This window comes from Varanus komodoensis, unplaced genomic scaffold, assembly GCF_004798865.1.
Source record: "Varanus komodoensis strain SLA01 unplaced genomic scaffold, ASM479886v1 scaffold36, whole genome shotgun sequence".
Taxonomy (NCBI): Eukaryota; Metazoa; Chordata; class Lepidosauria; order Squamata; family Varanidae; genus Varanus; species Varanus komodoensis.
This window is the reverse complement of record NW_025335873.1, coordinates 5,339,311-5,411,192: the sequence shown is the minus strand read 5'-3', so window position 1 is coordinate 5,411,192 and position 71,882 is coordinate 5,339,311. Positions and strand designations below refer to the sequence as shown.

Here is a 71,882-nt window from a genome sequence, read left to right as displayed (position 1 = left end):
TCACAGGCAAGTACAGAATCCAGAGAGAAGCTGTGCCTTTAATTTACCAACTGCACACTGCAGAACTGCCTTTTCCTCGCAGGCATCCCATTACAGTGGAATGAGCTACGGATCTGGGCTCAGCTATATAAACCAGTAGAAGCAGCTAGCTCTAACCACAGTTTGCCTTACTGTCAAACCTCTCTCTCTCTCTCTCTCTCTCTCTCTTGTTCCCCTTTCTCTTTTTCTTTCTGTCTCACACCGATCCCGCAGATGGGACAACTTTTCTGAGTTCTCCTCCCAGCAGAAAGTACCTCAAGAGGAAACTGGCTGCTAAGCATCCTTTTCAGCAGATGGAGACTGGACAGAGAGGGGTGAACTAGTACATATCAAAAGCTGGAAGGTGAGTCATCTTTCTCGTACTTTGAGCCTGCGGGAGAATGTGGTTACTTTAGCAAATGATGCCTTAACATGCCTTCTAAGCTGATACTGTGCTTCGGTCGGGATATGTTTCCCAGCTTGGGATATACGGGCACATTTAAAAGTTTCTTTTCTTTTTCATTGTCAGATGAGATGGGAAGTGTGTTTCCATGGTGCTTCTGAGGATGCATGAATGATGGAAATGAATGATAGTGGATTCTGTTATCAGGGGAGTACATACAAGCACACATGCAGAAATCGAGCTGCCAAAGCAAGCAATCAGCAAAGGGACCAGAGAGAGAGAGAGAGAGAATTGTGTGTCTACATTTGGCAGTCCCAAGTCAGAACTGTATTTCCAAGGTTTTGAAGAATAAAGGAGGTGAACTGGGGTCACTGGATGCTGAAGCTTTTAAATTGCAAAAGCATAAAATAGCACACTGCAAGAGTCTTGCTGCCTCTTTTTCCTCACCCCCCTTCCACTTCCATCTTGTGGTTGGATTGGAATCCCGTCTCTTTCAGAAGTCCAGAAATATGTGTCTGTCTTCCAGACCAAAAGATTAAAAGAAGAGTTTTGGCACGCTTCTCTAAATTTCTGCTATAGCTTTCAGTTCTAGGGCACATTATCTATTATTATTACTGTTTATATTTTGATGGCTCTAGATGAGCAGAAACAACCTGCTTTATCCACATGTCGATCTGCCAACCTCATGATTTATTCAGTTCCACACTCCTTTTCCTGAGCATCGACTGGCTGAATAGTACATCTGTGTGGGCTTGAGATCTGGAGCACTGGATGAAAAAGGAGCTGGGGTATAGCACTTGGCTCAGCTGAAGGGCTGGATGGGACTGCTCCACTCGCTAGGCATGTGTGCAGAGCTTTCGCGGCAGGCTATGGAATGCATTAATAGGATATTTTATTACTTTGCTTTTTCAAGCATGTCTTATGCTTTACATTACATGGTATGGATTGAAGGCCATGTGCCTCTGAATCTGTGTTGACATGGAAGTCCAGTAAGGCTTGGACTCCACTAACAGTGTAGGTGTAATCCACTCAGGAGATAGCACTGGATTCTGCCTAATTGTGCTGGTGTGAGGTGTCCACACAAAACGTGTTGGAAAAGTCAAAGGAAGTCATCCAAGAGACTTCTGCTCAGTGAGTGAGGGGTTAATCTTATTCAAGTTGAATCTGAAAGAAGTTCTAAGTCTCCCAGCATTCCCTGCTGCTGGGGAATGCTGGGAGGTGTAGGACTTCTCTGGGTCTCAAGATAAATTGGATTGTCCCCTTGAAGATGCAGTATTCTGAACACACTTTGAATCATAGAATAGTAGAGTTGGACGGGACCGTGAAGGCCATCAGGTCCAGCCCCCTGCTGTCACACTGGGAGGTTGCACCAAGTCACACCATCCCACTGAGATGGCTGTCCAGTTTCGTTTTGAGTGTCTCCAGAGTGGGAGAGCCCCCCACCTCTCCGGGCAGCTGGTCCCACTGTGCATTGCTCTGACAGTGAGGAAGCTCTTCCTGATGCCCGGCCTGAATCTGGGTTGTCACAACTTGATCATTCCGTGTCCTGCCATCAGCAAGACGAGATCTTGTCCTTCCTCTTTGTGCTTATAGAGGGATATCAGGTCCAACTGCCTGCTGTTGCAGGACACCACATTACAGCATCTCACTCAGATGGCTGCCCAGTTTCACCTTTAATGTCTCCAGTGTGGGAGAGCCCACCACCTCTCCAGGCAGCTGGTTCCACTGGTCCAGCAGCTGGTCCCATTGCTCTGACAGCAAGGAAGCTTTTCCTGATGCCCAGTCTGAATCTGGGTTGCCACAACTTGACTTGATTATTCTGTGTCCTGCATTCTGGTAGCGGTGAGAAGAGATCTTGACCTTCGCCTTTGTGACATCCTTTAAGGTACTTATAGAGGGATGCCATGTCCCCCTCGGTCTTCTCTTCTCAAGGCTGAACATGCCCAGTCCTCTCAGTCTCTCCTCACAGGGCACTTTTTCCAAACCCTGGCCAATTTTGCAGTTCTCACTGGGCACCATGTAACTTACCCCCTGAGGAACTTTATGCTGTGGAACTGAAGGGATCTTGGGTTTCATCGAAACTCCCACATAGTTTGGGAATTCCACAGCAATGAGCTGGGTTGCATGAGCCATTTATTCCAGGTGGAGAGATTTGTAGAAGCAAGCACTCCTTTCCCTCAGAATCAAGTCCTGATTCTCTTGGGGAAGTCACTCCAGTGCATACGTTTGTGCTACTGAGGCAGCAATCTCAATACCCATCTTGTTGCCCAGGCACATGGGACTTCAAGTACCTCACACTGACTGGATTACGCAACAGATGCATGCAGTGTCAAGCATTCTTGTCACTATGCCTTATGCCTATGAAGAAGCCCAAATAACACACAGCTGACAGTTCATCATTTTAAATCCGGCATCCACTCACCTGGGAGTAACTCCATGGAGTGTAATGGAGCTTACTTCTGAATAGACATGCCTAGGATCACATGGCCAAGTAGCTAATCTATTTGGAACTGGGTGTACCTGCAATGCATCCTTCCATGCCCATTTATTGAGTTTTAGTTCAGTAAGAGAATTGGAGTTTACTGGAGTTTACTGATCTATTGAAGAAGAATTACTGTGGGGAGGAGAAACACAAGACAACTCTAATTCTACTGGTGTCTTTTGTCTGAGGCAGGCAAGTCATGAGTTATTTATGGTCCATGCTTGCAAGCTGAATTTGCTGATAGGAGGGCAGGGAATCTTTAGAAATATTTTGGCTGATTCTCAATCAGAAAAAGTGATCCTAAATCTGAGATGGAAATACTTTAGCCTTATGGACACTGTCTGTGTTTCACTGGAACATTGAGGTCCAGGAACTAGAACCAGGGGCAAAATAGCCAGGCAGACGATGGAGAATTGTGGAACCAGAACGCATGCCCAGCCTTGAGCTTGCTTTTAGAATGGGAATGGGGACACCTTCATCTGCTCCTGTTCTCCTCCAAGCTTCCCCAACTTCCACATCCTCATTTAGGAGGAAAAGGGGCTTGTTGTTGGCCATGTTTCCAACTCAGAAGCTATTACTGATGTGGTGCACGTCCCCTGCTGAAGGACCAGCTAAGCTAGATCGACCGATTGATTCCCCCTGTTGTAAGTTTATTGTAATGGCTGCTCAGAGAGCAAAATGCCAATGGGGTAGCTTTTATACACATTTAATAAAGAAATAAATAGGCAACCCAAATAGTGGAAAGATGAAACTCTCTCTCTGACACACACAAATACACACAACTCTTAGGAGATTGGGGGATGAGGTGAGAATTAGAAAACCTCTCCACTTTTATGAATTTCTTCTGTCTCGTAATTTTGGGGGAAACTTTGGAGCCATTTCTGTGATGGTGATAACGTCTCGTTTAGGATGTGCAGGTGTGTGGACAGCACTTATGAACACCATGTTGGGTATTCAGCAGGTCCAGGTGACATCTTTTTTCCTACCTTTTCAGACTCCAGAAAGAACACACACTTCCATCTGCACACACAAACTCACAAGTACACATTCCTCTATACTGGAAACCAGTATATGAAAGATAATGTGAGCTCAGACATGTCTCCCTTGCACTGAGCTGTCCCTGGGGAAGGTCAGCATGCAAAGGAGTGACTTTACTCCTAGGTAAAGCCGGGGCTTGCTCAGTCTAGGCAGGAGTTAAGCCCCATTTTCCTACAAGTTGTATATGCGTGATTATGAATGAACATTTCTAAAACTTGGTGGTCTTTCACCCTGTGCCTTTCTGGTGCAGGAGACTATTGGCTCCCATGAATGGAAAAGCCTTCTTGGGATGGATCGGTTCCTAACAGATTGAGAGGAGGGAGCCAAGATGCAGGGTTTGTGCTTAGGGAACAATTTTCCTGGTTGCAAGGATGGGGCACTGATTCCTTCTACTTGGGATTTCATGGATTGCCATATTTGGAATTGGAAGGAATTTTCCCTTGGCTTCTTGGTACTGCAGGTCCGAGGTCCTTGGAGTTCTTGCACTACTTAGCTGGGTCGTTTTGGAAGGCGGGCTGGCTGAGGGGATGGAACATACTTTGGGTGGAAGGTTGGCCTAGATGCCCTTTGGAATCTTTGCAGCTCTTTGGGTCTCCTGTGTGCCAAATCTAGTTGCGATGCTTGGAGAATGGAAGTGAGACGGTCTTTCTCTTGGGCAGTGCCACTTCAAATGTTGGTGGAGGCTGCCTGTGAAATGCTCAGATTCCTTTTGTGTGGAAATCTAGCACATCAGGAGAAGAGCTCTGGACCTGGTTGCCACCCACCGCCCAACACACACACGCATGCGCTAGTTTGCTATGTGTGAGGAGATCTTTAAGGTGGGAAAAAGCCTGGAGCAGCTTGCCCTTCACTGGCAATGAAAGGGCAAAATACTAGGAAACGTGACTCAGGTTTCATGGCACAACAACCCCATGGAGGGTGGTCATGTATGGAAACCTGGTCCAAGTTCCTCAGGGTGGCTTGTGTGGGAGCAACAAGCCACCCCAAAACCCAATGAGAGTTTTAGGGTTGTCCTACCCTGCATCCAATCCCAGGCAACTGGCTCCATCATGGATAGGGGCCATTGGCTGGCCATGTACAATCCAGCCACATGCCTGGACACATATCCCAGTCCAAAGCCAACCAGTTCCCCCTCAAAGGTCTCTTTAAAAAGGAACCAGAGGTTTGATAGTTATCTGTCAACATACTTTTGCCCTTGGGAAAAGGGGAAATACAGCAAAGTGCAGATTGTGTGCCATGGCAGGAAGTCAAGCTCACCATGAGTGGCTTCGCACCTGCCAATGGCCAAGGTAGGCTGGCATGCTGTGCATTGCCCCCCGTGTGTGGAAACATGTGCAATCCACAGAGACATCGCAAACCAGCATCTCAAAAGTAGGACGAGGGCCAGAGAGACATCACCAGACTGAAATGCTTAAATGTCAAGATCCTGAAAAACTTCCAGGAAGCACATGGTTCCCTTGCTCTGAGTCTAAGCCCCTCCATTTCCAAGCTGTCAACCATCTTTTTTTCCACTTTGTTCTTTTCTTAACGATCCAGACATGCTGTGAAACATTCCTCTCTTCACATGTACGCACAACACCACGGAGGTCTGTCTTACCATTTTGCTTCTTCCATCCTTTGATCCAGGCCTGCTTTGATATTTTTATGAATTTATGATCATTGTAATATATATGCAACTTGACATTTGTTCTTACACATAGTGAGTGAGGCAGCCTACAAAGAGCATGACTGTAAGGGCACTTCCCAAAGTGGGTTTATACGGGGAGAGGCCTTCCCTTCCAGCACAGGCCAACTAGCAGAGCGAAGGGAGCTGGCATCTAACATTCCATCCACTGCCTGAGACATCCAATGGCCTTGATCACCCCTGAAAAGATGAAGAAGAAACCATCTGGCCCATTTTTCAGAGAGTATTCCATATGAGGGTGGGATAACCCTAAAGCCCTTGTGACACAGGTTTACGGAATCCTAGTCACAGCTTAGGGCCTGGTTACCTGAAGGAGCGTCTCCTTCCATATGTGTCTGCCTGCAGAGACGCATATCTGGGGCAGAGACCCTTCTCCGGGAGCCCTCCCTGAAGGAGATTAGGACACTAATTTATTTTATATTGTCATATTGTTAAACTATCCAGAGACCGCAGTAAAGGACAGTCTAGAAAAGTTTTTAAATAAATAATAGAAGGGATCTTCAACCACCTGCTCCATGTAGGCTGTCCCAAGAGATGGTCATCCAGGTTCATCTTATGCCAGACCTACGGGGACCCCATGATTGAATGCCCTGAGGGTCCGAGGGGCTTAGCTAGAAAGAGCTTGGGTTTGTGTGGCTTCCACAAAGAGAGGAATAGAAATCCTGCTGATATTTAATTATCTACAACCTAATAAATAAGTTTTTGTTGTTGGATTTTTGGATAAGTTTGCATGTTTGCTTTATCTTGGCGGGGTTAATGGACTAGAGTGCTACCTCTTCAGCCTCATTTCTGGGGCCTTCAATTCACAACCACACATGCGCACATGTGGGGGGGGTGGAGGGGGAGGGAGAGAGAGAGAGAGAGAGAGAGCACCTTGCGGTACCAGCCAAAGAAAGACCCTTTTGACTGGCCATTCACAAGAGACAAAGGAAGTACGCTATTTATTGAGGAAGGGAAACTTGAGAACAGGAAAAAGTCAGTTGTCTGTAGCGGTTTTTTTCTGGGTTTCTACCTGTAAATGGTGGACAGAGAAAGACTTTCTATCCTAAATTGAAGGTTGTTCCCAGTCTGGCAGCTGCATCCCCTTCCCTCTTGGATGCTCTCTGCCAGTAGTAAATTCATTCCACATGTGGGGGAAATGAAAACCTGGGCACACATCCAGGAAATCCTGAAGTCCCCCTCCCCATCTGGGATGCAAAGAAACCACTGAGAGGGAAGTTCCTTGGCCCGACAAGGGGATGTCTGTCTGGCTGGAAGGGTGTGTGGGACGGATGCTCCAGGATCCCCCCTCTGAGATCATCCCCGAAGAACTGAAAGAAAGCTTGACGTGCCCTGGGCTGTAATGACTGTGGAGAGCCAGTCATGTCCATCTAATTAAGATTAAAATATACATTTTGCCTTGCCGAAACACCATCTTCCTTTCTCATGAGAAAGTTTCCTTGTTTAATTGGAAAATGCTAGAGAGCTATAAGAAGTTACAGCTGCTGGCGATGGGAAACAAAAAAACCTTTGTCTGAGTACACAGACATTCGGGGGTTAAGAAATATTGTGTGTGTGTGTCCCAAAGATTCGGTTCCATCCCCAAAATCTGACACAGTGGTATCTGTCTTTTGTATGCATATCTCTGTCTGTGTTTATTGATCCCAGGGTGTTGTATGTTCAGTGAGCCTGCCACAGATTTGTCAGAGGTGGGCAATTGGTTGCCCTGAATTTCCCAGCATCCTTTTCTAAGGGCTATGCCTGCACGGGCTGATGGGATCTGCAGTCCAAGAGCATGTTGCCAAGCACTGGTGTATGTGATAGGACCTCTTGGCTGGTCTCTGCCATCCGATGGATGGAACAGCTTTGCAGTACTTCTCGGAAGAACCAGTGTTCACCTCACTAGTTCTGCACCTGCATGTAGCCGCTACCATTTATGACCATATCTTCCAGAAGACGATGACAGGGCCATCTTCCTATTGAGCATTACCCACAGAAGGTTTTTGCCATTATTTGACTGCGTCTTGCATTTCTAGATAAATTTATAGAAGGAGGCTCTCAAACCAGCTTTAGAACCAGTCAGCTAGACCTGGAGAGACTTGGGTCCTCCACTCTTCCATGCAGCTTGGTGTCAAAGGCAGTTGAGTGTTTCTTCCCCATCCAAACTGCTATTTGCCCCGATTGTTTTTTAAATGCATTTGTGAAATGGGGTGTGTGAGAGGTGAGGGGGGATTTTGAAGCCGTGTGGAGCAAGGATCCTCCTCGATTTTGGGGTTGGTAAACACAATCGGACTGCCCAGAGATTGTCATGAGCGCTCTTAAAGTTGTTTGTGGGGTGGGCGCCTTGCACATTCATACAAGGACTACCATGGAGGTCATGACGGGGCATAACGCAAGCATTTCCCTGGAAGCTAACCAGTGGTTCTGAAATGAATGAACCTTGTCCAAGAACTCAAGTCCAAGACAAATCCTGTGACCCAAAGCATGAAGCCATCATTTCGTATCAAAATGACAATAACGCTGGAGGCTGACCACCCCCTTTTCAGCATGCTGGATTCCCAGATTAAAAACCCCTTGTTCTGTCTTTAATTTTAAGAAGCCTTTAAAGACAAGGGGGCTCAGCTTGTGTCAAGAGAGGCAGCCCACTGATGTTCAGGGGTGTCATGTTGAAGACTGTGGGAATTGAAGGAAAAGACCAAGAATTTCTGAGAATTTACCCAGTGTGCAAATTGAGCATAGACCTGAATGCCACCTGCAGTTAAAATCAGGGTTGGATGAACCATTTCAGAATCTGTCCCTCCCGAATCCAAAATGGCATGCCACAAGCCTACAATCTCATGAACTCCTGACTGTGCAACCGGCTACCTTCCCTGTTGGCCATTCCGGTGGCCATCTTTCTTCCCTCCCCACTTGCTGTTGCCACTGGTGGAAGTGGGTATAGAAGAAGGATTCCCTTTGCCCAGTGCATGGGACTCGAGTCCTGGCAAACACCCTGCAAACCATGGGCACATTCACCAGGGTCTGGAAAGTGGAAACCAGAGGATCCGTTTCTGCAGACAATGGATTCCTCAAGCGTCCCTAAGTTTCTGAGCTTCCAGTGAAAATCACAGGAAAAAGCAATAGCTGAAGAGCACCAACTCTGGGACAGAGTGGCTATGAGGGTGCCAATATAGTTGCTGTTGGGGGCATGATGCTGGCAACGAAAACCCATGGATGAACGCCTAGAAGAAGAGGAAAAAGCTGTGCTACTGCCACTGTTAATGGTTCGGTGAAATCCTTGCACAGTATTTCTCTGCCCAGAAATAGAAGGGGACATTTTGAGACACCACCTGCCTACTGCTCTAAATTTCCAACCATTGCTTCTTGCCTCAGCCATGGCACGGAGGAGGAATAGTTTTCCCTTCTTTTTTATTTCCATTGACATCCATTTCAATGTGAACTGTCAACCTGTCTCTTCTTCTGTCTTGGCGAGGCATGTCCGGAGAGTGCCTTCAGCATCTCCACAAAACTTTGCAAGGCAGTCCCCCAGAGAGCTTCTTTGACTCCAATCCAACTTGTCACTTCTCAGACAGAAGACGCTGCTCAAACTGAAAATCTCCACTGTCGAATAAAAACAGGAACATTACTTTTTCAACCCCGAAGATCAGGATGGCTCATTTTTACTTTGTTGTCCATTTATAGTCCCAAAGTAATTTTACCCAACAGTCATAACCAACCCAGTCTGACCAACATCTGTTAAGGGGGCTTCTCTCATTCCCTATGGCAACTTGGTTTGCATCCATTTAGGGGTTTCTAGATGAATTATTCTAGACTATTTTAAAATAATGAGGTGTACTGCAGTCAATTCCTGATATGAACATGCCTTATATAAGCTACGTTCTCATTTGGAAATAGAACATAGAAACAGAGCGAGTCAGAAGGGGTCTCCCAGGCCATCTAGTCTGACCCCCGGCTCCAGCCGGCTCTACTCACGACATGCCCACCATGTGCATGTCCAGCCTGTCCTTGAACACCCGCACCGATGGGGCCTCTCGTGGAAGCCCATTCCACACCCTCGGGGTCCTAACCGTCAGGAAGTGCTTCCTGGCATCTAAATGGAACCTTGGCTCCCTGAGCTTTGCTCCATAAACACACATTTCTCTTTTTGTCTTGGAGATGTTTGAAGGCATGTGAGATTAGTACAAGGAAATAGCTATTCACACTGCTTGGAAGAAATTTGAAAGGGACCTCTTGTCAAGAGAAATACTGGGTTGGAAACGTCACTGTGGTTTCCAGAATTCTTGATCTCCAGCCATGATGGGTAGGAGTGATGGGAGTTGAAGTCCAAAGCATTTTATTGGTCATCAGCTTGGGTAACGCTGATCAACACAGCTTTACTATGCGATCTGGGCTCCTGGAAACAAACAAGGAGATAAATGAGTAGCAGAGGTGGTGTGTGATAGCATCTGTCCATTTCTTTATGCCACCCACCTTTTCTTACAGGCTACTCTTCAACGTAATAAAAGATATGAGGGTTCATTCTCACTTCACTGAGCGTTTCCCCTTTTGCTGCCGGGCAGTGGTAGGAAGACTGTGTGGTCTGTTTTTTGTTTCTCAAAGAAATGGTTGCTTATCCATTTTCCACTCCCCCGGCTCCTTCTTTGAGAAGGCAAACTCTTGATTTCAGCATATCCGACAGAACTAGGCCATGTAGCTGTGGGTGTGAGGGAAATATTAATGGGAACTTTCTAGGAACCACTTCTGTGGTCTCATGAGTGGTAGAAAATGATTTTTTCTTGTTCCTTCACATTTTTAATATGCTAGTACCAAAGGCAGAGGAGTTCTGGTCATGGATGGAACACCAGTGGAATGACCCAGGAATTATTTAGCAAGGGAACTTGTCTCAGACATATAAGGGTGAGATGTAATGACTTTTTAAGCCAATTGTGGACCTGTTCTTGGAATCCAGGAAAGGACATCAAAACACCATGCTCGCTGAGCTAGGGGGTAATCTAATGAAAAGAGGGCCAATTGCAAGAATGCCCCCACAAGTCCAAGTTCCATGCTGAGCATGCACTGGCACAGAAACATTACATTTTCACGTGCTTCTGGTTCAATGCACAAGTGTGTTAATTGTGCTTTTGACTTGCAGTGAAGTGAAGAATAAGAATTCCATCCCCATAGCTTTCTGCCAATGGATCTGGCACTTAAGTTATTTTCAAATAAGGGGAACTGAACGTTTGTGCTAGGCAACAGAGCAAGGTGGCAGAGTCTGAGATGGACCAGACCATATCAGGCCACAGATATGAGAAGGAATAGGGGAACCAGAGATGTTCCAGCTTCCAGAAGTCCCCCAAAGTTGACTTCAAACCTCAGCTCAGCTTGTACCCGATCTTCTCTGCAGCCTGTTCTATTATTATTATTATTATTATTATTATTATTTTCAGCTCCTTTCACTTGCACATTTTAAAAGCTGTGCTTTGTTTTAAAAAGAAAATCCACTCCTTCAATTGTACATGTTCAAAATTGTGCCATCATATGGTGGTACAACGGTAGCAAAGTGAAAAAATGTGCATTTAAAGTAAATGTGTATTTAAGAGTAAAAACATAAACGTGCTTCTGCAGAGTAAAAACGTAAACGTGCTTCTGCAAAGTCCAGGAAATCATGGGTATTTTCAGAGAACTAGCACTCTTGTTTGCTTTAGCATTCTGGGCTAAAAGCAGTACATTTTCTAGTGATTTGTGGACTCAAACAAAATCTTCTTACATGCCTACATATTGGTGCATTTCTGGTGGTTTCTACCACAGGGACAAAGTCTTCAAAAATAGTATCCCAAGAAACCTGGATTGTTACGGTCTGCTTAATCACTTCAGGATCCTACCACCTCCTTTTGTACATGTATCAATACACTCAAGATATAAAGGCAAGGTTCCATGATTTTTTTAAAGTCCAGATTTGGCTGAAGTGGCAAGATGAAAACTCATTTACCTTTTAACTCAGCCATCCGCAATCTGGTACTCTCCAGATGTTTTGGACTTCAACTCCCATCAGCCTTAATCAGTATAATCAATGGTCAGTCATGATAGGAATGGTAGTCCAAAATATTTAGAAGGTGCCAAGTTAGGGAAGGTTGAAGAATCAGACAGAAGTGAGTCAACTCTGCATAAAGCTTGAAGGATCCAGGCATTTTTAGCCTTGGAGATAAAGACATGAGAGAGCATGGTGGAAGGGCTGCCCATAGAAGATAAAGACTTGCTCTCTGCTCTCCCAAAAGGTAGGATGAAAGATCTTGACTGCGTTGCTTCTGCAGCAATGGAACTCATCACCTAAAGAGCTTATGGATGCTCTCTCAATAAAAGTTTCCAAGCAAAGCTTGGACAACTATCTGTTGCAAAAATTCCAGGTCTAGGTTTCCTTTGCTTAGCAGGCAGTAAGTTAAACTAACTGTCCTACAAGCCCTCCTCTAACTCTATAATTCCTTGCCCAGAGCAAATAGCATGTTAGAGAGATTGCTTCTAGTTTTACTTTCTCCCTGAAATACTGGATTTCTGCATGGACACCTTTTTTTCATGGAAAGAAGGCGGGTCTTCTCAGCTCTTGCATGTTCTGGGGAGGACCACAGTTTAGGAGGAAAGCAGAGGTTTTGCACACCCAAAGTCCCATGTTCAAGGCCAAATGTCTCCAATTTAAGGATCTCAGGACTGAGCGAGATCCCTGCTTGCAATCCCACCGCCAGAGCTGGGAGGAACCAATCTAATGTAAAGCGACTACAACTCCATCAAAGCGCTCTTCCCATATGACACATGACACCTTTCCTTGACCTAACGCCCCCCAGCTCCCAATATTCCTGGTTAATGTCCATGCTGATTGAGACTGATGGGAGTTGAAGTCCGAAACACTTGGAGGACCCAACTTGCAGAAGACTGATGAAAGTGGTAATCTCTGAAGCTTCGGTGTGGTGGCCAAATATTTCTGATCTAATGTGGTGGGAGGCCTAGGCCTGAAGAGCAGGGAGTCAAGCTGGAAATTGAACCAGTATGTCTGGGCATTGCTTTACCATTAAGGAAAGCCTTTCCAGTCGACAATGGACAGATTCACCCTTCCTGCTTCCATCTGATTTACTCTTTCTTCGGAAAGAAGTCAAGAGCACCCCAAATCCAGCCTCTTGTTCCCTTTCCAGCTTTGAAAAAATATAGACTTATGCTCATACTTGATGTGGATGTGTAACTCCGTTCCATTGCATTGAGCCATAAACTGCAGAAAGGCATAGTTGTCCTTATTACAATGAGACCAGGTGAGCTTCATAGAATGGAATAACCATTCAATCAAAAGATTAATAGATTAAACACTCTCTTTTCCAGAAAGGACTATTACGAATCCATGATCGTGTTTTTTGGAAACAACCCTCGAGATCCTGGAAATGAAATGGCAGCCTTGTGTTTAAAATGTACATGACTTGCTGTGATTTATTTGGTGGGGGGCAGGGGAGAAATACAAGTACTGTAAGTATGAGGCAGAGCCTGTAAAGGGCTTGGCATAATTTAAAGTGAAGTCACTGAAAAAAAATGAACTCCTGAGCCATGTGTAACTTGGCAAAGGAACTTTCCAGAGGCAAATTTAGAAAACTGTAGATCTTTTGCCAGTTCAGCATATGTCTTTCCTAAAGGAGGGGCTGGATGATGGGGAAACTGCACACATAGCTCATGTGCTGAAGATGATGGGTGGTGTAGTCCAGCACTTCCTGATGGCATCTGTTTGGGGAAGGTGCCCCTTGGTATATTAGGCAGAAAGATTGTCAGATTGTTCTCAGACATACTGGGCAGCGGGAGTGTTCTGAAGTTTCTGTGCTGCTGTGGATCCAGAATGGTCTTCCGGGGCTCTCCTTTCGGTACCCCCTGTTCATATTGCAATTGCTTGCTTACTTGGCAAAAATGCAACTCGGATGTCTTTTCTGTGCTTGCATTCAGCGGGATCGGGTGATGATTTTTTTTTCTTTCTTTTTATATTTATATAAGACGTTAGCTGCACTTGCCAATGTGACATGAATGTGACTTAAAGACTTCTGATTGATTGATCAATCGATCAATTGATTTTAAAAGAAAAGAAGATGGGAGATGGAAAAGCTCTAGGGAAGCTGACCACTTGCAAAGGTCACAGACTGTGGTGGGGCTCGGACTATCAACTTCCTGAGCTGGAGATGTCCTTCCATGCCGTGACTCTTTCCTGTAAGCCATGGACCTCTTGGGGTTGAGCATCTTCCCCAGCTTTCTCACCTGCCCACCTGCAGTGACCAATGCAAACCAATTGCAATGATCTGCATTACTTTCCCTTTTAATACTCCTGTAATGGCATCTTCTTCACATTGGACCTCCTAGTGCTCAGTATTTTCATGCCAAGGTTGGCTCCAAGTTTTGGGGCACCCTGGGCAAAATCTGTTTTCCTGGGGCCCCTCCAGGACACAGTGCCATCCACCAGCAACGGCACTGGAGTGCTTGAGTGCCTCCGCTTTGATTTTCTCAATATTCCACAATGATTCCATATCAGAGAAATGGTGGGAAAACAAAGGGAGATTCTGCTTCCTAGCTCTGCACTGGACACCGGGAAACTAGGGATGGGCGGCCAAGTAATTTTCACATTCGACCGGATCCTCTGAACACCCACTTGAAACTTGGCTCGCCAGAGCGGCTGCATTCATTCGTGCTCATTCCCATTCCATTTGGATGGGGACAGTTTGCACTCCAAAGCAGGAAATGCATTTTTTGTCAAGTGTGCCCTCAAAATGTTCACTCTTCCCCCATGCAGCAGTGTGTGAATATTTGTGAGTGTTTTCAGAGAGTAGACTGTCCTACTTGCATTTGGAGTTGTGAAGTGATATGTAAACATCTTTGTACATCCCTAAATAATACCAAAGGGCAACACTAGTAGGCTAATACTAAAGATCAGCAGGAGGTCCTTCTTCCTCTTCTTCCTCATAGGGTCCTGCTTCCTTTTATGGTTCCTGTCCATGGCAGATCGGTCCTCTTCCTCAACCCCAACAGCTTCCTACCCAGACAGGAAATGGGAGACACATCTTTCTGTGTAGTGTGACCACTAGTGGAGAAGCCCACTCCCTAGTTGCAAATATCCCTTTCTTAGGGAGGGTTCTTGGAGGATTCTGGCGGATTCTGGAAGAACACTAATAACCTAGGCCTACTTCAGTGAGGGGTATGAAAGCAAATTAACCTTGTTCACCTGACAGATCAGGAAAGCCATGGAGATGTGTGACCCTGCTAATTCGACTCAGTTTTTCATCAGCTTTTTATGTCACGCCCCACAGTATCCTCCTGGATCAATGTGATGGCTTAGGGGCTGGAGGGCTGCATTACAGGGGTTCCACCCTTGACTTGCAGGGTCAATTTCAGAGAGCAACACTGGATGAGTATTCACTGGGCCCCTGGCAACTGAACTACAGGGTTCTTCAGAGTACCATCCTGCTCCCAATGTTGTTTAATATCTATACCAAGCTGCCGGGAGTGGCTGATGGAACACAGCTCTGGCTCCCTTGGACACTCGACCAGGAGATCGTGGGCAAGTCCTAGATCTGTGTTTGGACTCCGTGATGAGCTGGATGAGGGCCAAGACGTTGAAGTCGAGTCCTCATAAGATGGAAGCCCGGTGAGTGAGTGCTTCCTGATTTGGGGAGACAGGTTTATTACCTGTTGATGAAGGCGTCCTAGTTCCAGGAAACCTTTCTTGTTTTAATGTATTGTTCTGATGCTTTTATCTGCTTTAGTGCTTTATGGTTCCCCAGGCCAGAATCTCTTGCTCTATACAGCAGCGTAGATGTGTTGCACATATACAAAAACAAAACGAACAAGAGAGAGTTTCCAAAGAGAGATCAGTGGGGCGGCGGGGGAGGGGGGTGCTCTTGCTTTCCAGGGAGTCTTTCTGAATGGCCTATTTCCACAGTCCATTTTCCATTTTTAGAACCTAGTTCGCCTTTTCCGCTTTCAGCCTGATTGTTGCAGCTAACTGTGTCGGGATGACCTGCTGTGCTTAATCTATGGGCTTTGTCTAAACTGCGTGTGCCCCAGGCGCTCTTTGGGCAGGCCCTGGAAGCCGGAATAAGATGACAATGATTGCTTTGCTGATGAAGGAAAATCTCGCCAGTGGGTGATGGACATTATCACTCTTCCTGCTTCCAGCTTTGAAGCAAAATACGTTATTGTCCTGAGTAAATTGTGTAAGCAATGCTACTTGGCTGATGTCCTGCTGGGTCTTTACACACCATTCCAAAAACATCCTTCCAGAATATTGGCTTTGTTTGGTTATCTGCTGTTTTCTGTCTTAGTATGAGAACTGCCTATAACTCTGATGTTCACAGGGTTTGGAGTAGGGGCTTCAAGTTGAGAATCCCCCCTCCCCAACTCTGTAAGTCACTCGCAACTTGGAGTCAGGAAGCTGCCCTAGATAAGGCCTTTGATCTGCCCCAGCAGGACTCTTACTGCCCTCTGCGCATAGTCCATTTCCCCCCCTAATTAGAAGGCCCATGCAGAGGATTATGCAGAAATTAGCATAATTTGGGGGAGGAATTGTACATCCATGCACAAAAGAAGTGTAGGATGAAATGAACTCCATTCTAGAACCTGAGAAATCCTGGACTGTGCTTTGAGCCTTTTATAGGGGTTTTGGTGGGGTTGGTTGATGCCAAGACACTGTGACTACCTCTCCAAGAAATGGAGTCTTTCCCAGCTGAAGACCTTCCTCTGTGGACATGAATCTCTTGACTGCTCTGGGCTATGTCAGATAAACTTTGAATGCTCTATAAACACAGTTGCTTTGAGTCTAAGTAGCACCAAGAAGTACATTACGTAATGGTTATATTTAGCCAGCCAGATTTTGGGAAAGTCTTTCTAAATACAAAAATCCATGCTCTCCTAATAACTCACTCCTGGAAATGAGAGCATTGTTTTAGTTCCATCTGAATAAGCAACTGGCATTCATAAATCAGAATTAGTCACTTGGTACTCGTGTTGCAGTGTTTAATCTCATGTAATTCCCATTGGCTGTCCAAAATTAGCACCAAATCCATGGGACATCTCAGCTGAAGGTACCCCATTACTGAGAGGTGGAAGATGGGTTGAGTTTTGCTTTATTTATTTATTTAGGAAGCTTCTATGCCGCCCCATTCGCCGAAGCCTTGGGGCGGCTCACATCTTTCTGCTGCTTGCCATTCTTCACCCCCAAGGTTAGGTGCTCTCACCCCTAACTTACCTATTTTTTGTGCCTGGACCACCTTCCAGTTGGAACCAAAACTTAAAACAGTCCATTGGCAAGTATCAAATAGTCAAGCAGCCAAATTAGAAAGTGCTCAGTGGACAAAAAAAAAGGTGGGGGGGGAGGAATTCCTGGGACCAATAGAAGGGACCTTAAAGGGCCTTTGAACTGGTTCTGCAAATAATGTCTAAAAATAAAATAAATATATAAACCACCACCATATTCCTGCTGAGCCCACGAACGGTGACTGATTAATCTCATGCTACTAACTGGAGCAATGGGAGTGACTGGAGCAGATGCAAAGTAGCCAGACTGGAGGTGGTGATGGCTCAGATAGATCTTCCTTAAGGGGCAGATGGGCAACTGGTCACAGAGGGGATATAGTGGGCAAAGGGGCTTCTTCCTGAGCATCAAGGAGCAGGCGAGCTCAAGAAAGCATCCTTTCCAGTGAAGAAAAGCCATGGCAGGCACATATGCAAACACATTGCAAAGATCCTCCCTCCCTCCCTCCCTCCCTCTCTCTTTTCTAATCTTTGAAGGGTCTTTGTGTGTGTTTTCCCCAGTCAGTGTCAAAAGATGGCCTTGAGCCCAGAAAGCTTGGCCAAAATCTTGTGAGGCTAGCAGACATTCTTTGAGCTGGGTGAGCCATCTCAAACTGCTCCTCGTGAAAATCCACACGAGCCACTGCTCATTTTTTATTAATCTGCCCTAACAAAGTCCCTTGCATCTCATTAACATGCATGAAAAGCATGTTCCGCATCAGTTCCGAAAGGGCTTTCTCTCTCTCATCTCCATCCGGATATTTTTCAGCAAAGGCTGTGTGTCTGTTCTGGAAATGTCTTGCAACATTCGACTTTTTGTTGTTGCCAATTTCTCACCTCATATTAAGCATACTGGTGAACCAGTCTCGTCAGCAGTGAAAGCAAATGAATCTGCCCACGTACCATTAGACGTTTTCTTCTGAAAATTTTCTTTTCTTGGATTTATCCATGGTTGGCCCACCGGGGGTCGAAGAGCTCAATACATCGCGCACCGGCAGGTGTCGCACATTGGCGGTTGTGGTGCATACTTTGAGCGACAGGGAGCTGCAGCAGAGGGATGCAAGAGCCACATGCGGCTCCGGAGCCACGGGTTGCTGACCCCTGTTTTAGGGTCTCTGATTATGGGTTGATTTCAAGGACCCCATGAGAGGGACTGAGGAGAAGCTCATTTGGTTCACAATCTGATATGTATTTCCCTAAGCTCTCACTTGTGGACAAAAGCTTTCATGCCCTTTGAGTTGAGAGCTGTGCACAGACAGGAAAAGCACAAGGTAATGAGTATGTGCAAATGGATGTAAGTGAAAATGAAGTTCAAGATTGCACACAGCTGGGGAAAATGTTTGCAAAACGGAATATATTCAGAAAAATCACGTATTCAGAAAAATCCACAAGAAACCATACACGCTTTTACGGAGACTTCTTAAACGAAACCTAAGATTGAGAAAGTTCTTAAAGTGCAGGGAAATGGAAGTTAAGACTGGAAAAACGGGGGGGGGGGGGGATGAGATGTGTCCATTGTTACGTAGAGATTTGAAGCTTGGATACCATGACCCACCCCCAATACCTTCCCATTGATCATGAGCAGAGTCCTAATTCCACTGACGTTGAGATCTGACTCATCAGTTAATTACGACTTCACCAGGCTCCAAACCAACTCCGCAACATTTCCTTTCTCCTCCCACTTCCCCTGTGGCAAAACTAATAGGGTAAAAATAGACCTGAATTTCAAGATGGATATTTATTACATTGATATACTGCTCTGGAGCCCATGGGCTCTCTGGGCAGTTTACAAATATTAAAAAGCATAAATTCAATTAATAGTACACTTATGTTTGATAGACAGTAACGACTAAAACAGCAGCAAATAATAATATGTAAAACTGACTCATTGGAAAATAAAACACTACAGAGAAGGGGTGCCGCTACTGAGAAGGCTCTTCTAGTTGCCACCCCCTTTCCTTCTTTAGGAAGCTGGTTCCCCAAAAAGGATCTCCGTCTACGATCCAGTAGGAGGCAATGAATCCTACGAAGGGGCAGCAGCAGGTCCTTGAAGAAGGAACAGAATCATGCAGGTGGAAGGGCTCTAGAAAGCCATGGAGCCAACCCCCTTGCTCAATGCAGGGCTCAAGTCACCCATCCAAATGCTAACCAGCCCTGACCCTGCTTAGCTTCCATGATTAGGCAGGATCAGGCACTTCGGGCTATATGGAAGCTCATGCCTGGACACCCAGTGCAAACTGACCATAGTACCATGTCTTGAACTGCCATTTAAAGCAATGCAATTATTTAGAAATGTGTATCTGGACTGCAAATTGTATGCAAATTTAAGTCCTCTTTGATGTCCTTTCTTTCTTTTGGGGGTGTGTCATTTCCTCAAGCTGGGGAGGGGTTTTAGCTCAGGCTCCGTACTATGGGAATGTCCTTACTTCCACTTATGTATCATACATTCAGTTGCGTTAATAAATGATTCTGCTTTTGTCAGGCTCCAAGCCAGCTCCACAGCCACAATTGTTACTATTCAATCGTTCTGTAAAGGTTATAATGGATGAGGCACGGAGAGACGTCTTTGTATGGTTGCTTCTCTGACATTTCTCAATCCGAGCTTAATGGGTGCTAAGCAACCAGAAACATTTAGAAGACCTTTCAGAAACAAACTTCAATAGTGGGCCATCGCCCGCCTCCCTGTGTGGTCCATATAATGCATCGAACTGTTACAGACGCATTCCAGAAGGACAGGAATGAGTGTGGAATGTAGAATTTGTTCCATAGTGTGAGATCCGGCTAATTTTTACCATGTACTGTGTGGATCATGATCTCCTACACTTTGGGAACTCTTTGATGTGATTATCTATGGATGGAAGACATGAGTAATGATTCTCTACCACAAAGACAGTTACAACACATGTTGTTAAATGCATGAAACTACATTTATGGTAATGAGAGGATTCCACTCTTGGAGAGGTGCAGGAAGAGTTTTAGGTAGACAGGCAGATGATGGGTGATAAGACAGGTAGACAGGCAGATGATGGGTGGGTGGATGGATAATAAACAGGTTCTAGTTTAGAAACTTCATAGCCTGGAGCTAGTAGTGACTGACCAAGAAAAAGACCTTGGGGTTGTGGTGGGCAGCCCAGTGCAAATGTTAACCCGGTGCGTGTCTGCTACAAAAATGGCAAATCCTATGTCTGGGATAATTAAGAAAGGAATTGAAAATACAACTGCCAGTACTATGCTGCCTTCACACAAATCTATGGTGTGAGCACGCTTAGAGTTCTGTACACAGATCCATATTGGAGAGCTGAGAAGTCTTCTGCCGTTCTCTTTGGTATTCAGTATCTGAAAGAACTTCAAACAAATCTAAAGAACCAGACGGAGCCAAATGAGAATTTGCCAGATGTCCAATGTGCCTCTTATCCCTGCCCAGATAATACAGTTATACTGAACTATTGTTTGCACTTCTGCGACATGAGTAGAGATGAGTCCAAAGAAGAGGCAGGGCCAGGGAAGCTGAGAGCTGATATAATGGTGTTAGTCCAACAACCCTACCTACTTAGGACTCAGGCTTAGGGCCACACCTTCCTTGAATTGTCCCAGAGGCAGAGTTCCCCTCCTTTTACGGACTTGTTGTTGAGCTCTCAAGCTCCTCCAGGCTTTCTGGCATGGATTGCTCCTTGATACTGCTTGTCTTTCGGAGCTCTGAACAGGATTCTTCCCATGAGAACATGGCAGCATCCATCCTATAAAGCTCTTTAGTGATAGAAGCATGTGGCATGTTTTGATTGAAGCCTTTAGAGATGCCCCTGCTAGTAGCCTAAATGCTTTAGGCTCAGCATATTTAAGGTCTCTGCCTTCAGCTTCATGATGACCTGCAAACTGATAGCATCCTAATTCACCACTGACCTCTTCTTGCAGGTCACCGATGCAATCATGATATTAGTTTCGCAGAGAAGTAATATGCTTCCTGTAATTTTCGCTTCACAGGGGACTGAAAAGGAAGAAGGATTGAACAGCACGATTGGATCTGAGTAGACTCTTTTTGCTTTCCCTTGGATTCTGTGCCCATCCAGCACGATCTCAGCCCCAAACATGGGTGTCCCAGCATGGGCACTAGCCCTGGTGACCTTCTCTTTATTCCATCAACACATCAGCGGTGGACTCATCAAGAGAATAATCCGGCAGAAGAGGGACGCTGGAATCAATGTGACATTGCCAGAGGACAACAAGTCCGTGGTCTTCAACCATGTCTACAACATTAAGGTCCCTGTGGGTTCCCTTTGCTCAGTGGACTTGGACCCGACGAGTGGTGACGCAGAACTCCCCTCTCAGATCGAGCCGAGCAGCAACTACCAGGAGCACACGCTGAACGAGGAGAACCAGATTGTCTTCACGCACAGGATCAACATCCCACGGAGGGCTTGTGGCTGTGCAGCTGCTCCGGACATCAAGGACCTTCTCAGCCGGCTTGAGGAACTCGAGGAGCTGGTTTCATCTCTGAGGAATCAGTGTGCCAGTGGAGCTGGGTGCTGCCCCAGTGCACAGCCCGTGGAAGGTATGGTTGAGAGCCCACAGCAGGAGCAGCGGGAGAGTAGGTGGTCCTAGCGGGCGCTGGGGGTTTGAAGAAGTGCAAAAAGCAACTTAGCAAAGCGTTGACCAGACCTCCCCAAAATATCCAAGCACAGGGGCACCCCACATGAACCCAGTGAGGCCAGAGCATGCGCAGTGGGCACTCTGTGTGGGGAAATGACAGAAAACTGGAAGGGGGAAGTTCATGAAACAACATACTCTGAACTTCCTTTCTGCTGCATTTGGACCCTTTCATGGCATTCCAGAATGCCTACCTTATCCTCCTAATGGTAAGGCGGCCCTTCAGGTCAACAACAGGGAACCATTTTCACATTTTACTGACATTTCAACTGGCAAAAACGTTAGTGGTGAGTGACGGAGATTTGCCATAACAGAAACATGGAAAGATTCCTGAAGGAAGTGCTTGAAGTATGTTTACAATCTAGGCAAGAGCATTAGGTCATTGCTCGCAGCCAGGCATAGTTTGGACTACAGCTAAAGTTGCATTTCCCCAGGAGAAGAAGACATTCCCCAAAGCTTTTCAAGGATGAAGCTCAGCATTAGCAATGAGAGGAGCCCAGAACCTTCTTTTGGGGCCAAGGGTTGTGTTGGTTTTGTGTGAAAGTGACAGTAGAAACAACCAGCAACTTGCCCACTGTTTTGCATTTTCTGCAGTGCCACAGACGTAACATCATACTGGGACATGTTAGTGGGGGGCGGGGGGGGGGGGCAGCAGCCACAATAGAAAAATGGTAGGGGATATTAGAAGAAAACTCTGTAAATCAGCCTTCCCCTTCTCCAGTAACATCATTTGTACATCAGCTTCTCCTTCCCCTTCTCTCAAAAAGGAAAAATCTCAATTTTTCCTCCATCAAAATAATGCTTCTGAGAAATGTTGGCTTTAATCCAGAGAATGGCATTGTTCTGGCCATTGTTCTGTCTGCCAAACATTCAGTCTATATAAGCTCAGCAAAAGGGGGGGGGGGGACAAGAGGAAGTGCAGCAAAGTTCTATGAGAACAGCGTGTGTTCATTTCATCTGATTAGTCTCTTTAAAAATGGATGGCCCTATTTCCCAGTATTTGTCTAAAAGTCCCCCAGCACAGAACAACAGATGCATAAATCACTTAACATCTGAAAACAAAATCAATAACGAAATCCTATTCGTGATCTCCCCAAAAATTATTGCCATCCATCACTATCATGGCTAGTATTCTTCGATGCTCTCTCCTCAAATTGGGAAGATGGTGGAGAGAAGAAGAGAGAGCTGCTGGCTTTCTTGAGGTCTCAGGCCTGCAGATGGTAATTAATGATGTGCACCTTGGTTTAAGGTATTGCAATGCAAGACCGGCTTAAAGAAACATGGCAGAATTGCCTCAAAAACCCTCTAGCATAAAAACACGCCTACACATTTTCATTGCGAACTCTGTCCAAGAAAAGGGTCCTTCTGCAGAACCTGGAAAGGGCATCAGCGTTTATACTGAGCCATGTTCCTCAGCAGGTCACTAGTGACCACTTTCCTAACCTCAGTTAAGTGGGACCATTCACCATCTGACCTCAGGGTGTGTATTGGAGCGTATTGGAGTGGACAGTCCTTTGGAGATCATGGCCAGCTGTAGAAGGAGCATGAGAAGTCACTCCTTGGAAGGAACTGGAGAGAAGTTGTCCTTCCTTTGCATGGTGTGCTTGCTGCTTCTCAGCATGGCCATCACAACCGATGCCTAAGAAAGAGCAGTCCATGATAGGCATGTGAGGCAGGAGGAGAGGCTGGTGGGGGGTAGGTGAGCAGACCTATGAAAGCCCGGCTTCCCATAAAGTATTGAACATGAGGGCTGAGTCCGGGAAAGAGGGGCTTGCTTAAGGCCGCTGAGAAAGAGACAGAATCCAATTCAGGGCTAGCTCACTCTCTTCGAAGCCACACTGCTATATTACTTCTGCTGACTTTGAGTAAGTCCCAAGCTTGGAGCACAGCCCATGAGTAGCACGATCGTGGGCCGATCAGCTGCAGCTATGCCACGACACCAGGCAAAGATCCATGACGTGGGTGCAGTCGCAAGAGGGAACAAAGATTTGAATGGGGAAAGCTCTGCTGCATTCATTTTCAGGGTTTAATTCAAGTAACTCTCCGAGGTTAAACAAGAATTCCGAAGGGGGTTTCTGCAAGGCAGGGAGATCCTGGGTACAGAACAACAGTCCCCGTGGTTTGGCTGACTGCCACAGCTGCTCCCTGCAGGTAAAACCCTCTCTTGTTCCCCTGGTGTAGGTCGCATTGATACCACCCCCTACTGCAGTGGCCATGGAAACTACAGCAACGACATCTGTGGCTGTGTTTGTGAGTCCGGCTGGAAAGGGCCCAACTGCTCGGAAGCGGAGTGTCCCTGGAACTGCAACAGAAGGGGCCGGTGTGTCCTGGGCAAGTGCATCTGCGAGCAGGGCTATACCGGGGACGACTGCGGGCAGCTGACGTGTCCAGGGGACTGCAACGACCAAGGCAAGTGTGTCGACGGGCAGTGCGTGTGCTTCGACGGCTTTGCGGGAGAGGACTGCAGCGAGGAGTTCTGCCTGGTGCCCTGCAGCGAGCACGGGAGGTGCGTGAACGGGCAGTGCGTGTGCGAGGAGGGCTTCGGCGGCGCAGACTGTGGCCAGCCCCTGTGCCTCAACAACTGCCACAACCGGGGACGCTGCGTGGAAGAGGAGTGCGTGTGCGACGAAGGCTACACCGGGGAAGACTGCGGCGAGCTGATCTGCCCCAACGACTGTTTCGACCGCGGTCGCTGCGTCAACGGGACCTGCTATTGCGAAATCGGCTTCACCGGGGAGGACTGCGGCATCCTGGCCTGCCCCAGCGACTGCCATGGCAACGGGCGCTGCGAGAACGGGGTGTGCGTGTGCTACGAAGGCTTCACAGGGGATGACTGTGGCCAGCGGCGGTGCCCCGGCGACTGCCACGGCCGCGGGCGCTGTGTAGAGGGGCAGTGCCTGTGTGGTGAGGGCTTCCTGGGCCCGGACTGCGGTGAGGTGCGGTGCCCCGGCGACTGCCACGGCCGTGGGCGCTGTGTGGACGGCCAGTGCGTGTGCGAGGAGAGCTTCACGGGCGAGGACTGCAGCGAGCGGCGCTGCCCCGGAGACTGCAGCAACCGGGGCCGCTGCCTCCACGGGCAATGCGAGTGCGACGAGGGGTTCATGGGCCCGGACTGCGGAGAGCTGAAGTGCCCCGGCGACTGCCACGGCCGCGGGCGCTGCGTCAACGGGCAGTGCGTGTGTGACGAGGGCTTCGTGGGCGAGGACTGCGGCGAGCGGCGGTGCCCCGGCGACTGCCACAACCGGGGGCGCTGCGTGGAGGGCCGGTGCGTGTGCGATGAGGCCTTCACGGGCCCCGACTGCAGCGAGCTGCGCTGCCCCCATGACTGCAATGGCCAGGGCCGTTGTGTCAACGGCCAGTGCGTGTGCGACGAGGGCTACACAGGGGAGGACTGTGCCGAGCGGACGTGCCCCGACGATTGCCACAGCCGCGGGCTGTGCATCAATGGCTCCTGCGTGTGCAACGAGGGCTTTGTGGGCCTCGCGTGTGAGGAACTGGCCTGCATGAACAACTGCCACAGCCGCGGGCGCTGCGTCAACGGGCAGTGCGTCTGCGACGAAGGCTTCGCCGGCGCGGACTGTGGCCAGCGGCGGTGCCCCAAGGACTGCAGCGGCCGAGGGCAGTGCATCGACGGGGTGTGCGTGTGTGACGAGGGCTACCACGGGCCGGCCTGTGGCCAGCGGTCTTGCCCCAACAACTGCAACAACCTTGGCCGCTGTGTGGATGGGCAGTGCATCTGTGAGGAGGGCTACATAGGAGACGACTGCTCTGACAGTAAGTTCAGCTAAAAAGGTAGTCCACGAAACATTTGCGCATTATTCCCATAATTTTGTGTTCATGTACCAAGCAGGCGGCGGCCTCCAATGTGAATGTTTTGGCACGTACGTCACTGTTTCTTCACATGTGGAGACATTTTGCCCCCTGCCGCAAGCACATTGTGTTGTGGTGGTTTCAAAACTTTCCTTTATTGAGAATTAAAGCAAACCAAAGCAAACCAAACATTTGGAAGCATAACAGTTCGTGTGACATGATCGAAAATCCCTTCCATTCCTGCCCCGAGATGGAGTTGACAATTTGGGGGAAATGGAGTCTTCCCGGTCTCCTACCAAATTATGAAGCCTGCCAATGGCAGTAGTTCATTTCTTTTGTCTTGGGTGATCCCAACAGACAATGGGTATTTCCAGGAAACATTTAAGTAGACGGGGTCCCCTTGACTGTGGCTCCATTTATGAGGCTCAAATTGAAATTGTTATATTGGATCATGAACCAGTGAATGCTCCTGAGCACCTGTATTGGAGGTTAAAGCACCTCCAGGCACATGAAGTTTCAGGCTGACTCTTAACTATGGATCGTCTCTGCTAGAACTCTTCCTAATGATTCCTAAAGCCATCTAAGCCCTATCAGAACCTCTCAAACTGAGTTGTACAAGCCGAATCCCTTGCTTTGCTAATGTTCTGCACTGTGTCCAAACACTCCTGCAAATTTGTCTTAATCTCCCATAAAATCCAGAGGAAATTCACAATTCCCTACTGATCCCCAAATGCGCTCAGTTTTTGAGACATGTTGAATGTTTCTGTGTGGTAAAAAATAAAAATGCACAATCCCTGGATATACAGTTTCACTGCACGAATGGCCAACCGTCTAGTCTTGTCTGCTCCTTTAACAGGTTTCCAAATTCATGTCCTTGGCTGATTTTATATTTTTAAATCTTCCCGCCAGTATCTCCTCCAAAGGATCTGACGGTTCTAGATGTGACAGACAAGACCATCAACTTGGAATGGGATAATGAAAACGTCGTCACAGAATACCTCATCAGCTATACCCCGACCGGCACTGGAGGCCTTGAGATGCAGTTCCGTGTCCCTGGCAACCAAACCTCGGCCACCATTCGCGAGTTGGAGCCTGGTGTCGAATATTTCATCCATGTCTTTGCCATCCTGAAGAACAAGAAGAGTATCCCCATTAGTGCCCGGGTGGCCACTTGTGAGTACACGAACGGCCGATACGTTCATTGGCAAAATGATTCCTGCCATGTGGAGAACAGTGGTGCACTCCATCAGTTTATTTGTTTTCAACATGCTTAAGCCCAACGTAAGGAGAGACGTTGGTGATTTTGGAAATGGGTCTCTTTAGAACCCCTCCACCCATAAAAGTTGAGGGGGCTTTTAAGAGTGTGACCAGGGTATTGAAGTACGAAAGACTTTTTTGAGTGGTGCTCAAAAACACATGCTTTAGACTATTTCCAGTATGTCTTGTTTGTCTGTATGAATTTCGGACATATTCTAGCATACAATATTGCATGCATGTGTTCAAATTGTTCTTTCTTTGCTCCTGTCCTCTGGTATTTGAATGCATTCTGGTCTTCCTCTGATCTTCTGTTACATGCTCATGTGAAGAAATGCACTGTATCCATACTTATGCTGAAGCCATGACTCACACCCTTTCTTTCTGCTTGTGCTTCTCAGATTTGCCAGCCCCAGATGGCTTGAAGTTCAAATTGGTTAAGGAAACAACAGTAGAAGTGGAGTGGGACCCCTTGGACATTCCATTCAGTGGGTGGGAGATTGTCTTTAACAGCATGGTAAGGAGGAAATCCATGTGCAAGTCTTCCATTGAGACTTGAAAAGCCTGGCCTCCAGTCTTGCTTCTTCATTGTTCCATGGATTGACCCTTTCATTGCAGAAAGAAGAGGACAACGGCGGAATAAGAAGCAGTTTGAAGAGACCACAGACATCATACATACAACCTGGCCTGGCTCCAGGACAACAATACAATGTGTCTCTTTATGTTGTGAAGAATCAGATCAGAGGACCTGGCCTCTCTAAGGTGGTGACCACAAGTAGGTAGTTCTCTTCACGCTTCTGTAGCAGTGGTCAGGACTGAGAACATTTATGGTCACCTAGAAGCTTCTTGCCACATGAAGGTTTTCTGTTTGTTTGCGTAAGCATAAATACCAAAACAATAGATGCTTCCTCCCACCTCACATTCACTTACCTTTGAAGAAAACCTTCACCCTTCCAGATGCATTTTGCTAAATGAATCGATGGTGATGCAATCCCCTTCAAACCTTATCTTGATGCTGTGACTCTGCCTGTTTTAAATTCTTTCCATGCCTTCTTCCCCTGTACCAGAACTTGATGCCCCCAGTCAGATCGAGGCAAAGGACGTTACAGATACTACTGCACTGCTCACGTGGTTCAAACCATTGGCTCAGATCGATGGCCTTGAGTTGACCTATGGGCCCAAAGATGCTCCAGGGGACCGAACATCCATTGACCTCTCTGAGGATGAAAGCCAGTACTCCATTGGAAATCTGAAGCCACACACAGAATACGAGGTGACGCTGGTGTCCCGTCGTGGAGACATGGAAAGTGACCCCATGAAAGAAACCTTTTTCACGGGTAAGAAATTATCATGGACAGGCTGGACATGTGCATGGTGGGCATGCCATGAGCAGAGCCAGCTGGAACCGGGGGTCAGACTAGATGGCCCAAGAGGACCCTTCTAACCCGCTCTGTTTCTATGCATGTTAAATCTGCTCCCATCTACTGGCTTCCAAACATTCTACTCTCAAACAACCCTTTCCAGGTTGACTTCTCACGAAACTGTGCCACAGTGCAGAGAACTCGGGTGCCCATTGAATTTACTGCACCTTGAACTGCCTTAAAATGTGTCCAAAATGCCTCTGTACCACCGGAGGGTAGAAGAGAGTGTTCACACAACAGACAAACCATGGTAGCTTGTTGTGTCATCTGAACTCAGCCAGAGTTCATGCTATTAAATTTTGGTCAGAACTTTGAATACAAATCTTAATGCTATTTTTAACCAAATCCACATAGAAACTGGACAGAAACGACTTCCAGATGGGACACCCTGAAGTTGGCAGATTGCTCTATCCAACTGCGAACCCAAAGTCTGCCCAAATCTCAATTTTCCTTCTCCTCTCCAGATCTGGATTCTCCAAGGAATCTGAAACGCCTCTCTCAGACAGATAGCACGATTGTTCTGGAGTGGAGGAACAGCCAGGCAACTCCTGAAATTTACAGGATCAAGTATGCCCCGCTTTCTGGGGGAGATCATGCTGAGATCACCGTGGCCAGGAGCAACCAAACCACAACCAAAGCTACACTCACAGGTAAACCTGTCCGACCATCATGGAATGAAGGCTGAACCAAATGTTTATTCATCGGTAACCGGAGCACACATGTTTTACTGCTATCCCTTTAACCAAAATGGCAATACAGATGGGATCAATTGTTCTGACACGGAATTTAATGCAAACTTACCTAAATAGGCTCTTTGGATCTCACCTCAAAACTCCGCTGTCTTTCAAAATTGGCTGTTCCCCACCTTTTGCAGTGGAGTTTTCCTATCAAAATGTATGCATTAAAAAGTGGAAAATATAGCATTATATCAGGAAGGCTACTTGCAAAGAAAAATGTCTATCAGAGGGAAATGTTAACAAAAATGGCAGCATTAAGAGATGTATGCAGAAATAAGCTTGTGCAATTTCTTGTGAATACTTCTTTGATCTCTACTGGCCCTGAATTTAATATTAAAAACAATGGTTCGGGATAAACCAGACATAAGACTGGGAAAAGGAGAAGCTGAAATCAACAGGTGTATCCATGCCTGAGTGACAGTATGAATAAATTTTTGTTCTTGTTGTCATCATTAAGGTTTAAGGCCTGGGACAGAATATGGCATTGGTGTAACAGCTGTGAAGCAAGACAAGGAAAGCGCACCTGCCACCATTAATGCTGGAACTGGTAAGGAAAAGACTTGTCTTCCTTGTAAAAAGAAGAATCCTATGCTAGGGACCTTAAAGTTTGAGCCAGGACCCTTCCAATGGAATGCAGTGGACTATATGACTTAAACCCAACTTTATGGCCCTCATCCAGCACAGAAAGGATCAGTGAGGTGCAAGATTATACCCTGTGGTTAGGTGGCAGTATGCAGACTTTAGACTGGTCAGGACTGGTACTCATTCTAGGAATCTGGCTTCTAGCTTGCCCTGCTTCTGCCTTCATCTCTTCCCACTTAAAGATATTGAACTTGGGGTTCCTGAGCTGACAAATATATCCTCTACGTTAAGATTAATGCTGTCACCCCCATCCCCGGCCGTCATGAACTTGCTAGAATACTAAGGAAAGCCATCAAAGAAAGGCTCATGATATCTACATCCAGATTTGCTTTCTCTGAAAGATTAGCAAGCAGTGCAACTTTAAACCATGACTACCACCATGTGTCCAAAGCCAGCATTTGACTAGACAGTTGGAGGTTTTCTGGATTCCAGAGGTGGCACCAGGCTGGGCAGCCTTCAGCTCCAGGGCCTTGTGTGGCCCTTGAAATGGGACCATTTCAGAAACTTTTTCAAGGCAACCAGTTTAGACCTCTGCAGGAGAGATTTTCCCCACCCCACCAGCTGGGAAGAAACAGAGCAAGAGAAAGTGGAGTGGCTCCACCTGCTCTTGACTTCGAGTCTGCCTGCTGATGTTTTGTAACCCCTAAAGACAGGTGGTCCTCAGCAGAAAGAAACCTTCTATACTACTATTTTAGGGGACCTTCTGAAAGACATGTCACTTTCACTGGACATGCTCTTCATTCACACAGGATGTATCTTCCACTGTCCTCCACACTGAGACAGTGGACAATTCACTTCACTTATTGCAGTAGCTGAAGCTCTCCAGATGTTTTACACACTTCACAATATCAGGCACATTCTCCTGATCCCGTACATGAGAACAGTTAAGATTTTAGGCACAGTGATATCTGTTCTGGCTGTTATGTGCCATCAAGTCTTCTCCAACTTCCCATGACCCCATGACCAGATCCCCTCCAAAATGTCCAGCCCACAACAGCCCTGCTGAGATCTTCTAAGTTCATGGCTTCCTCAACGGGGTCCACCCTTCTCCTTTTCTTCTTCTGCCTCCGACTTTCCCTAGCATGATTGTCTTCTCCAGTAATGCCTACAACACTTATTAAGTAGTGGTCGTAGCTAAGATATTGTTAATTATAGAAATGTGCCAATGGAAAAGGAACTCGAAGGGCAGAGCGTAGGGCACCTGGAAGGGTGATCTCCCTTGGGCTCAAACTGGATTGCCTCACATTAATTCAGACTGTCCTTCCCACCAAAACAAACCCAAAAATAAAAGCTGGGTCCAGCTTGCCTGCATCTCAACTGACCGATCTGGCCTGCCACAGTCCTAACTGAGGACACATTTGGGTCTAAATCCAACCACTACTTCCCCATTCCAGCTAGTCTTTAGAGCAAAGTATTAGCCAGTATAGGATTTAGGTGTCATGGTACTGATCTGAGGGTTGCGGGAAGTCCTGTTATCCCCCTACACTCGTATTTCCAAGCCCTTCCAGATGCAGTCCCATTTTAGAAATCTGCTCTGGGTGAGGAATGGAATGTCTTCCAAAAATGTTGCCGAGAATAAAGGAAGCCTTTTCTGTGGCCCCCTGCTTCTGGCAATGACACTTTTGTGTCTACAGAAGCCCAGCTTACTCTTGGCAGCGCAAGCTGAATGCCAGTTTGCTCCATCTTCCGTGTGGGTGGCTGGATTGCCGTCCGCTGCCTTTGCTAGACAGAATGATCCAAGGAGCCTTTTCTTCCCAGCTCCATCTGCAGTGCAAGCCACAGGCTCCATATCCAGCTGAGAGCCAACCCATCCCTCTTTGCACTGTTCACAGAGGGAGGCACCCCAGTAAAACCAGAGTTAAAACAGGAGAAATCCAGTGCTGACATTCTTCTGATGGGCCCATCGTTTCAAACGAAGTTGCTCACTTCCAGCAGACATGAAGCCATGCAGGCAGGCCTGGATTGCACAGCTGCCTTTTCCCTTATATCAGCATATTTCCTCCTTGGCACTCTCTCTGTCCTGGCACGGAGAGAGAAACCAGGAGATCAGTAAGTGTAGGGGCATGTTGTTTGGGCTGGTTCCCTTCCCTCTGGTTGGTTTCCAGGCCTGAAGAGAATATTGGCTTGGCCTCAAAGGCTGCTTGTTCGTCGCCTGAAAGCAGTGGCTAACCCATGGTTGGCAACGGGCACCTTCTGGACCACAGTCCTTCATCTGCCCACCACTGTATCTTACAACCCGGAACATTTTCCAAATGACACACACAAACGGAAACCGAGTGATGGGAACTGACGGAGCTTAGCTCAGGGATTCCTCCCACACACCACCTTCGGACAATGTGTAACTTTTTAGTGGAGGAGGTGGCATCTTTGATGTTCAACAGCACTTCTTCCCACACTCAGATCTGGACAGACCCAAGGACTTGGAGGTCACCGATCCTACGGAAACCACACTCACCTTGCGGTGGAAACGACCCCTAGCCAAAATTGACCGTTACCGCCTTACGTACACGACGCCGTCGGGGAAGAAAAATGAAATAGAGATTCCTGCAGATGGCACCTCACACATCCTGAGGTCTCTAGATGCTGGGGTGGAATACACCATCAACCTGGTGGCAGAGAAAGGCAGACATAAGAGCAAACCTTCGTCAGTGACTGGCACCACCGGTATGTTGTCTTTGAATCATCCTCTGATTCCTCTTTTATCCAGTTTGGCTTCAGTTATTCTGCTGCACCTGAAGACTTGTCTCCTTGGCTATTCATCAACTCCTCTGTGGAGAATGTCCTCTGGGTGGTCTCACCATCTATGCAGCCAATTGCAGAGGGATGCAGTACAGAGTTTCCATACATTGTCAACACTATTAACTGCTGTCTAAGACTATTCTGTATTCAGCAGACCCGTGAAGTGCAAATGTACCCGGAAAAACGTTTGTGTGAATGCTAGGTGATCCCCCCACAGTGGGTTGGTAGAGGGGATGGTTGCTTTGCATATTCCACAGGAAAGCTGCAATGAACAAAAAGGCCTCTTTCCACAGATCAACCCATAAATGGGTAAACCATGCACCTCTCCCCACCAATTTCCCCAACACACACACACACACACACCCCTTTCAGGCAGAACCCAAAGCCTCTAGTGAGGGCTCATTATGAGACAACTGAGAACCTACCAGGCTGATCCTGTGCAAAGGGCTGAGAGCGCAAGATGCTGACACAGGCTGTTCCCAGCAGCTGAGCCAACCTTGCACTGGCATGCAAACTCCCCAAGGCTTTCTTGGGGTGCCTTTCTCAGTGACTATCACTCTAGAGGTTTCTTGGGGGCAGTGCTTCTACTGAGGTCTCTCACGGAGTCACCTGCAAACATGGAAGCTGGTAAGGCACTGCTTTGACTCAGGGGCTTCCTCCCTGCTCTTGTCCCAGTAGGTAAACATCAGCAGGACCCAGAAGGGCCCAGAAGGATGCTAGAGTGTGCCTCAGGGAGTCCGTCTTTCCCTTATCTCTCCTGAGCACTTCCGGCCTGGCTGAGAGAACCTTCCACCCTGAGCCTAAACATGCCTGACAGCTGCTCTGAAGTGATGTTGATTCTCTTTATGTTCCCTGAGAGTTGCTCCTGGCTGGGCCTCCAGGCAGCAAAAAGTACACCAAGTACTCAGAACTTGATTTCCTGAACTGGCTTCTTTAATTCTTCAGTGAAATCCCCCAGAGGTACTCCATAAAACTAAAGACAGGGATAATTTGAAAGTATTCTTAGAGATAAAAATGAGTGTTTTTTATTCCTTGCCTGCAAAAGCAAAGCAACCAAGTATGGATAGTTCAGACTCTCAGACCCCTGATCCAGAGAAAGTTGAGTTGTGCTCGAGTCCCGTGGAAATCAAAGGGTTATAGTTCAACCTCATCATTATTTTGTGGAGCTCAGTGTAACAGAGACGCCATCCCCACTTTCAACCATCACAGCATCTCCTCAAGCTTCATGGCTGTGCATGGAGATACAAATCTAGTTATGTCATAGTCTTAGTGGGATATGATGCCAGTTTTCCTCCTGATGAATTCCCCTCTGCCTTCATTTTGATGGCACATTTTTCATGCAATGGCTTCTCCTTTACCCAAAGAAGCAGACTTTTGTCTGGGACCATCTGAGTCAAGGAAAACTGATCCTCTGCTTTTTGTAACAATCAGGACTGCTCATGCTTCCCATTTTCTACAGCAGTAGTTCCAGGAGTAGTTTTTGGGTTGGCTGACTTCTATAAAGACAGTACTGGAAACTGCTGGTTTCTCTCTGTTTTCTTTGTCTGTTGCAACATCTGTTTATCAGTAGCTGTCAGGTAACGTCAAAAGCATCCCTGGTCTTTCCAACAGAATCCGTACTTTGCACTGAGCAGGGGGCTGGACCCGATGGCCCTCTGGATGCTTCCAACTCTACTGTTCTGTGATTCTATGATTTAAAATCCTCTGTCACTTTCAGATAATATAAAAGCTTTGGAGAGGGATGGCCTCCCCACATGGCATGTTTTCTTTGAGGCAGACGGCACTTTGCCCTCATTACCATCTACGCCGCCACCTCGTTTGTTCCAAATGTCCACGGCAGTTGCTTTGAAGACTACCCCAGTGGGGTTCATTCTGCCACATCCAGCAAAATGTTATTTCTAGCACAATCGTGCATCCATGCAGGAGTGAAAGAGCATTAGAATTCTTTATGACAGTCAGATTTTTGCTACAGACAATATGCACCATATATAGAGAAGGCAGAAGCTGGGAGCTTTACTTAGACTAGAGTATAATAAATACTGGAATTTCACTTTTGGAAGGAATGTTTATAGCCCTGTATCTGTTGTTCATCCAAGAAGCTCTCAACTACAGCCTGTATTTATCCTTTATTAATCTACCTGACCTGCCTGGCTACTGTCCCCTCATCTAGGCCTCCATATTTCTCATTTTTATTGCATTTACGTCCTGGTCTTCATTTGAGAAAGCTCAAAATAGCTGCCTCAGAATCCCAAGCAAAGTTCATGCCCACTTCACTTTTGCAGTGCAACAGAAACAGATTCTGGGTCTCTTAGAGATGGGTGATAAAGGCTGCCTAGCTGGCGCTTGCTCAAAGTTTGGCGAAAAGCTGAGTAGCTTCTTGAAAACTCAACAAATAGCTTGGCTGGTTCCCAAGTCAGTCCCCCCCCCCCGCTTCCCTCCCACTTCGCTTCTCAGTTCCAGGAGCCGGCCTTGGAAAACAAGGAAAGGGAACAGAAAAGGCTTTTTCTCTGTGCGTAGCTGCAGTTGGCCAACAAAAAGCATTCTGGGGTCGCCATGGCCAAGCATGGATCTCTTTGTCCAGGGCCAGAGATATGCTTTATGGTGGCAGCGCATCACGATTATGACATTTCTTTCCTTCATCCAACCCTTTGGTTGTTTTTCCCATGATGTGGCTGGGGCTGCGAGAATCTCCTGGGCAGAAAAAGCCACCCACACACCAGGGCTTCATATTTGTGAATTTGCACACTAGCACATGTGTACAAAATCCATGAATGAGTGAGTGGCAAACTGAAAACTGCCTCACCGTCCTCAAAACAGAGACAGATTGGATTTTATAATGTGTGTATGTCCCTGACTGCAAATCCCATCTTCTCTGACTGTTGGCCATGCCATGTGGGGCTGACAAGCCTTGTAGTCTGGAGGGCATCTGGTTTCTTACCCCAACCTTTGCAGCTCTTCCTTGCGACCATAGCCATATCACACAATCGAGCGGGGATACCAAATGGGTGAGCCGAATAGATGGAGGACCTTTCTATGGATGTTTCTCTGTGATACTTTCCCTGATGCACCTGCTATTTAATCCCCTTGTTCCTGCACAAATGTCCTTTTTGTGTTGGCAATGGTGGGTGGATCTCTGGAGATGTGGTTCTGTAAACGGACTTCCTCACTCATTGGATAACTCTCTAGGAAAGATGGTGTCCTTGATGCACTTTCTGTCCCACCAGATGCTTACATGTTTGTGACATGGAGGAGATGCTGCTTCTCAAGCCGAATGCCTTCTCTCCTTACTGACCTGCCTCGTACCTAGATAAGCATAGGCATTTGGCTTCATGGTTAAAGGAACTTTTGAGGCCGCATGTTTCGGGAGGATCAGCAAGCACAGCAAGCCAGCCCTTGCCATAATGTCAAAGTGCCTGTAGGTTTCAAGAAGTATCCAGCAGTCAGACCAAGCATGACAGTCAGTATCTTCTCCGGGCTTGCATGATGCACATTCTCAACAAAGCAGAATGATTCTCGCAGTAAAAATATATTTCCGGGGAGCTAGGTCATATTCCATGGGGATATGGGTTTGTTGGCGCAAGTACAACAGACCTCTGGCATTGCATGAAACTTCTGTGTCTATGTTGAAGCATGCAGAGTTGCATGCATTTGGATCCTCCTCCAGGGGCTTTTCCCCCACCCGATGCCCTCGAGGTACCTCAGTTCCCATCAGCCACAGCCAGCATGACCATTGGCTAGGACGACTGGGAGTTGGAGTCCCAAACATCCGAAGGACACCAGGTTGGGAAAATCTATGCTAGGCATTCTAGGGAAAACGTGGGACTCTGAAACACGGTTATGCTAGTTAATATCAGTGTTTATGGGGCATCCTATAAAGAGCATCTAGAGAGGCTGAGGGAGCCGGGTCTTTTCAGCCTGGAGAGGAGGAGACTCAGAGGGGGCCTGTTAGTGACATGCAGGTACATGAGGGGGTGCCACGCAGGGGTGGCTCATGACTGCAGTGGAGGGCAGGACGCATTCCAATGGAGCAAACCTCAGGGCACCAAGATTTAGGCTGGATGCCAGGAAGTACTTCCTGATGGTTAGGTCCCCAAGGGCATGGAAGGGCTTCCATGGGAGGAGGTTAAGGCCCCATCGGTGCGGGTGTGCAAGGCTAGGCTGGACATGCACATGGTGGGCATGTCATGAGTGGAGCCGGCTGGAGCCGGGGGTCAGACTAGATGGCTCGGGAGACCCCTTCTGACTCGCTCTGTTTCTATGTTTCTATCCCTGAAAGCCAAGAACAGGTGCTGTGATTTAACAGCACAAAGCAACAGTGGAACTAGCCCTGGTAAACAGAAACAATGAGCTCATTTGCCCTTGTCTTTCCCTTATTGCTGTACATTGCAAGAAGTTGATAGCAGAGGCAGAGCTATCTTTGTGGAAAGCGCTCATTTTCTCATTGATAAGCTAACCTTTGCCTTTAGGTGGCATTTCTGTGATCTGTAAGGCTTCATGGAAAGGAAACCTTTAGGGAAAGATAACAGTTCAGTGGCAGGTCACCTATTTTGCATGTAAAAGGTGCTGTTTAAGCTTAGTGGGGGTTTCCAGGCAGATCGAAGACTCCCATCTGTAACCATGGAGAGGTACTGATGCTACTTAGGTAGAATCTTCAAAGATGTGAAGATACAACGGGGAGGGGAGGGAACTGGAAAGTAAGTGTGTGGGGGGAACCTGCTTTTCCCCATTTTTTGACAGATGTTTTTGGGAGATTGGGGGAGACAAGAAGGGGGTTTTTTCCTGGTGTTCCCCGTTTTTCACCGCATTTTTTTCTAGTTTTTCCCCAGCCATATGTCTAGATCATAGGTTGCAAGAAGGACCAATGTTTCAGTTCAGTTTAGGGCCATTTCTTCTGGCCACAAAAGGATAGCACAGATGCTGAAATATGGGTTTCATGGGTTACCTTGCACCTTTCATTCCATGGCCCCATCATTGACGGGATCAGATTTTGCAGTGTGATCAAGAGCATCTGTGCAAATCTACATGAGCGCACTACTGAAAATGTGCAAATATTCCCGAACTATGCAAATCCTTGAAAAATGTGCATTTCTACCTTTTAGCCTACAGGGGAAATACACATGTTTTGATTTTTCGATGATTACTTTTCTGCAAAATTATGGACACTTTTAAAAAGTGCTCTGCACATCCATGGATTTCATACAGCTCAGAAAAAGCCAATCCACTGCAGTTCATTACCAATTCTCCAGCGTCCCTCAGCTCAGCAGCATCCGTTGCCTGTTGCCTGTCATGCGAGCTTCTCTTGGCGTCCCCAGGTGCATGTTCTTCTGCTTTAAGCATTTAGATTGCGTGCTCCCAGATACCCTGTCCTAGAGCTAGTCTTTTTAGAAAGGCTCACAACGCATGGATGTTTGCATGCTGTGGAGACAGCACATCGATCTCTTCGCTCGCATGCGCGGAGATACAGATACGATGTGGCTGCTATTCATGATGCGCCTGCAGAAATAGCAGTTCTCCTCCTTTCTGTGCAGAAAGAATGCCAGCTCTAATGGAGATAAGTCCGTTATGTGAAGTTGGGTGTAATAGTAGAGAGAAGGGAGTGAGCAGCTGAGAACTGGAGCTTCATAACATACGGAGGTATATGTTCATAAGAATCCAGCGCTAGAATCCTCCTGGGATTTTACCATTTCAGAGGACTGAAATGGGGGGACAGCATTTCCTGCATGTGGAAAATTGCATGCCATTGTGAGGGACATTAAATCAAATCCCATCTTGACATGGTACAGTCCAAGGAAGGCTATACATTTTTTTTCCCTTGACAGCTGTTCCATCTGCGTGTTTCTGCCTGGAATTAAAGTTGATTTGGATGGTATATGCTGTAAACAAATCTTGGAATTACTAGATTAGAGTTGATTCTTTGGATAGATTTACACAAGTGGTTGGTGAGTGTTTATGTATTTAAAAACAAAAGGTAGATTCCTTTTAGTATAGAGGAGAAAATCTCCTTGTTCAGGCTTTTAAAAAGTATCAAAGTGACAATGTTCATAGTTGTTATTGTTATTATTAGGAATTCCCATGAGAAATGAGCAAATGAGGACCCAGAAATAAGCACCGAGAAAGGGCCCAGAAATGCAGAGATACATCCATTCCTTAATTAATTAATTAATTAATTTCTCTAAACAGCTGATGCTTTCTGGGCACCTCACAAAACAAGTGGACACCAATGTAAAACTGGGAATCTTGGTTTTCCCAAGCATCCAGTCCCCTCTTGAATTGACGGGCCTCATTTCTCCTCCTCTGGCCTGGCCTGCCACAATCCTTTGCCTGAATCTTTGGGGAGATGCCAGGAACACTTTCAGCTTGGCCCATTGCTGGGTTACCATAATAACATTGGAAGAGCAAATATTGGATTGTTAATAGCCACTGTAAAGTGGTGGTCCAAATCCTTACAGGAGCTTAATTGATGCTTATAAAACCATTTGAGTTGAAATCATTCCCTAAATTGCCTCTGAGGTCCTGCAATTTAATATTTTTGGGTTCTGTCTGCTTGCTTGGCTGGCTTGCCAAGTCTCCTCTGGAAATCTTATCCAAGGGCTGTCTTATAAGCAAATCTACACAGGTGCGCAAACAGGAGAGAACCAGGATCATAAATATGTAAGTAGTTACAAGTGGAACTCATTAACCAGAAAGCCCGATTCAATGATGTACTGTCACTCCGTGGTTATTTTGGCCTGCAAACCTAATTAACCAACTGGATCTCTATCCTTATTCAGAAGCAGAACCTGAGCTGGGGGACTTATCATTCTCAAAAGTTCACTGGGATGGATTCCAGCTCACCTGGACAGCAGCAGAAGGTGCCTATGAGAGCTTTCTCATACAGGTGCAGGAGCCCAACCAGGCAGAAGACGTGAGAAATGTCACCGTTCCAGGCAGCTTCCGCTCTGTGAATCTCACTGGCCTCCTGCCAAACACTCTTTATACGGTCATCCTTTACGGTGTAACTCAGGGCTACAAAACAAAACCTCTCTCAGTTGAATCTACTACAGGTATTCTTTTGCATTCATTCTGTCTCCCTTCCTTTGATGGATCCATTGCTTGCTTTGCAGAAAGAGAGGGGTGCCTATCCCCTTCTTACGCCAGTCTTTCTCCTGTTTCCATCGGCAAGCTTTCTATAACTTGGATGTTGTAGTAACCTCTTAACCTTTGCAACAGCGTGTTAGAGTAACTAACCAAACCAACAGTCTGCATGTCATTTGACCCCTTGCTTTTTCACATAAAAGAAGGGAAAAGCTGAAGGCAACTAAACAGAAATTGTTGTTGCCATCAATTTATGTATTTATTTCATTTCTACACCAGCCCAAGCTCCCTGGGCAATCTAATCAGTTAAGATATTTTCCTTAAGTAAATAATATTCTTAACAGATCTGAACTCCTAAAATGAGAGGAACTGAGGCTAGCCTCTGAATGAAAGTAATGTTTCTATTACCAAAAGTCCAAATCCTAAATCAGGGGAGGCTGGCTGTATGGTATTTTGTACATGCACAGGGGCACTCTCTTTATTGAATGAGCTGCATTCAGTGTTCAAGATCCAGCAAGCAGTGTTTCTCCCCTCCCCATCAAAAAATATTATTATTATTATTATTATTAACATTTCTATGCCGCCCCTTGCCGAAATCTCGGGGCGGCTTACAACATGATAAAATACATTGAAATACAATAGTACATAATAAATTACCATTAAATACAAAAATACAAAAAATACATTGACTTACAAATATAAAATTAAAACTATCAGTATAAAATAAAAATATAGGAGGAGAAAGAGAAGGAAGAAGAAGTTGCCCTGGCCAGATCATATGTTTTAACAATTGAAATGATAAAAAGAAAAATATCCGCACACATTTTATCCTCACAAAATCCTTCATGCTCAATTAGGCTGAAAGAAGGTTACCCAGGGTCATCCTTGAATCTTCATACTAAAGCAGGGATTTGAACCCTGTTCTGCCCACTTTCCCATGCACCTTGAAGGCAACCTTCCCCAGTGCAATGCCATCCAGATGTCGTGGACTACAACTCCTATCATCCCTGACCACTGGATGGGCTGGCTGGAGTTGGAGTCCAAAACATTTAGGGAGCAACAGGTTGGATAAGTAAATCCCAGGGTTCTATATTTTTTGTGACGATTGTTTTGAATTTCTTCCAGTTCCCTTGGTCCACTCCAAAAAAATATCCCTACGTCTTCTTCAATCCGTTGCAAATTCTTTTATGTTGCTTAAACAGCATCAGGGTTCTGCTACTTGCAAAACATGCATTGAGACCTTACACTTATTCCTGCTGCTTTGGAAAATGAGAAGGTTTGCCATAAGTTGCCAGGCTCCCATTCCCATGCAAAGCGCCTGCGCAAGCCCTTTCCCCTTGGAGATGCCTTCAAGAGCAGCTGCATCATCCCTGCTTCTTTGCTCGGTCCTTCTGCTTTTGCATCGATGTTTTAACCCACTCCAGCAAATGCCTGTCCTACTTGCTTGGCTGCCCAGACATCCTCCAGGCCTGCAGGCTGCCATTTCCCCCTCTCTCAGTGCCCTGGGGAAGAAGGTTTATGTGCTGAAGGTCAAGCAGAAGACAGTAGATTCTAGCCCATTAGAACTGCAAGGGAGTTCTGAGTTTTCCAAAGTCCCTGCCCTAGAAAATTGCATTCCGTACCCCCAAACGATAAATAATTATCATGATAAATAATTATCATTATCATGAAAACAATACCAGCAAGGAATGGGATGAACTCTTTCCCCTTGATGTGCTTATGTTTACATGCATTGAGGTTTGCACATATATAGCAGAGCAGTCAAAGGTGGTTTTCTACCACTCCAGGATTCGAACTTCTCATGAAAGAGCTTGTGTAGCTCACCCTGTGAAAAGTAGAAAATTCTCACTCAATTCAGAGGGTCAGGGAGGCAAATGTCCCAAGACCGGTACAACCCACAATCCTATATCCACTTAACATTTTCATCGGACTTACTTCTGAGCAGACACAATTAGGAGAGTGTCTGTTTTCATCTACAAATCACACCTGCCAGAACCTGAGGATGATCCTGAAAATTTGCTGCATGTGGAATATTTAAAGAAAGGCTTAGGGACCAGTTTGCGTTTCTGGACCAATAAACATTTGCACTATTGGTATTTCCTTTTCCGGGGCACAACTTTCAAGTGTTGCTGACCGGTGGGTGTCCCCTGGGGACATCTACAGAATGGATAGTGCTTTAAAACAGCATTTTGTTACAGAGCATTACAGGGTCTCATTCATTTCTGAAGATTGCTATCCCAAGACAGGATGTGTAGGAACCCTTTTCACTGTTGTTATCATCGAAAAGGACCTTCACTTCTGATCTAAGTCAGGGTATTCCTTCTCTAAAACATGCCTAAGAGATGCTAATCCACTCTTTTACTGAGATACCATGGAAGGAAATTCCCCATTCTGCTTTGATTTGCATTAAGCCGAAGCTATTGGAGCATCCATCTGCCTGTAACCATTTGTTTCTTCTCCCCTGTGCCTGCCTGAGCTTGTATCTCTTTCATTTCCTGCCTAGCACACTGGAAATGTTGGATTCAGCGTGGAACCAGCTTCAAACCTTCACTAAAAATGCTCATTGTTGTTTCTCTTCTTCAGCGATGAAGCCAGAAGTCGGTGATCTAACTATCGGGGGCATTACTCCCGAAAGCTTCAACCTTTCCTGGACAACCACCAATGGGAACTTCGATCTCTTTATCATTGAAATTATTGATTCTAACAGGTTGCTGGAACCTATGGAATATAACATCTCAGGCCATTTACGGAATGCTTATATCTCAGGGCTCTCCCCCAAAACTGATTTCATTATCTACCTCTATGGAGTCACACGTGGCTTCCGTACACCGGCATTAACGGCCACTGCTACCACAGGTATATGATCCTACCTCATATGTTAAAGCATGTGCTAATTGTCCTTCTGCCTACTTTCCAGGGAACCCCAGGGCACTTCCCAAGTTATCCCCTTGTGGTCTTCACTGGAAGTGGGCAAGCCTAACAGAGAAGAGCTGCTGAGCAAGGAAGGTCTACAAGTACTGGGGCTTGTAGCTAGAAAAAGTGGGAAAACTGGAACACGGTTTTATTTTATTTTTTTAAAATCAGGCACGGTGAAGAGAAAGTCATGGATACCGAGAAGGGGTCCTCCAGACACACAAACACACACTTTTCACATCCACAATAGACTAGCACTCTTCCAGTGGTGGTGAATGAACAGGGCTCCAGGGTAGACAAAAAAAGGGATTCCTTCACACAAGCATAATTTACACATTTAGTTTATTCCTGTACTTATCTGTGGACACAAAACATGGTGGCGGCCACTGGATGGGTTGACTTTAGAAGGGAATGAGATAAATTTATGGAGGATGGCCGTCAGAGGCTCCTAATGGGCTTCTGGCTACCGGCTGCTAGAGACTGGTTGCCTTTGTGTCTGGCTGGGCATGGCCCAAGAGGTGTTTGGCGGGTCTCTGTGGGAAGTGAGATGTTTGATCGGATATCTCTTTGCTCTGATCAAGCAGGCTCCTCTTGGTAGGAGGAAGGCCAGCTTCTCTAGAGAGGCAGATTACATTTGTTGGAAAGGGAGATGAGAGTCGAAATGGATTAGTTCTTCTACCGTCGCTACAACAGCATGAGCTAGAAAAACTTCTAAATCTTGGGGCGGCTAGCTGAGCACCTCATCAGACTGAAGAGAGTAGCTCACATAACCAAATCCGCCTGTCCGGAGACAATCCCAAGCAATGAATGCATCTAGGATAGCAAGATGCCAGGGCTTTGCTCTGTTAAGCACTTTGTTTAAACATTTTGTACCTCCTGGCAATCTCTGATGATTTTCAGTGCCAGATCTGTACATTTCCAAGTCTGCAATCTGCTCCATACACACAAACCTAAAATGGATGTTCAGTCTCTCTCTCTCTTATATACACACACACAGAGGCACATTTGGAACATGTGCAAAGGCAAATGCACATATTTTTAAAAAGCACACACAACGTGCATTTATGCATAGATTACAGATCATTGCATGCATTACAAGAAAAGCATTTGCATTGCTTTGAAGATCGTTTTTACAAAAGCTGGAGGCAATGGAACTAAACAAACATGTCCACATATAAGTGAGAGTAAGGCTGACAGTTCCATCTATCCCTAATCTTGCAGAAGGCTAGCCTAACCTCCTGAGATGCTAATTTTCTCTGCCCAGGGGTGTGTTGGGGGGAGCGTCCTGTGGGCCCTCCACAGTGGTACTTCTCATATCCAGCCAGTCACAGCCCATTGTATGAAGGTGCAGTTCCGTGGCGAGTGACATTAGACAGAGGTGACTTTTCCTCTGGGGATGTTTACGTTGCAATAGCAGTTTTAACTCAGCTGGGAAATAAACAAAGATGATGCTGGAATTGTTTGGGTTTTTAAATGGCAGAATTCTGTAGCGTTTCTGTAATCTGTTTTTGGAGGATGCATGTGGGCACCAAACTTGCGTGTGATGTCAGCAGTTGTCTCAGAAGCCCTTCTAGTGTCAGGGCTCAGGGCTCGTAACTGTAGGCTCTTGGTCTTGTTTGTCTCGCACATGGCAAAGCTTTGCTACTGGAGCAATGTTAAGCAAGTATTTTATACCTCCCCTGGATCCTCCAAATATTCCAGGGAAGTAGAATTGAAAACTTGCTGGATTTATGCCACAAAATCCAACTTGAGCGCACCTTTGAAGATGCTAGCTTTGTCTTGGAGGGAGGTCACTCTCATGGCCTTGGGAGCAGGTCCCAAGTATATAAGTACAGGCTTTTATGAGGCTCTCATAAACAGCATTGCCTGGGGCTTGAATGTCCTCCCTCTGGAGGGAGTTCCATAAACTTGGTGCCAAAGCTGAAGAGGCCCTGTTCTGGATGATCCTCCACTGTAACTCCGATAGCAGAGAAATTCATGAACAAGGGGTTTCAGCGAGCCTCATAAATGACAAGCAGGAAATTCAGCTGGGGAATGCTGGGAGTTGTAGAACATATTTCTGCCTGAATGTGCATAGGAGTGCTTCCTTAGAGCAGACTGGTGAGGATGTCTGACTCCTCACCAGTCTGCAGCATTTTTCCTCCAAATGGTCCTTTTTGGTGGAGTAGAAGAGCAGATTTATGTGTGAGATGGTGTGTGTGTGAGCTCCACTTCTGGACCTGGAAACAAATTCCCGAACTCGAAAGCACCTTGTTCTACAATGCGGTCTCCACCTTCCCAAGCTGCTATTTTACACATGGCTGTGGTTGGTGGACCTTGAGGTTCTAAGTCCCACAAAGCTAAACCATATTGAATTCAACGTGTAGAAGTGTTGATTCCAATGTTGATTCCAATGTGTGTGTTTTTTCTCTCTCTCCTCCTCATAGTAGCGGCACCTCTCCTTAGCAAACTCACAGTTTCCAATATTACCTCTGATGGGCTGTCCCTCACCTGGGAAGCGCCGAACTTTGCCATTGACCATTTTCTCTTAGAAGTTAGAAACTCCAACAACCAAACTCTGGACTCCCAGCTGCACACAGTGCCAGGGGACTCGCGGAGCTTTGTCCTCACCAATCTGAGACCAAGCTCTCACTATATCCTCCAGCTTCATGGCCTGATTGATGGGCATCATAGTCAGACTTTGACAACTCTGGCTACCACAGGTATATCGCCTCCAAGGTTTGCTTTTCCTGTGATTCCTTTTGCTCGAAATGCAGCCTCCGGGGACAATCTCTTCCTGTCTTCTTTTGGCGTTTAGAAGGGCTGTCCTTTCCTGGAATCCGAGTGAACTTGTTAGGGAGGAATTGTCACACCTTTTGTGTCCTCACAATTAAGGACATTCAATGAACGGAACCCTGATTCGTTCTTTTATATATGCACCCACACCATTCTGGCTCACATACCTTTTTCTTCAGTGTGCATATATAGACAAAACATCTACAGCCTATATGTGTGTATGGATATCTGTTCCTGTCCTAGCAGATGTCTTGATGTGTTTCTGGATGTGATCTGCATCACCCGTTCTTCTCCTTCTGTCCTTTTCATCTTGCCTGCCTTGCCTTTCTCATCATGAGGCCCGGCTGTTCCAAGACTCTTGTCTTTCTGGGAAGTAATCCTTTGCATGCAGCCTTTGCATACGGATGATTCCAAAGACCCAACGTGATGTTGGGTCTAGAAGAAAAGATCCCCAAGTTCCTTGTATGTTCTTTTCTTTTTGTCCCAATACTGCGACGTATCAACCAAAAAATGGAGGATGTTGCATGAGCCTTCCAAGGACCTTCTCCACCTGCCATCTCTGCAGACATGATGGTGTCAAATCGGTAGCTAGAATGGAAAACCAAAGCCCAACTCTTGCTTCGGCTTCAGCCCAGAGGAATGTCACTTCTATCTTTGTCCTTGATGACGTTAGTGAATGGGTCTAGGATGCATCTTGCACGATGCCAGAGAGCGTTTGGCCAGGAGCACCTCCAAGACTTTGTTATGGGTCACACCCCACAAAATCCTCTCAATGAAGTGCATGTGGGGCCCTTTGAGCTTATTGGGATGTGAACGCATGCTTTGGAAATGTCCCGCAGAGTGCAAGTGATGAGGAAGCCATTTGTGACTTGCATGAAAGTCTGACGGCACCAGATCTGTCCCCTTTCCATTCTGTATGCTCTACCAGCTTCAAGGGACCTTGTACTCCTTTCACTGAACTTCTGTCTCTCATAAGTCTTCTGCGTTCCGGGGACTGAGGAATGAAACGAACACGGGGCAGCATGCAGGTGGTTCTGGCATGGGTCCTCGGTTGGAATCATCTGGACAACATTCCCAGAGAAAACAGAATTGACGCGAGTGCAGCTGGCCTTTATCACTCTCTCCTCACCTCTGCTTCTACTCCTGCTCCCCACATCTCCCCACTCTTTTCCCCCTTATACAAAAAACCAACAAGGCTTACTCTGGGGGAGGAGAAAAGGGAGGCTGTCCAAAAAGGGGTGCTGGGACTAATTTTAGCATCTCGCGGATGCTGGAAGCCAAGGTAACCTTCTGCACACCATACTCTTGCAACGGTCCACGGGGTTTGAGACAATGTCTCTTTGTGGTGGTTTGAGACACGTCCTTGGTTTCCTGCCACACAGCTGTCCAGCAGTAATGCTCGTCTCTCTTTCTTCAGAGGCCGCACCCCAACCAGGCAGACTTCCACCCACAAGGGCTCATGCCAACACCTTCAACCTCTCCTGGACCTCGAGAGATCGGCCTTCTGTAAAGTTGGCTGTCAATGTTAGAGATTCTTACCCACTCCAGGAGCCTCCGGAGCTTCCCGTTTCAGGAGAGGTCCACGGCACCCTTGCCTCAGGCCCAGTAGATTACACTGATTATGACATTAATGTCCAGGGAACGACCACAGGCAGGGGCCACTCCGAGCCTCTCATCTCCTTGGTGATGACAGGTACCCATTTCAAAGTTATTGCTGGTGGGCTGCTTTGGTTGGTTTCATGACTCTCAAGGGCCATCTGTTCCATTTTAAATCCCCCCCCCCCACTGTCAGGCAAGTGCCTAACGATGGTGCCCCACTGAGTTTAGCAGGTCTGTTGGAGGCGATTTCTGGGGAACGTAGAGTGAGCCAGCCCTGACCCGCATGGCCGTTGGTCAAGGATGAGTGGAGCTGGTACCAAGAATATGTGGAGGGCAAGACTGAAAGTTCTAGAAGTTCTTTCCAGAGTGTACCAGGATCCGTATTGCTTTGATCGGATTCTGCTCGGTGCCTTTCGCTCAGTCATAATTGGTCTATTTAGGCCACTATGCTGTATCTACTCATTTTATTTATTTATTTTTATTTATTAAAACATTTTTATGCCGCCCCATTCGCCGAAGCCTTGGGGCGGCTTACAACAATAAGTTAAAATAATTATACTATAAATCAAGAAAATAAACATTAAATTAAAAATACAAAAATACAGTATAAAATAAGCCACCCTGGCCAGATAAAATCCAATAATATTAACAGTTAAAATGCCGCTTGAATAAAAAGGGAGGAAGGTCCATGGAATTCTAAGAATATGGAAGTTACTCGTAAGATAGTAAGTCCAGTAAGCATAAGATAGTAGCATTGAGCTGCCTACATTACAACCCTCTGTGCACTGGAAACAGTAACCCCAAACAAACAAAATAGGACACTCACACACTTGTGATTTGTTTATTTATTGATTTAAAACTTTCTAGACCATCCTAAAAAAATCAACAGACAATAAAACCCCTATTAAAACAATCAGATCTTAAAACTTCGGGAAAAGAAAAAGGTTGTAGCCTGGTGTGGAGAAGAATAAAGTGATGGCGCCAGGCGAACCTCTTTGGGGAGCAAATTCCACAATTGGGGTGCCACTGCAGAGAAGGCCCTTCTCTGGGTAGTCCCCCTCCTAATCTCCTTCAGGGAGGGCACCTGGAAAAGGGCATCTGCCCCAGATCTTAAGGGGCAGTCAGGCATGTATGGAAGGAGACCAACATGGTCTTCAGGTAACCAGGCCCTAAGCTGTTTATTATAATTATTATGAATTACATTTCTATACTGCCCATAGCCAAAGCTCTCTGGGCAGTTCACAACATTAAGTCCCCCGTCCAGACTTCAGCCAAGCCCCATCCTGCTTAGCTTCCATGATGAGGCACAATCAGGCACTTCAGGCTATACAGAAGCTTGTAGCCTTGGAAAGTTTTTAGCAAATCGTTTGTGCCTGGTATCTAAAACAAGTCAAGTGCAGGCAAATATATGGGGCTGGTGGCCTTCCACAGCCAGCTTATCATAACAGAAAAATCCCCGCACAGAATATACTTGAATATCAGCATATTCTTCTCCAAGAGTCACTTTGGCCCTCCTGTTACTGCAAATATTGCCGATCGCAATAAGCATGATGCAGTGAGATTATGAAAAAGGGAATACGTGCAAAAGTAGAACCAAAGGGCCGGTATTTTAATCTGGGCCGTTTTAGCAATATTATGACACAATGTTAAGCAGAAAATGTCCCAGAAATCACACTGGGGCCCATTGGGGAATGCTGGGAGTGCTGGGAGTTGCCTCAGCATGCATAGGATTGTATCATGAACCATTTAGTCAGTCAAGTACTTGGTGATGAAGGATTATGGGCTGTTCATGCAGTCCATGAGCCATAAAGACAAACACTCCCATATCTTATATATGATTCTTCATCGGTTATATCAGCGCACGATATTTTCTCTTTTCCTGACTGAATGCCTGTGCTTTATATCAGGTTGAGCCCTTATGCGTGTCTAATGCAGAGTTTCTCGCACCTTTCCCTTCTTTCAGAAGCATTGCCCGCACTGGACAACCTCACTGTCTCAGACATTAACCCATATGGGTTTACAGTGTCCTGGACGGCATCCGAGAATGCCTTTGACAGCTTTCTAGTCATCGTAGTGGATTCTGGCAAACTGCTGGACCCCCAGGAGTTCCTCCTTTCTGGATCCCAGCATCAGCTGACACTTAGAGGTCTAATTACGGGCATTGGCTATGAGGTTGTGCTTTATGGTTTTGTCCACGGTCGCCAAACAAGGCCCTTAAGTGTTGTTGCTCTAACAGGTATTTTCGAATGTAACCGGAATGTTCTGTTCCTTTCTGTCTACTCACTTCTCTCCTCTGGAAGATGTTTCATGTCATCTCTGTTTACCAAACAACCATAGCTTCCTTCACCACAGGCTACTGACACATCCACTAATGTGATTCCATCTCCCTCTTTTTCTGGATGTTTATTTTCTGTCTCTCAGAGGGCCAAAATGAAGGGGATGGCTGCAGGTGTATGAATATTGGTTTATTTCAATGACTTTGCCACTCCATCCAGTGAGTGGCCTCTGATGTGCATTTTATCAGTCTTGGCATTTTTATTCAACCCCCCCTCTGACTTTGAGAATGAAGCTTACATGAGGTGGACAGAAGAAGCGGCTGTCTCCCATCCAAGCATCAACCAGTTCTGCTCCTGCTTAGCTTCAACACTTATGTTCCTAAGCTTCTCATGGGATAACTTAAGCTGATGGTATACAGTGAACTTCATGGCTGATCAAGTATTTTAAAGAGGGGCACCCATCTCCAAATCCAACATGAAGCTACGTCTTGATCCACCACGATGTTTTCTTCAGCAGAGTCTTTAAATAAGGAAGGGGATCAATGATAGAAATTTACTCTGGGAAGGAAGAGCTATCCAGTATTCTTCAGTAGTACAGTCCAATGGGAGCATTAACCTCCATTTCCTCCAGGATATTCCCAAGTATAGCCTTCACACACAAGGGAGACACAAGTCAATCTGCAACATTCTCACATCTTAACAACAACTTAATTGGACTAAGCTCTAATTTTCCTCATAGAGCAAGATATCCTCGTAAACCAGACCCCTTGATTACCCTCTTGGAAACTGTGCTATAGAATTAATTTATATCAGTACTCAAGAAAGCAAGTCTACATTCCAGGGACTGAGAAAACTCAGAGGTGTATCATGTGCTCTCGAAACAAACCATGGGACTTTGGCCGTGACCTTAAAATAAAAGTTCACAGTGTGGCATTTTCGTTAGTCTTGGTCACAATTTAGCCATGATTAATAATGACTGTAACAAATTTTGCCCAGTGTCCTGAGCCAGCAAATGCCATTGCAGAGGAAAAGGGGACAAGGCATTTATGAGCCGTCCAGTGTTTAATTCATAGCTAATGATCTATGTTCTATATAATTACAGATGTTCTTAACTTGAGGCAACAAAAGACCATAGAACAGCCTAACTTATCATGGTTTTCTCTAGTTCTTTTTCTGAAGCCTAGTTTGAGTTCAGTTTCTAATCTAGCTCATCTATTCTCCAATCTTCAGCTGCACCATTTAGGTCTTCACCAATACTCATCAGCAGGACTTGTTCTCTCTCTCTCTCTCTCTCTCTCTCTCTCTCTCTCTCTCTCTCTCTCTGTGCAAGGAAAGCAGAGCCCATGCTGAGCATGGTGGAAGAACATTGGCCAGGCCAGTGTCTCTGTAGTGTATTGGATTGCAGAACCATGGCGCTACATTGATACTGCTTAATTAAGTTTCTTCCACCTGCACGAACATTAGAAGTGCCCTGATGGGTTGGACCAAATGTCCACCAAACCCAATGATGTCCTTCCAGCAGTAGCCAGCAAGATGTCCTTGGGAGTCTCCCAAGAATGGTATAATCACAATGGCTATCCCCTATTGTTTTTTCCCAGATTTCCAGTCAAAGGTACAATGCATGGGGGTTCCATTAAGCTGTCATGGTTAGTAGCCATTGGTATTACCAATTAATAGTCATTGCTAATAGCCACCGGGAGCAGTCAGCTCTGCTTCCTTTATTAATGATTTCAATTAGGATGCAATTTGCATTGCATCCACTTTTATATCTTCTGCCTCAACGAGATGCAGAATTTATGTCCAGGTGTGTTATCTCTGTATGTCATGAGCAATACCATTTCTTTCAAACGCTTTCTCTTGCACCAGGAAATGCATTATGCGAAGCCACACAAGATCTCTTAGAACTAGAGATCCCTGAAAAAGTTTGCCAAGCTTTCGGTTAAAATACATTGTACCTGGTGGTGGTCAGAGAGGTGGCAAAGAAAGTCAGGTTGTAACCCCGCCGCTGTGAACATTGTCAGTCTGGTTGCAGTATTTTAAGTCACATTGAAGTACAGGATGAGGACTTGCAAGAGGTCTGGAAGGGCAGGTATATTAAGAAACAGGGAGCTCAAGAACAAAGGAGGCCGATGGAGTGATGCCAAGTAGCCAGTGGGCTGAGGAAGACCAACTCCCCAAACTTCACACAAAATTCAGACAAAAAATTAGAAGAAAATGGCAAGAAGACTGCCTAGTCAAATGGCAGACAGCATCACAATGACAGGAGGAGAAAAGAAGTCAGCAGAACATGGGCAAAAGTGGGTAGGAGAATTAGGGTAACGAGTGGAGTCCAAGATAAGGATAAAGAGGCGAGCAGACTGGGATTGACTTTGGGTGTGAGTGAATGAGAATGAGGCCGATCCAGAAGAAATTTACAGTTTGGCTACTACAAATTGATAGAATTTAACTCTGAATCCAATCCATTGTTTTTGCTCATTGTGGAGCAAACTGTAAGATGAATTCAGCATGAGAAAATGGACAAGTCATATTAAAAGGGGCCAGAGAAGTGTTTTTTAAAAAATATTTAAGGGGTTACAATCATCCTCTTGGTAGGAAAGTGAGATTTTGAGTCATGAATGAAGAGGAATGCTTGTGCATCTCTAATTGATTACCCAGTGTAAGGGTCAGCCAGACCATTTGAGGGTCCAACTTTCTGAAGAAATAACCCAGTAACCAATTCGTTGGAAGAAACACCCTTTCAAAATGCCATGTTAGGGTCTGTGGTACACACATACAGAGTCTTCATTCTCTGCATCTAGTGAAAACTTGTGTGTGAAGGAAGACAGCTGTCAAATTTCAAGCGCTTATCACCTCGCCTCATCTCAAACATAAAAGCATTTCACCAAAAACAATTCAGATAATATTTTTGGCATTATTTCATGGATTAATATTTTAGGGACCTGTTCAGCTCCGTTTGGCAGGAGGCTTGGAAATATATTCTGTAGCCCAGTTCACTATTTTATTCCTGAGAACTGGCATTCTTGGGACACTCAGGTTTCAGATGACAATCAAAACCAGATTAGGCTATTTCTAACTGGGATTAGGTCCAGCCTGGAATACAGTCGCTCATTAGGAGCTGGGGAAAACTCCTCTTCTGAAACAACTCATTGTGGAATTTGGTGTGATATTACTAATTGAGCTATGTCGCCCATTTGGCAAAGATGCACCCATTTGGCGAAGATTTTGTATAAAAACTGTGATGAATTGGAGGGAGGAGGGGTTTTGCCCTCAAGGATAGGGAAAATGCTTGCAATGAAGTGAACTTGTAAAAGAAATATATAGATTATTTACAGTGGCGTTGCTTATAGTTTTCTAAAATGATTGGCAGAAGGACAGGCGACTTCGGTGGAAGACAGACTTGCTACCAGCATGTTTAATATTGCATGGTGGGGGGAAAAGGTTGTGTATGTACTGTACCCTCCTCTATTGCTTTGGGGTCCTCCAAGAGTATCCATGCTTCCATCCACAGCTTTGGTTTGGAATGTGTCTTGCTCCTAATCTCTGAATGCATTTTTCCCCTTCTGGATAGCAGATCTCCTGTTTCCATTTCTCTGAACTTGTGGCTGGAACATTCACACGCTAATCTGACTCGGGGGCTGATCATTTCGGAGTGTTCTTTCATCTTTTCTCTCTCTTGTTTTTTCAAAAATGGAAATTTAAATCTCTATTTCCCCCTTTCTGCTTTCTTTCTTTTTTCCCACTTCCAATTTCAGAAGCAGAACCTGAAGTGGACAACCTTCTGGTCTCGGACGCTACCCCAGATGGTTTCCGTTTGTCTTGGACAGCAGATGATGGGGCCTTTGACAGTTTTGTTCTTAAAATCAGGGATACCAACAGGCTATCGGACCCTCTGGAGTTAATCATTCCAGGCCATGAGCGCACCCAAGATATCACAGGGCTGAAAGAAGGCACTGAATATTCCATTGATCTGTATGGCGTTACCAGCGGACGGCGTTCGCAGCCTGTAAATGCATTGGGCACCACAGGTATTATCTGGGTTCAGCATGCCAAGGGAAAAGAAGGCATGATTCAGCAACATGCATGCGTGTGCCTTTCACAGCTCTCTCCACTCAGTCATTTGGAGCGCGATCCACACCGACCTTCTCTCATTGCAAGGCTGATTGAAAAGATGGGCAGGCGCTTTCCCCCAGTTAAGCCCCTACTCTGAGCTTTCCTGGCCGTTCTGATGCTCATGTCTGGAGTGTCATTGCTGTGTGGGCAAAGCGGAACAGGAAAGAAATATCAGCAAGCTCAAAAGAACTCCAGGGCTCACAGGACCCCCAGCTGGGAATGAGAACTAAGGTGGGATCCCTTACTAAGGAGGGAACATGACATAAAGACTTAGCACAATTAGTGTCCGTAGAATGACTGATCTTTGGAGGGGAGAGATCAAAACAAGGCTGGCTTTTTCTTCCGCAAGGTCCTTGGGCAAGATGCTGCATCCCTTTGGATGTGGTGGCCTTCCCCTCCAGATACAGAAAGAACTGCTCTGTCAGAAGAAAGGTTTGTTCTGAACATGAGAAGCTAGTTTTCTCTGTGCAGGGGTAGGTAAGTAGGTAGATCAGAGGGACAGATGAGCAGGCCCACTGTCTAGTCAGCCTAGGCAAGAGAGAGCGAGTCTTTGTGTGCAATCGAGCATTTGAACAGTTAAAGGGAGTTATTGGATTAACATCTGACACATCTGACACCTAGGTGAAACTTCCTCCCATCACTGCTTGGTTTGGCTTCCTTAGGACTGACTCACTCAAGAGGGACAGCTGTCCAAAAGTCAATTTTACTTGTTAAAAAACACCTCCCTCTTCCCATCAACGTGTACTAAATTATCGGAAGACATTGACAGCTATTGCAATTCCTCTTTCCGACCGGCTCTTTCCCCAGTGACAGATACTTAGTGAGACCATTTCAGAAAAGATTTAGGAGCTCAGAAGTTACTCCATGAATAAGCTGGTAATAAAACAGAGGCCATTAAAATTCCTGACAGAACAGCTCACCGTATAGCCGCTCAGCGAGTACTGGGGAGTCGGGCCCTCGTGGTTCCTGGGGAAACATAATTAGCTGCTGATTTAGTGCCTTCTGGCTGCTTATGACATTTCGTAGCCTTTTTTTTTTTCTCCTTTGATGGTCATGAAATGTTTCTCAAAGCCAAAGAAGGAAGCTGTGGCGGGTTCGGGCTTCTTCTTGTTTCATAAAAGCTTCTAACATGGCAAGAGAATTGCATACACATGGAAGGAAGAGGGGAGGTTGTAGAATGGAGCCAATACTTCCCACAAGTCATTTTTCTAAGGAAAAAAACACCATTTCTTATTTATTTATATGAAGGATTTCCATGCTGTTCCTCAGCCAAAGCAGCTCCCAGTTCGGCTTACATAAAATCAATTAATCAAGACCATTCCCTCCTCCCCTGCCCACCCAGTGCCCTGCAGAGCAGTGCACTCTGGCTCCTGGAAATCATGCAAAGTGGTGACCAGACAGTCAATGCAATGGCAAAACCTTGGGCTTGGCTGTGGAGGAGAGCGAGCAAGCAAATTTTAAGTATTCCTATTAGAAGTAGTAGTAGCAGCATTTTCTGTCCATGCAGTCATTGTTTTATGCATTATATTATCTGACCATTGTGTGGGGTTTTTATGATTATAAACCACTCTAGGGCATTTACCGGTTGGACAGTACCAAAACTGAATAAATAGAAATGGTTACTCCTGAAAAACCGAGGGAATTTCCTCCTCTCCCTGTAGCAAAAAAGTGAAACACACACACACACACACACCCCACTTTTCCGCATATGCACACAGTGGGGAGAATGCTGAGAGGTTATCTGCATGTTCACACAAATACATGCTCACTTTCCATAGGTTCTGTTCCCAGCATGAGGAAGTTTTGGGGGTGTTAACAAGTCTGAACAAAATGGAGTCGCGTGTTTGTGCTCCTGCTTTAAGAAGCATTCAGCAGAGCTCAGAAGCTCTCTGGGAGTTCCTCCTGCTCTTATTTGCTCTTTGTATACTGGATCTTTGTGCCAGGAGGCGAGCTGATGGGGATGCAAGTTGGAATGGGCAAAAGCTGCCATGGGCAGCCTCCTCCCCTCCTCCGCACCCTCCTCTCTAGGTGCATTTCCATCCCAGAGAGGCAGCCATGACAGTTCTGTTTACTCTGGTGGCAAAGGGAGAAGGGAGTTGGAGTGCCAAGGTTGGACACCCCTTCCTGGGACTCCAAAGAATTTTAAACCCTCCCAGATGCCATCAGGAACCCAGAAACTCACACCAATGGTTATCAGGTTGTTTTGCATATATGTGTGTGTTTCACTCCCCCCCCCCTTTTTTTTTAAAGTTTATAAACTATCTTGAGCTTTGCTTTGCGTGTGTGCTTGCTTTTTTACTTTTAGCAGTGGTATAAAAAGACCAAACTGGAAATGAAACTGCAACACGGCAGCAAACGGCAAAAATTCACTATATGTATTGTTTTCAGGTTGCAGCATTGAAAAGTTGACTTTGACTGATATGTTAAAAATGGGGGAGGGGATACCCTTGCTCTAAACATGTTTACTGGGTTGTAGGCTTAGTTTTACCTCCTTAATTTCCAATGTTCTTGGTGAATTTTGGGGTAGTAGTGTTAATGTCAACAGTGCTGACATTCCAAATTTTATGACTTTGTACCCTCGGGGTCTCTTTCATTTCTCCCTGCCACTTTTTAAAAAGCAACTTCAATGCACTGTTCTTCACAATTGGAAACAATGAACAAATTTTGCATTTGAATGTCTCAAGCAAACACAATTTAGGGCATTCTCCCTCTGCCCCAGAAGAGTTGGTTGAATTTTCACTGGCACATTTCCGTAGTCGCTTTCAATATGTTTTGCTTCTGGTAGTTGTCTCTTATTTGCTAATTGACATCTCTTGTGCGGGCTGTTTATTTTTTGAAGACTTTAAGAAAAACCAGAACTGGTTTCATTGCAACTGGGGAATGAGGAATCTATTTAGAACTAAAAGGGAAAAATATAAACTTTGGAAAGCCAAATTTCCTCTGGGTTCCCATTGTAACATTGCAGCGTTGTTGGCAGTAAGGTGAAATTGAGAAGACTACGGGGAGGTGGGATAGCACTGTGCAAGTTCTTGAAAGGCTGTCATGAAGAGCAAGGACAGGATCTCTTCTTGATCATCCCAGGAAGCTGGATTCTGGCTGGACATCAGGAAAAAAAACCCTGACTGTTAGAGAAGTATGAGAACGGAACAAAAGACCCAGGGAGGTGGTGGGCTCTCCTTCACTAGAGGCATTCAAGATGCAGCTGGACAGGCATCTAAGAGGAATGGCGGAACTTGGAGTCCTGCACTGAGCAGGATGTTGGATCCGTTGGTCTTCTGGCCCCTTCCAACTCTACTTTTCTATGCTTCTATGATCTATCAGAGGTTGGATGGATCCGTCTATCTGGACCAATTTGGTCTACATTGCTTGGCTATTTTTCAGGCAGAGCCTTTCCCACCCACTGCTTCCAAATCCTCTATTTAGCTAGAGGTCCTAAGGATCGAACCCAGAACATCCTGGAAGTGAGGGGTGTGTTTCCATGGAGCTAAGACCTTCTGTTCCTTTGGAAGGCATGGCAATTTATTCATGACACCTTCCATGATCTGCAGAGTTCCAGCGTGAAATGCAGAGACTGCCAAAGCATCTGAGCTGAGCTACTTTGAAAGGAAGATCAGTATGGAATCACCATGTACGGTTTCCTGACCTGCATGATGAAATGCCTGCCTGCTTTCATCATTGGATGCAGAGCTCATACAGAGTCCATATTCTGAGCATTCCTGCCTACAGTGTCTTATCCGTTCAGGTCAACAGAAAGACTCCACACACACACACACACACACACACACACACACACACACACGCATGAACTTTTCTCTGTGTAGAAGGAGTAGCGCCCCATGAAAACATAAGGCAAAGCTCTCTTGGTGCAAGTATTTTAGGTGTCCCTCAAGCGTGGGGCAATACCTCCTGCATCTATCCAAATTCAAGGATCATGAACGGTTCATTTTGGGTGCAGGTTTCATTCTGACCAGTTTTATCCCTTGCAGAAAGTAAGCTTAGGATTCGAACCTCAAAGGTCTTCTGAGTTGTTGTGACTGGTTGGGGTGTGTGGGTGAATGGATATGCCTACAAGGTTGTGGTCAGAATGGAAAACACGGCCATAAAAAGAACTGTGCAGAAATCACAAGTGAAGCTTTTGTGGCACGGCACTTTCTGTTCTAGTTGTGACACTGGATCAAATATTCACTGTTGCTTCAGCTCCTGAATTGGAAATGCTTTCCTCTCCCTCTCCCCCATCAGTCTGGTTGAAGGAAACCATGTATTAACTCCTCTTCTTTGTGTTCATGTCTTTCTCCTTGGCTAGTGATGGGATCTCCCAAGGAAATCACTTTCTCAGATATTACTGAAAACTCAGCTGTAGTCAGCTGGACAGCACCAAGGACTCGTGTGGACAACTTTCGGATCTCCTATATTCCAGTTACTGGAGGTAAGAGAGGAGGATGGTGCATGAACAGAGGTAGCAAGATCTCCTGGTTGTTAGAAAGACAGTTCCCAAAGCTTTCCTTCTTGACTTTGCCTCTGGTGCTGAAACCTGGACTGTGGGTACCCTCATGCATTCAGGCTCCTGTCTTTTCCAGGTCCCCCTAATTCTGTGGCTGTAGATGGGGCCAAGAATAGGATCAAACTGGTGAAGCTGATCCCTGGTGTAGAATACGTTGTCAGCATTGTCTCGGTCAAAGGATTTGAGGAAAGCGACCCTGCATCGGGATCTCTGATCACAGGTATGTACAAGGAGCAAAGTGGGAAGAATTCAGTCCTGCATATACCTGGGGTTCTGCAAAGCACAAGATGCCCACCATCCAAACTTCAGCACAGCTGAAACATCAAGGGATGGAGAGGGAAGGGGGTGGAAGGGACCAGAGCATCGCTAAGTAGTTGCATCTGTTGCCCGTTCTCAGGTTGTCGTAGCCTAAGTTGCAGAAGATTGTGGGCAGGCCTGACTCCTGCTTAAGGGAGTCACAGCAAAGCTTTCTTTGGGAGAGCAGAAATATGTGTCCAGTTCACATCTTAATGCTCTTAATTTCACACCTCCAAATAGATACACAAAGGGAAGCTCAGCCAACCTTCAAATCTGAAGTTCTCCGAACCAACAGAAGCTTGCCAAAATGTAAATATTAGGGAAAGGCACACACAGCAATGCAGATGTTTGTGATAATAATATTAACAATCTGTTGCATTAGGAGACTTCCTTGTCAAAACATACGGCATGCAAAATTACAAACAAGACAGAGGTACAAAGAAATGCGCAAGCACACATTCACATGATTTTCTTGACAGCTTTCCTTGCAAAAACAACTCTCTTATTTCTGGAAGTGAAATAGGAAAACATTCAGGAGGAACTGAAGTTCAGAGTGGAAAAATGAGAAAGGGAGAGAAACGAACACTGACACTGATTTCTCTTTCCCAATAATTTGGACAGGGGATTTAAAGGAAATCAAAACTCCGTCATCACCAAAACACAGGTGTTCTGGAAGGAAGTTCCAAGCATCTGTGGGCAGAATCATTTAGAGAAACAGTGGAACCTTGGACAGCATCAGAAAAACAGTGTGGAAGCATATCCACATTTATATTGTGCAACCTTTGTGATTAACCACAAAGAAGACCTCTGCAGACTCAGGGGCTGATAGATTTTCACCCTTGACATGTATTTGGCTGCAGAGTTTTCTTCAAGCTTCTGTGTTGCCTGAAGTATGTGGTTCTGCCTAAACTTGGAAGCTAAGCAGGGCTGAAATCTGGATGGATGACTTAAATGTTGTGAACTGTCCAGAGAGCTTCAACTTTGGGTGGTACGGAAATGTAATAATGACAATAAATGCTTAGAACTGGAAGGAAAAGAGAGCAAGAGGAACAAGTCACTCCAATATTTCTTAGGTCCAAACTTTGCACGCTGCTGGGAGATCCTGGACTGATAAACCTTTTGAAAAGCCTCAACAGGTCAATTTTGTGCATGAAAACTGATGGAACATCTCCCCTGCTTTTGCTGCTGCTTCTAAAGACTTTGAACAGCAGCAAATCAAAACTGAAAATCCTTTCCTCGGTTTGCAGCCCCCAGCAAGCAGAACTGGAATGACCCTAGGGAGGAAGGCCTCCGTTATTGATTAATTGGACTTGAGTCCTGCCTTTGTACCCAAACCAGCAGGCCATGAGACACTCTGTGGAGCTTTTCAGAAAGCTCAGGCAGCCGGAGGGGCTGCAGGGACAGAATGGGGTAAAGATGGTAAACTAAACCAAGCACGCAAACTCCTCAGCCCCTTCCTCCGGAGAGGTCAGCAGGATGCTACAACCGGTGCAGCTTTTCTTTCCAGCTTTATTGGAGCTGTCTGTGGTGCTGCGGCTCATCCCCAGCAAGGCTTCACCACCACGGAGCACTGCAGAAAGTTCTTCTAATGCTGAAAAGAAAAGCTGCAACGGATGAGGGCCCCCACTGACCGAGAAGTCCCCAGCCTCCCTTGCACCTCATTACAGGAAGGTAACTCTTGCACCCAGAGAAATGTTGCTGACATGCGCCATGCTAGTAGGAATCCGTTGAGTGAGTCACTGCTTGAGTCCCACCTGCCCATCTCCATTTTCATTGCCCAGTGCAATGGTGTATCTCGGCGTAGCATCGTTCCAGGAGGCATTCTGGGGAGGGAAGATGTTGCAGGGGCAATGTGGGAAGAGTGTTACAGAACAGTAGTGCATCGCATGACCCCACTTTCAAAATTCACCCCCAGAATTGCCAAAGTCCACAATTTCACACAATTGTTGGCCATGATTTATTCTTGCTGCTCCTCCCAACTAAAGCTTGAAAATAAATAGATTGAAAAGCGTGGCTTGGTGCTTGTTCAAATATCACATCATTTAAAATATAATGTTTAAGAGATGGGGCCCTCACTCCTTCTAGAAGCCAAAAAATCAGAGACAGAGGTAATCCTTAAGATGATGCACCCTGCCATTTCGGAGCAAAACAGGAGAATGCCTGGCAGTTTGGCCTCTGCAGGTCACGTTCTCCTCCCACAAATCTTACTTGCTCGCAAGTTATCAATGAGCAGCCAGGCCATAACTTGTAAGGCACTTTAAAGCTTACACTCAACATCTTGTTTTGCACTTTGAAAGCAACCAGCACCCAAGACTTTCAGAGAACAGGGGCAATATATCCTGCGAGACTTTCAGAACAGGGGTAACATATCCCGCTACAATATTTCTCCAATCCGTCACCTGATGTTTGTTTGAACATAAGCGTGTTCTGATCAGCGGAACACCATCTTTATCTGTCTTGCTGTGACATTGTATTGTATGTGTGTTTCCCTCTTCTCAGCTTTGGACAGTCCATCAGGACTGAAGGCCGTGAATATCACGGATTCCAATGCTCTGGCTATCTGGCAGCCCGCAATAGCTGCCGTTGATGAGTACATAATTTCCTACATCACTGAGGGCGGTAAGTCATGATTGCACTCTGCCGTCAAGTGGTACCAAGTTGCTGAAACTTGCTGAGATGCAAAAAACAGGTGCAAAATGGAACACTCGGGGTGCTTTTTGAAAACTAAGGTTCTAGTTCTTCATGTTGTGAAGCTAGACACTGCGTGTGTATTTGGAAATGCCACCATGGGATGCATTTCCTGTAGAATATCCAGCCGGTCCAAAGGTCCTCTGTTAATGGACTAGCTGAAATAGAATTAACTCTCCAAAGGATGGAAACTTAGAAACATAGAAACAGAGCGAGTCAGAAGGGGTCTCCCAGGCCATCTAGTCTGACCCCTAGCTCCAGCCGGCTCCACTCATGACATGCCCAGTATTTGCCAGTGTTCAGTCATGATGGTTTCCAGTTTTACAACCATCGCAGGACGTTTTACAGCGTCGATGGTCCACTCTGTTAAGACAGATGATTTTTAAATCTTCACAAAGGGCTTTCACTCTAAAGCAGATTTCCTCAACCTGTTGCCCTCCAGGTGTTGGACTCAGCACCCACCACCTCTGGCCACTGGTGATCTTGGATGGGGCTGATGGGAGCTGAGGTCCAAAACATCCAGTGGGTGTCAGGTTGAGGAAAGCTAGTAAAGGAATTGGGAAGAACTGCATGGGAGGAAGTGTTGGTAGACCTCACGCGGTTCATTGAAGGTCCCAAGGATGCCACGCCCCTCTGTAAGAACATGTCCCAAGGCCTCCAGCATGGGGGGAATGAGGTAGTTGACCCTACACCACACTGGAGGCCTCTGGTGTTCCCAGACCTCATCATTTATTTATTTATTCATTTATTTATTAAAACATTTTAATAAATAATAAATAATTTCCACTGCCCATACCTCTGAGCAAGCCCTGGAACTGATTTTGCAACCAGATCATTTCCAGGTTGCATCAGAAGCAGATGGTAGGCACTTCTTTTCTATACTGATGGACATAATAAGAGCAATGCATGCAAATAGATCAACAGAGCTTGAACAGAGCTGTTTGTCTTCCTTGTTTAGAGCCAGAAGTGACTCACAGTGTCTCCGGCAACACTGTGGAATACGATCTCATTGGCCTCCGCCCAGCATCTGAATACACACTTCGGATCTATGCTGTGAAGGGACCACAGAAAAGCTCAATCATCTCCACCAAATTCGTAACAGGTACCCTGGGCAGTCACGCTGTAGAACAATTGGCCTGAATGGGACTGAAGGGGGCACAGGTCTGCGCACAAACAGATCCCCCAGGATTAGGAACAATTGGGGCCCAGCTCAAAGGGCTTCCTGGCCCGATTCTGAATAGGGTCAGTCCTTCGGGGTGGGGTAAGTTTACATGCTGGGCTCTCTCTGCCAAGCTCTCCCATCATCTCTCATTTGAATGCATTCCTTGGACAGAGCAGCCTTTCCAGCCTAATGCCATCCCAATGTGTAGGACAGCAAACACTGTGCTAGCTGGGGATGATGGGGATCATAGCCCAATACACCCGGTGAGCGCCCAGTTGTGGGATGTTGGGTTGCATTTACAAGTGACAGCTGTACTGCTTGGTTTATCCCATCTGTTGAGATGCCCCCAACTTCTTGTCTTGGGTCTAGGCCTCGATGCACCAAGAGACCTGACTGCCATGGATATTCAGTCGGAAACAGCAGTGCTAAAGTGGAAGCCACCCCGTGCCTCTGTCACGGGTTACCTCTTGATCTATGAATCCATTGATGGCAAGGTCAAGGTGAGTGCTTGGGTCCCACCTGGCCGTCTGTGTCCATTGCCCAGTGCTTTGGTGTACCCAGCATAGCATTGTCCCAATGGGCATTCTGGGAAGGGAAGATGTTGCAGTGGCAACATGGGAAAGTGTTGTGGAACCCCACCTTCAAGAACCACCCCACAGAATTGCCAAAGTTCTCTCCACAATTTCACAGGCCTTGGATGCAATTGCAAATTTGTGGGGGTCCTGGCTGGAGGGGAGGCACTGGACGTCTCTTCGCAGAGGCTGAAGGGCCATCTGTCAGAGAAGCTGAAGCTGCAAGATTCCTGTGCTATACAGTGTGGGGATGGGCTAGGTGATCTCATAGGACCCTCCACAGCTGAGTCCATGAAGAACCTTCCTAAATTTTCTTCAGTCGATAAGAGTCTTGGAATTGTGCAGCCAAATTATTTTCCTGTGCCAGTGAAGGTCCTTTGGCACCATTTAGGATGCTCTTCTAAGGAGTGGTAAGATCAGCCCCCAGAAAACAACTTTCAATCATCAATTTATGTATTTTATTCTGATTTATGTTGTAAGCCATTCAGAGACGCAAGTAATGGACAGCATGCAAATTTTAGATAGACAGACAGACAGACAGACTCCCCCACCACCATTTAGTGCAGCCATGTAAAAAGAGGAGTATACATCTAAATATCTGATGCACTTCAATCGTGAAGCAACACTAGTGCAAATATCAGATGTACAAGGGCCTGCCCCAACTATTTATCATTTTTTGGCTACGCCGCTTGAACATTGACCATAAGAAACATTCATTTTGGGACTACTATCCTCCTGCTCCTAGCGGGGAGGACAGCTTTGGCAGATGCCATCAGAAGGATCTGTATCTTCATCCATCACTGATATTGTTTTCTTAAGGGAGCATGCATGATTGATCAAAGAGCATCCAGGCTTGTAAAACCTGTAAGAACTTGTGTTTTCTCCAAGGGAAAAAAAAAGGTCTTCCATTATTGATTCTCCCGACAGGAAGTTATCCTGGGACCAGAGGCGACTTCCTACAGTTTGTCTGAACTGAGTGCATCCACTCAGTACACAGTGAAGCTGCAGGCACTAAACCAGAGCTTAAAGAGCAAGATCATCCAAACTGTTTTCACCACAAGTAAGAAATCATTCAGGGTTTGTGGGGATAGTTCTGCCAAAGCAAAGCCACCCCAGAAAGGAATTCCTTGCAGCAGGTCCCGCAGTGCAGTATTGGAATGCAATGTCCATTTCAGGTCGCCTCCTCTCCCAAGAAAGAAGAAAGATTCTGTAGGCCAAGGGTGGGAAAGGGCTACTTTGGGAGCCATGGCTAGATCACAGTAGACTGTGGAAAGCTTGGTGGTGTTGCTGAAAAGGAATTCCTGGGTGGTATCTCAGAGACACCCCCCTCCTTAATTCTAAGGACATGTTTCCCTCTCACAAGCCAATTTTATGTCCAGTCGGTTGACATCAGGGTTGTAGGAGAGACGGGGGGATCTGCAGATACAGGCATTTTCACAAGATGGTTCTGGAGATAACATTTTGTTAAAATGCACAGCTCATTAAATTAAAGAAATGCAGGCTGTTAAGCATAAGCCAACATCCTCCTAAAAGCTAGCAAAAGGGGCACTTCTCGCGGAAGACCAGTCTAGAGCTCTGGGGCCACCACAAGGAAAGGACCTGCTTCTGGTATTTAGGATTCTCTTATCACTCTCATTGTGGGCAAGGCTTGGGAACCAGAACATACATCTTTAAAATCCCGATTTAGCAGCAATTTTTTTTTTTTTTTTTTGCATTTTTGCTCTAGAGTAGGCACAGGGGGCACAATCCACATGTGTATTCCAGCAGGGGGGGGGCAGGGGATGGCTCTTGTTCCACATCCACTCTGGAGCAAACAAAGACAATGTGACAATTGAGATTTTAAGTAATGCTTATTTTGGTTCTTGGCTGTGGATCTTAAAGCCTAGCAAGCTTATATGAGTGAAGGTGATTCTGCAGGTAAAGATCCAAACATTAAGCAGAAAGGATGAATCTTGTGTGGGTACAGGGGACAGAGCTGGGAAAGTCATAGAAACATGGAAACACAGAATAGTTGAGCTGGAAGGGGCCAGAAGGCCCTCAAGTCCAACCCTCTGCAGTTTCAGGACATCAAGTTACACCATCCCACTCAGAGGGCTGCCCAGTTTCTTCTTGAATGTCTCCAGAGTGGGAGAGTCCACCACCTCTCCAGGCAGCTGGTCCCACTGTCATATTGCTCTGACAGTGAGGACACTTCTCCTGCTGTCCAGCCTGAATCTGGGTTGTTGCAACTTGAGTTGATTATTCCGGGTCCCACATTCTGGCATCAGCAAGAAGAGATCTTGATCTTCCTCTTTGTGACAGCTTTTGAGGGCTGCCACAAACTGTGAAGGAGGACACCACAGAAGAGAGGGCTTGTGCAGAGAAGAAGCAGCCACAGAAACTTTCCATGCTAAGCAGGGGAGCTTATCAGACAAAAGGTGCTGGAAGGCCAGGTCCAGTCTGCTACATGTCTCAGGATTCTGAGCAAGTTGAAGTCTTCTTCTTGGGTTGAAAGAACTCTCAGGGGACCTGGTAATGAGCATCTCCTTGGCTTATCTTCTTTGCAGCTGGACTTCTGTACCCTCATCCCAGAGACTGCTCCCAGGCTCTGCTGAATGGAGAAACCGTGTCTGGTCTCTACACAATTTATCTTAACGGGGATCAGTCTCAGCCAGTGCAAGTGTACTGCGACATGAGTTCTGATGGAGGTGGATGGATCGTGAGTATTTAGTTCATGTTATGCTCTTCTTATTCTGCTAGCTTACCAACAGAAGCTGCTTGTTGTTCTTTGGGGAATTAAATAAATTAACAATTCCCATTTATCAGCTAAGAACAATTTTAGGACAACTTAAACTGTCATAAATGCTCCATCAGACCATTCAGTACCTTTCAACGCCTTTCAATGCCTGGGAGTAGAGGGCAGTCTTAACCTAGCACTGGAATGATGACAGGGTGGTGCCAGGTGAGTCTCAGGGGATAGATTATTCCACAGTTGGGGGCCACCATTGATAAGTCCTTTCTCCCTTGTTGCCACCCTCCAAACCAACCTGGGAGCTGGCTCTTGGAGGAAGATCTTAGAAGATGATCATGGTACCCAGGAAGATTCGAGCTGGGAGGGGTACTTCTTCAGGTATTACGATCCCAGGACCCGTAAAAGTTTACATGCTTCCTCGTTCAACCCATGAGGTTGGATCTCCATACCACCACTTACTTGGATGGAGGCAAAACCACAAGGATGCAGTGCTAGCCAACTGGCCTCAAGCTGGCAACCTCCAGATGGTTTGGATTACAGCCGCCATCATCCTAGTGAGCCCACCCAATGGACATGGATGAAGGGAACTGTAGTGCAATGCACCTGGAGGACATCAGGCTCCCCGCCCACAGTGCGGACAATCTAGATGGGCCAATGACCTGGATACAAAGTGGCTTCCAGAGGCCCATAAGAGAGTCACTACCTGCACAATTATCCCAGACCTCCAATCCTCATTCTAGGGCCAAGTGTAGGTCTCAGGCTGAGAACAGAGCATCTCCCCCCACAGCTTCAGGTAGCCAAGAGGCTAGCAGATCGTGCTTGCTAGTAAAACAAGAAGCCAAGGTAAGTCATGTCCCATTCATTCACTAAAACAGCAGTGTTTGTTTTGGGTGTCCTCAGGTGTTTCTAAGAAGGCAGGATGGAGCAGAAGACTTCTACAGGAACTGGAGGACTTACGAGGCTGGTTTTGGAGACCCCAAGGGTGAATTCTGGCTAGGTAGGACACTCATCACAGTACCCGAGCAGCTCTTCTTTCAGCTTTGGATAAACGCTTCACTGGACCTCCCACAGTCTTTCTCCAGGGTTTGGTCATCCTGACAACAATCCCATTTCAGTGCCAGTGTTTTCCCCTTGCTCATCCCAAAGCCAGAGTGTCTCTGAACGTGGCTGGAATTCCAGGCTCCCCCAGCCTTGTGCTCTCCAGATGTTTGACAGACAGCTTCCATCACAAGACTAACCAACTGTGATGGTTGGGGAGGATGGGATTTATAATCTAAAAGGAGCACTAGGTACTCTGCTCTGCCTCTCTTTACCTTGGGTTCCTCAGGGTAGCATCTCTGCCTACCCACAACCCCAAAGCCCATTCTTGGCATGTCCTGAAGAATCACACATGGTCCCATTCTGGGAAGAAAAACAATGAAGGCCAGCCAGTGAATGACACCAATTGGTGCTGAATCCATCAATCAGTCCCTCCCAGCAACTCCCCTGCAAATTCTTCCACTTCGCATTGGGTTGAAAATGGGGGTGGGCATTTCAGCCCACAACCCCCTATACACAACATGAGAGTTGAAAGAATGTTGACAATAGGAATTGTTTTTCTCCATTTGTTTCACGCTTTAGCAAAGCGTTACCATCTTGGCACGGTGGTGACAAATAAACGATGGTGTGATTTTGCTTCTAGAGGACTAGTCTCAAGGAAAGTATGACTGAGTGCAAACTTGTTTAAGGGTCAGAAGATGAAAGAAACATCTAGCGTTTAATGTTCTCTCCCCCCTGCAGGTCTGGATAATCTTCACAAAATCACTTCGCAGGGCCAATATGAGTTGCGTGTGGATTTGCGGGATCATGATGAGACTGCATATGCGCTGTACGATAGGTTCACTGTAGGGGATGCAAGGACTCGCTATCGGCTGAAAGTAGACGGCTACAGTGGCACAGCAGGTACAATTTTTTGTTGCTCATAGAAGGTGCTTCCTCTGAAGATCCTTCATGGTTTTACCAAAGAACCAGATCATCTTATTCTTATTACTGCTGCTACAACCACATGGATTCCTACGTAGCAAAATATGAACGTATGCCATCAGAGATCAAAACTCTAGCCTCTTGAATTGTAATTCCTGTGTCTTATATGTTCAGACAAAAGTTCAGACTCTTGAGTGTTTCACAACTTGAACAATTCTCCAAAAGTTCTTGCAAAGTTTTAGATCCAACCTTGCAATGCATGTTTGGCTAAAGTAATGCACATCTGTATTGCAAAGGGGAGGTGTTTACATTTCCTTCAGAAAGTGGCAGCCAGGTCAGAGCGTGAATAAACTAGCAGAGGTTGGACACTTAGTAGCATAGACTGCAGGGTCAAGATGCATCTCCAGGTTCATTGGAGGCCTTGGTGCCTGGGCATTCGTCAGGCTGATGGAGTGATACGGACACCGCCCTTATCCCAAAGCATCCAAGCTTTGCAGAGGAGTCCTCCCAAGCCTCTTCTGTCTGTCCCATTTCCCCTCCTCCAACTTGCCCTACCTTAGAAGTGTAAATTGATTAGATACTGGGGATTAGAGAAACTCACCTGGAAAGGTTGCATATATGTAGGTATGTATGTCTGTGTTTGGGTTTCTGCTTCGTACTAATGATCTGAAAAAACAGAAGAGCTACAGAGTGAGCTGGGGGTGGGGAAGGCTTTTCCATTGGGAATTCAGAGTCGACTGCACCTCTTTTTTATAATTATATTGGAGCTTCCGATGCTCTCTGCCAACAGAGACTTGACTGCCTGAGAAATGACAACGTACTCCTCCTCCCCCCCTCCTCCTCCCCTCCTCCTCCCTACAACTCCACACAGGTGATTCCATGATGTACCACAACGGACGGCCCTTTTCCACTTTTGACAAGGACCACGATTCAGCCATCACCAACTGCGCTTTATCTTATAAAGGGGCTTTCTGGTACAAGAACTGTCACCGAGTCAACCTGATGGGCAGATATGGGGACAACAGCCACAGTCAGGCAAGTGGGATTTATTTTCACTTAAAATACATGGGCTGGGGCAGGACAACCTAGAACCCTCCAGATATTTCATACTACAGCTCCCATCATTCCTGACCATTGCTCGTGCAGGCTGGAGCTCATGGGAAAATCCCACTCACTTTCACAGCTGCTATGAGGTTGGCTGCTAAGTTAAGCGGATGTCCCAGAAGGGTGGTGGATTTCTGTTTGCATTTCTTATACGAAGGCTGCTATTTCCCCAGCAAGAACCCAGGTGGCTGAGCTGATCCTCCCCCTCCCCATTTATCCTCACAAGACCCCCGTGAGGTGGGGTGGGCTGAGAACACCCAGCGAGAGGTCAGTCCAAGAGCAGACCAGAACCTGCCTTCCCCAGGTTCAGGTGGACATTCTTGCCACGACATCGCACCAGCTCAATGACTGACAATTAAAACTGGGGGGTTTTGACCACATGTCATCATGAATATAGTGGAACCAAAGCTTGCCTCTTTTCTCTGACAGTTCCTCAACTATAACGGTGGTCACATGCCATCAAGTCATCTCTGACTGATGGGGACCCTATGAAGGAAAACCCTCCAAGCTGGCTTGTCCTTCACAGCCTGTTCAACTCCTGTAAACACAATGTTAATTACCACATTATTGTTGTTGGGTTATCATTATATATTACATTACAATTGTAAAGTAATAGTGCTGTTGGGTTATTGGCTAAAGATACATAAGAAAGGAAAAGATACATACATAGGAAAGATACATATCTTTAAGCATTGCACAAAGTTTGTAATGACAAACTTTTCTTTAGAAATTAAAATAATAAATGAACATCATGCAAAGGAACTCAAATCTTTAGATTTTCTTCAGAAGGACTTATACCTAAATATAGCCAATGTCAGCAAACTAATGAATTATGTTCAGCAGAACAATGAATAAATATGAACCAGTGATTGCACAAATGTTTAGCAACCTCTCCTGTGACTGTATTTAGATCTTAGTCAACAATTAACTCACCCCCGCACCTCTGTCTAGTCATGCCTTTCTCTACTTCTTCCAAGAAACTCTCCAGGCTCTTTCCTTATGCCTGTGACCTTCACCCCACAAGAGCACAGCCAGTGTGGTGAAGTAGCTAAGAACATGGATCTGGGACTCAGGTGATCCGGGTTCGAGTCCCTGCTCAGCCATGGAGCCAACTGGGTGACTTTGGGCCAGTCACAGACACTCAGCCCAACCTACCTCACAGGGTTGTTGTTGTGGGGATAAGACTGAGTGCTGGAGGATGAGAAGGAAACTGCTTTGAGCTCCTTGATGGAAGAGTAGCAGGATATAAATGTAATAAATAACATTTGTATCATTCAGGGTGTCAACTGGTTCCACTGGAAAGGCCACGAATACTCCATCCAGTTCGCCGAGATGAAACTAAGACCCTCCAACTTCAGGAATCTAGAAGGGAGACAAAAGAGAGCATAACTCATCCCATACACACGGAGAGAGCGACAGAGTGAGAGAGAATGAGTTGGCAAAGGATGTTGGGTTCTCTCCCCCAGCCCAAAAACCGGGGAAGGGAGATCAGCAATGGAGATGGGATTGTAACCAAAGCATCAGTGTTGCTTGACCTAACCTTGGCTCCTTTGACCATTTTTATCGGGTGGGGTGGGATGGGAAAGCCTTCTTCGAAAGCTAGCGTGCTCTGCTGAGCACCTTCCTTCTGTCTGTAGCTGACTTTCTTTGCACCAAAGATGGCAACCTCCAGGGAGGGGCGGGTGGGGACCTTGGTTTGTCTCGGTGGGTTTTGACGACATAAATCTTTTGATGTGGGCTCAGAGGAGAAGCAATGGGTGGCAGGACAGCATCCGACAGTTTCTTCCAACAGGACCATGCGGTTGCTCTTTCACACGTACCAATAGAAATCACTGTTCAGGATCCACCATCTTTAAACTGCTCATCTGGAAGCATATCTGTCAGTGTGTGTGTGAGTGTGTGTGAGTGTGTGAATATGTTTGCCACAGAGGGGCGGGGGGGAAAGGAGGGCACTGAATCAAAAGGTCCAGTTTAAACTTTGCAACCTAAAATTAATATTATTAATATAATGAAAAAATAATAATGCTAAGGATGGTGATGATTAATAGGAAACTAAAGTTTTGTCATCTTTTTTTTTATACTTGCTTTCCAAAACACAGTGGGACAGTTTCTGATTGTAAATTTTTTAAAAAATAAATAAAAGCACAATTTTACTTTTACAAATCTCCCATTTTCTTCCTGCATTGTGTTGCATTTTGCACAGTCAAGGAGTGGGTTGGTACATGGGTGTGTGTGCATGAGGGAGAGAGAGAGAGAGATGTATTTAAGGGCACTTAAATCCATTTAAGTAGAGACGGACTCTAAATAAATAGAGACATTTTCAGATTAAATCCCTGGCACTTCTCTCCATGAAAAGCAACCTTTAACTTACACACAGATAAAAATGGGGGGGGGGGGGTCTTGTAGCACCCCAACATTTATACTGAGGATTTGTAGATCAGCTGCTCCAGGACACATGACTCAAAGCTCTTGGCCTGATAGATTTGATTCCCCTGGGAAATTTTGACCCTGGCTTGTTGAAAAACCAAAGGATGCTTCCATTTGGAGTTAAAGATGCACTTGGTGGTGGTGGTGGTGGTGGTGGTGGTGGTGGTGGTGGTGGAGAAAAGGGAGGGCTCACTCACCGTATCGACAGTTCAAAATATCCCTCTGCTACTGTAGTGAGAGAGAGAACATGCCATTGTGTTTGTGTGTACAAATAAACATGCGTGTTGGAGATCTGCTGTGATTCACAGTGAGTTTTCTGTAGGAGCACAGAGTTAGCACAGATAGAGGACGGAAGTGCTTCCATCAATTGAAGGATATCGACAGGTTAGAGTCAGTGCAGCGCAGGGCCACAAGGTTGGTGGCCGGTTTGCAGGGGATGCCGTATGAGGCGAGACTGAGGGAACTGGATCTCTTCAGCCTGGAGAAGAGGAGACTCAGAGTGTATATGTTGGCAACATGCAGGTATGTGAGGGCGTATCACACAGAGGTGGGCAGAGGAAGGCAGGACGTGCTCCAGTGGAGCAAAGCTCAGGGAGCCAAGGTTCCATTTGGGTGCCAGGAAGCACTTCCTGACAGTTAGGACCCCAAGGGTGTGGAATGGGCTTCCACGAGAGGTCGTTGAGGCCCCATCGGTGCGGGTGTTCAAGGACAGGCTGGATGTCCACATGGTGGGCATGTCGTGAGTGGAGCCGGCTGGTGCCGGAGGTCAGACTAGATGGCCCAGGAAGCCCCTTCTGATTCATTCGCTCTGTTTCCACCATTTACCCTCTTTCCACTAACTCCTGTCTCTCTCATTCACTCATTGCCTCAGTCTTTTCCAAAAATCTTTCTTTTCACCACAAGATGGCAGACTTGCTACATTTTGGAGAACAAAGAATTTTTTGATGCCCGAGAACTTTGCAGACTGGCGAATGTCTCTGCTTGTCTAAGCACCACATGGGACTTGGACATCATTTGTTGACACCACGAAGTGTCTTGGGAATTTCTGGGGGTTTATCACATACCCCAAGATCATTTATGAATTTACGTTTACGAAGGATGTGTGCAACTCTGCACGTCTCTCAGCCGGAATGGCTCAAGGCCAGCAATCATGCCAAAGTCTTTTTTCTTGGGCTATCTGCTGGCTGAGAGAGAAAGAGAGAGAAGGCAAAGGAGTGCAAGAAAAACTATCATTAGTCAGTCTTGGTGGTCAAAAACCTGAATCATGAGGATATGATTCAAAGGAGAATCTTAAGGACTTCACTGAAGTGAGAGAATCACTGCTTCTCAATTCTCAATTATTTGAGTTCCTTTTATCCATTGATCTATCCATCACTCCATCCATCCATATATCTATAATCCATTGACTATCCAACCGCAACCCCCATAAAGTCAAGTTATTATGCTGAGCGGTCAGAGATTGTGGGAGCTGTAATTCAAGGCCACCGGGCCGCCTTCTCTTGCTTTATCCTTCCCCAGTCTGGTGCCATCCAGATGCTTTAGACTAGCTCTTCTCACCTCCAG

General features: G+C 46.2%; 1 protein-coding gene across 1 annotated transcript; it reads left to right on the top strand.

Annotated features, from left to right (window-relative positions):
• Positions 1 to 20,934: 20,934 nt before the first annotated feature.
• Positions 20,935 to 69,459, top strand: TNC (tenascin C). Its single transcript, XM_044440154.1, has 24 exons — positions 20,935 to 21,430; positions 23,707 to 24,273; positions 24,460 to 25,299; positions 26,245 to 26,508; positions 26,991 to 27,106; positions 27,208 to 27,364; positions 27,657 to 27,926; positions 28,475 to 28,660; positions 29,205 to 29,294; positions 31,790 to 32,053; positions 38,899 to 39,171; positions 41,786 to 42,058; positions 52,518 to 52,790; positions 57,179 to 57,301; positions 57,453 to 57,596; positions 60,173 to 60,292; positions 61,320 to 61,463; positions 61,893 to 62,023; positions 63,023 to 63,155; positions 64,642 to 64,793; positions 65,727 to 65,823; positions 66,606 to 66,767; positions 67,660 to 67,823; positions 69,171 to 69,459. The coding sequence occupies exons 1-24, from the start codon at positions 20,968 to 20,970 to the stop codon at positions 69,279 to 69,281; spliced, it is 5,517 nt and encodes a 1,838-aa protein (XP_044296089.1). The 5' UTR covers positions 20,935 to 20,967; the 3' UTR covers positions 69,282 to 69,459.
• Positions 69,460 to 71,882: the final 2,423 nt, after the last annotated feature.

Excerpts from the sequence above, each read along its gene's own strand:
- TNC (XM_044440154.1), top strand. The coding sequence starts at position 20,968 with ATGGGTGTCCCAGCATGGGCACTAGCCCTGGTGACCTTCTCTTTATTC. Across the intron at positions 62,024-63,022 it reads CCATTGATGGCAAGGTCAAG|GAAGTTATCCTGGGACCAGA; the intron begins GTGAGTGCTTGG and ends TTCTCCCGACAG. Across the intron at positions 64,794-65,726 it reads CTGATGGAGGTGGATGGATC|GTGTTTCTAAGAAGGCAGGA; the intron begins GTGAGTATTTAG and ends GGGTGTCCTCAG.